Here is a 71,325-nt window from a genome sequence, read left to right on the forward strand (position 1 = left end):
ACCCAAACCACAACCAACCAAAACCAAAACAACAAAACGCAAACATAACGCTAACACAATTACAAATACAAACGAAAACAAAAACCTAACAACAAACCCAACCACAACCACAAACACCAATACAAACACAAAGAAAAAACAAACAAAAAAGCAAACGAAAACAAAAACCTAACAACAAACCCAACCACAAACACCAATACCAACAAAAAAAAAAAAAAAAAACAACGAAAAAGCAAACGAAAACAAACCAAATTCAAACGCAAAACCAACCAAAAACACAAATACAAACCCAAAAAAAAAAAAACACAAACAAAAACGAAAAAAGAAAGAACAAAAACGAACCAAATCAAAACGCAACCACTAACGCAAACCCACCTAAACACAAAGAAAACACTAACGCGAACATAAACGCCCGGGGCGGAATCACCTGTTTTAGCTTAATGAACGACTATAGTACCCCAACTTATTCATAGTCTTTTGCACTCACTTAAACGAACGCGCCTGTTTCAATTTGATGAACAATTTTAATACTCCAAGCTTATCCGTAAAATACCTACAACATTTGCACTTGATCAATCCCCGCTAATTATGTAATTATTTTTTTTCCCAACACCAAAACAAAGTAATTAAAAAGTAAATTATTTTCACGGAATGCAATGGGTTTATAAAGGGAAGTAATTGTGTTTTTCCTAATTTATCAAAGGGAAGTAAGTGCTATAGGACTAAATAAAGACATAATTAGAATTTTTGTAAAAGATGATATTTTTTTTAAAACTTGTGTTTAATGAACATGCCGACAATTATTACTGTAATTTGAAAAATGAAAATTATTTCCCAACACTTTCAATGGTAATTTTTTAGCTCATAAATTTAGACAAGTGCGCACGATAATTTTCTAACACTTAAATTCGTACAATTCCAACGATATACAAATGCATTACATACAGAACTGAGCTTTATATATTAGATACACCTTGGTACAGAGACAGCAGGCCATTTAATACTAAAAGGAAAAACAAAAAAAAGGCACACAGAGAGGCACAGAGGGGGAGGGGGGGAGGTCTGGTGTAAAAATAGAGTGATTTCAAACACCAAGTCGTGAACAAATATTGGTACAAAGACACACACAAGACTCTCAATGCAACATTTTATGTTTTCGTATTTTTATATATGAGATCTAACTAATCCAATCCTAATATTTCAATCTTCAACACTGTACAGTATAACAAATGATTGAGTTCGGAGAAATTTTTTTTTTTTACTTGAGCGTTTTGATAATCCATTAACTCATTCTGTTTTGATAACTTTAGCCTTCCCATACAGTGGAACAAATGAAACATGAAGCCTGAAATAAAAATAAGTTTATGATTACAATGTATACATCATATTAGATTTACTTATACGGACAACATTTCTCAAACAGTGTAAGTTTCCAGTGTTTTTTAGGCAGGTAAAACACACTTCATCTTTAGAAAAGGCTTCACTAGCTAATGTTATAAATGCTCTTTAATTGCCACTGAATTTAGACACCCTTCACAGTGTCAATGGCTTTGAATCACCATCAGGAACTTAGCTTAGCCTGCTTTTAATAAATCAGCTAAGATTGACACCAATTAATATCTGAAACCTCTCATAAGGGCTAATTTTTCTAAGAAAATTATAACTACACCCTAGTCAGCAGCTTGCATAAAAGCTATATCTTTGCTGGAGTTTTTTCCCTATTGACGACATAACCAAGAAGGAATAAACTCTATGATGATACCATATTACTTTACTAGGGATGTATGAAAAAATCGTCACCTGACATCCATCTCTGGTTTCTCCAAGCAAACAACTTCTCCGTCAATGTCTAGAAGCTTCTCCAGCTCCCTGCTCTGGGCCTGTGCACCTGTCAGGTGATCTTCAGACTCCTCGTCTCTCAGCAATTTGATTTTAAACGCTGTCACGTTAGAAATAAAGTCTAGGTTCTCTGGCGTGGTGGACTAGTGAAGGAAAAACATTTTTTAATTAAACGGAATACACATAATTAAAATTTTACTTCTAAAAAATACAGATAAAAAGCACATAAAATCAAATCTTTGCCCTGTTTATCTAGAAAATAGTACTTAAAACCAAAATTACTAAAAATATTAAAATGCAGCTAATAAAATGATAAAAAGTTGTTAATATTTTTAGGAGAGGCATGTGATTAATTGTAACTTAGCTTAAAAATAAAATTTGTGAGACCTGACTTACTGAAGTCTTTTTGCCTGAAGAAAACTTGAGTAAATTTTTCAACAAGGCAATCTGGCCACAGCCAGTGTCGATGCCAAGTTGGACATGTGTGCCAAATGGATTTAACACCAAACTGTCTCCATTAACTATTGTATCACAGGTGAAGCTGAATATACCACAGTAAGTGTGATTGCTTTTTGTATACGTCAACCACTCTGGAAAAATAAATGTAAAAATTTGAAACAAAGGTATTGAAATTTTATTTTTATTTTTCACACTTTCGAGTATAAAACAAAAATATTAATACAAAATTTTGTTTTACTTAAGTATCATAAGGCTTTGATTAAGACATCTTATAGTTTATGAGTGTATGTGGATAACAAAAGTGTTTACCTTCTTTCTGGTTCCCTGATAGTGTGTCTCCATCACTATTTACATCCTCAGTACTGGAAAACACATTGAATATTAACTACGGCACTTTAAAACTATCCATGATAAGTAAACAAAATCAATAATAAATGAATGTGTAAAGTTTAAGACTTATCTGATTAAAGCTTTTTTATATTTTTATAGGTCAATAAAAACTGATAGGGAATGAATATATTAATAATTATCTGCAAGATGTAAAAAATCATTACATATGTATGTGAGGACTCAAAACTCACCTATTGTTTATGTGACTTGTTTTCTCATCCGAGACACAGTATGTTAACTCACATTTGAAAAGTCTCTTCTTTTTAAACAAGGTTACAACAGCAGCATCTGAGAAAAAAAAGACACCAGATAATAATGAAATTGCTGGTTACAGGAATACAAGTCTGGTGGTGAGGTGGTGAGGTGGTGCACCATTAATGTAAGACATAGAAAGTGTTAGAATAAATAATTAATATAAAAAAATTGATGTCTTAATCAATAATACCTACGTAAAAAAAAAGAAACCAAAAATGAAAATTTACACTGGTGATATCAGTTTGTTTGAACATCATTAATCATTTAGCGAAAATAAACATTAAAATAATTATTGGTAGACTTACATGGATATCGAGCCCTTTTCATCCACCTTAATTCATCAGTTCTTTTGATCATGTCTGAGAACATTCCATAGCCAAACACTAGGGCACTGACACATATAAATTTATCATCACTGTGTACTGTAAAAATCTGGCCTCTATGATGTTCACCTGCACACAAAACAATTAAGCAGATCATTTTAAACTTGCTTTTAAAGAGTGGTCTATTAATCAATGTAACAGTGGGTGTGGGGTCCCATTGTAGGCTCAATTTTGGTTATACAAATGTAGATGAGAAGATTACTAAGTAAAGAAGGCACTAGAAAGCTAATTCTGCTTACCTCTAACTATATTTAATGCCGATGTTTCAAAATCAATAGTCCCATTGATCCATCTACTGACACCATTTCCTGTACCTAAGGCAAAAACAAGAAAAACATTTAAATTACAATGTAAAATGTAAATTCTTTTTTAACACAAAACAAAATAGGGAGAAAAAAACAATATAAAATGGATGAAAAATTGGATGGTGTGGTGGAAAAATGTTTTGAATGTTATGCTAAACATTTTGAAGTGTGGCTGTTTATAACAATAGTTGGTTTATCTATCTCCAGTTCATGTCCCTCTTTCCCCCCCCCCCCCCCAACTTCTTTAACTTAAGTCATCAATAGTATATACAGTTGAACTAAGTTCTGCCACAGGCTGAAATCTGAGTCAATGACCTATATGGCGCATAACAAGCTGACACATAACACTTAATTCTTAAAACTTAAGAACAAAAAAGAAATACTGGTAATCTGCACTAATGACTTTGTAAGTAAATTACTGAGTACCTAACTGTTAGTCAAATACAAATGTGAATCTAAATTTAAGGAAAAGTTCACACAGTCAAGGTAATGTCAAAAGGCGCCACCTACCAGCAGGAATGATACCAATAGGGATGGGAGGAGGAACAAACTTGGTGTCTGGACTATGGTAGTTGACACCAGCTTTTTTCTGTGTCTGTACTGTGAAACCTTGTAACAGTTCCTGGTACAACCCATCACCACCTACTATCACAATGCTTTAAAAATGCAGAAGGGAAAAAAAATATTTACAATTGAATTATTGTTAAGAGAAAAAAGAACAATATCATGAAATGTGGAAATAATTTAGTTTGGAGTAGCTACTACACCCATGTATTTTGAAGGATTCAGTCAGCAGAAAAATAAAGATTTATTTTTGCTGAAAATTTTTCTTAAAATGAAAAGGGTGCAAAAGTTATCTCTACATGTATGGCAATAATGTCAAACATAACATTCTAATTTAATGGAGGTACTTTATACTATAACAATCTTATATAACTGAGGTAAACATGATTGCTATATTCTAATTTATCTGAGGTACTTCCTTTAACATTCTAGTTTAACTGGGGTATGAACTACTACTACATTTTTATTTACCTGAAACACAAGTTTATAGGTCTGAGTTATACTTAAATCAGCACAATTGTTATCCAAAATCAAAAACATCAGTACCTCTTTATAATATTTAACAAAACCAATACCCTGTAAAAAATAAATTTTTGTGATAAATTCTCTACAAGTTTAAAATAGCATACCCATCGTATGATGAAAAATCATGGGTTTCTCCAATTTCTAGGGCATGTTTGGATCTTTCAGTTGCTGAAAATACAAAAATGTTAGCTGTATATAAAAAACAAACTGGTAAAGATTGAAACAAAATAATGAATTTTCAGCTATTTTAAAAAAAAAATAATTTGATTTTAAAATTCATAACTTAAAAATTAATTCTTAAACTAATAACTAATTTTTAGTACAGCTAGAAAAACAAACTATCAAAGTTCTTTAAAGTTAGAGATTTACAGTATAAATCCACATGCTCTAGATCATGAAAAAAACTATTTCTTCTTTAATATTTAATCATAAGCAATAGGTTTCAAAATAAATGTATTTAAGGTGAACTTTCTGAGAACATACCTACAACTGTAGTAGCTATCTGTGCCAGTTCAAAGATAGGGGCCACACTTTTGTGGTAGATCTGCCTGGCTCTACCAGCTCCTCCGATGGGATTTATGAGAACAAAAAGCTTGTGCGGACGCCCCCTCACTGAAAAATAATCAAAACAGTATTATAATTAATTAAAATTGTAAACATTTGTTTTTATCAATATGTAAATTAATAACAATTCTGTTTAAATTTTAGTTAAGTAAAATGTTTGTTAATGACAGTAAAAATAAATTAAATGAACCTTTGTTATACTGGTCTTGAATGACGCTGACCCATTTCTCAGCATGTCCACCAGCATCTTCTATCTTTAAAGATGTTAGTCTTAAAATGCAATTGGATCGGTTTTGTATGTAATGAATAATGAAAGATGAGTTAGGTTGGTGTGAAGACTTTGAATCTTTGGCAACTGAAATCACATCTCTCCAAGGCAGAAAGAGAACTGAAATGTAGATGGAAATGACCATGATTATAATTCAAAGTTAAATGGGGCATCTTGTTGAAAATATAAAAAATGAATAGAAACAGCTACAGTAATTGATAATACATTGTTTTAATTTTTAAAAGAAAATTATTGTAGATTTATTATTGAACTGAAATATCTGTTGGATTCAATACTTGTACTAAAGGAAAGTTTATTGTGGTGCAGCCTACCTTCGGGTTTGTCCTTCTTTAGATTCACTTTACAGGCAGCAATCTTAAGTCCATTTGATTTCAGCTGCATGTGTTTCTCCTTCCCCGATATTGTCACCTGCCCGTCCAAGATTGTCTCCCCCTCTGATGAATCATCATATCCACCTTTTGAAATTTTGCTAGCCTCTACTGAGATATCAGTATCATGGGGTTCTGGTTTTAAGCGGTTTCCTTTCTTGTCTAAGTGATTGTTTACATCAACTTCATCACCTGCACTGGACATTCTGAAACGTTAATATAAAATGTGCAAGGAAAATTGTGGAAACCTTTTAAATTGCACCTGTAACTTAACACAATCGACTAAGTTTTTATACTATTGTTGCGCCCATTACCTTAGATTTTTACTTGAATACAAGTAGCTACTTCCAGAAGTTAAGTGATTTAAATAAATAGCTTTTTAACTTTACAGAAAAAACATCCATTCCTTATGGGTGTCCTGTGCAGCTTTTAAAAACGATGTAGTGGGGTCAGCTATTAAGGAGAGAGATGTGATGTTAAAAAAATAGCAATTGAAAAATCTCATTTGACCAATACACAATACAAATCTTTACAAGAATAATAAACAAATAAATGATTTTTGTGATTTTATTTGCAAGCTTAGCATTGTTACTTTAAAACAATATTTTAAATATGGCTCGATCAAAACTAGTTATAGGGGGTTTAATTGTTTTTTTTTGACAAGGTGGGGGTTTCAGAGAGTGTGACTTCACTTGGCATTAGCCTATAAAAAATAAATTCTAAATAAAACTAAATTTCAGCAGTTATTTTTCAAATTAAAAAAAGCACTTAGTTTATTCACAATATAAAGGAATAATCATAAAGTATTTAGTATAAGGTAATTATTATAGGCCTATAGAATAGATTCTATTTCATAGATCTAGTTCTAAGCCTTATAATTATATATCAGATAGGTCTATATCTATAAATAACTATAATAATAGGCCTAATTATAATTTTTAAATTATGTAAAAAAAAAAAGCCTAACAACACTAACAGTAACAAGTAGATCTAGGCCTAAAATTTATTTTAAAATAATCTACTTAAAAATTCATTGAGCCTCTAAAATCTACAATAGACATTACAATATTACAATGACTCTAGCATTTACCTGCTATAGCTACTCTAAAACTCTAATACTACAGGGCAGAAGGCCTATAGCTAATAATATTAATTCAGACTTTAATTAACATCCCTGTACTAGAGCAAGAGCTAGACCTAGATTTTAGACTTAACAACCAGAAGAACCAAGAAGTGTGGTTTGGGTACCTGACTGACCTGTTGATTCAGATTGCATTCACCCAGTGGTGATGCAACCATTATTCATTGGAATTAAACCAACTGCTTGTAAAGCATTTATTATATATTTTTAGATTCAACATCATGATGCAGTCTAAATCTACTAAAATAATTAGATCTCTAGGCGATTTAGTTTCAGTTATGTGTTCGTATAAAATGAAAATATTAACCTGATTAAATTTCAAGTGACCTAATTTTTATTTTAAGAACTGGACACTTTTTTAAAATAATTTTATAGCCGTAACTTAATAATAAAAACAAAAGCATACCTTACGAGCTAAAGCCGACTAAAGACATTTAAAAGTGTCTGAAAATGGTGAAAATAAATTCTCGTTAGGCATCTGGTCTAGTCTAGATCTGGATTAGAAGGTGTAGATCGAGTCTAGTAATGTAGGCCTAAGCCTTTGGGGCATTTTACAATCATGTCAGGATTTAACTATCGTGACTGAGCTCTTCTTTTAGAATGTTTACAAAAGAATACGTGAGATCTTAGAATCTAGATCTAGATTTAGCCCAGGGCCTAGTAGATCTAGATTCTAGATCTAAATCAAGACTATATATATTTAGCAGGCTAGGCTAACCTTTCGGTTATACTTTAAAGAAATAACATCATATATATATACCAAGTATCTGTCCTAGATATAAATAAAAAAATCATTATAAGCCTATTGACTGAGATAATTTATAAAAATGTAGAGCAGCGCCTCAAAGGGAAATTAATTACCAAACCCAATGGGAAAAAAACGGAAAACTTTACTAGATCTAAGTCTAGATCTAGATCTATTAGATCTACATTACGAGCAGCGAAGCCTGAAAAAAATAACGCATATATTTAAATCAGAAAAATAAATAAAAGTTATTGTCTCGGTTACCCGTAACTCTTCTTGGCATGTTCTGCGTTCGGTATTTCTTTGGTGGTTGCCCTTAGTTAGAGATTGACAGACCAAGACAACATACAAGCACATTGGCATTCTGCCGGCAAAAAGAGTATTTTATTTTTGTAATAATGAAAAGAAACGGAGATGGACATATAGGATTAAACTCCTCCCTCTTCACCTCAATTCAAATACAAGGGTAGATCTGAACTCAATATATCTATCTTGTCCATATAAGCCCCTGTACCAAACTGTATGCTGTTGTGTTGTTCTTTATTATGTTGTGTTGCATTGCAACTTACTGAATTGTATGCTGTTGTAAGAAAGAGGGTGGGTTAATGCTTGAAGGTTTTGTAAAGGAGAGACATATGGGGAATATGGCATGGGGTAGAAATTCTTGGCAGGGGAGGTGCATAGGGAGAGGGACACTTGGTGGAGCCATGTATGGGGGAGGGGGAGATAGCTGGGTGGCAGAATATTAAAGTTTATATTTGCTTGCTTTCTTTCTTATTTTTTTAAGGATATGTTCAATGTTCCCTTTTTTTTAACCTGACTGGTAAGTGAAGTAGAGCTCACCTGTTTCTTTGACCTTGGCATATGTAGGGATAATTTGGTCAGCACTATACCCACACGTCTTTACTTTCCCTAATGTGAGTTAGGTACCCATCCAAATAGGATTATGGTCTAGAATTTTTCTCAATACATTTCGTTTGAACTTAAATTCAAACTTAGATCTATTGTATGCAGATAAAGGTAACTCCGTTGTAGCATATATAGAAAGAAATAGGAGTATTTACATCCTACTAAAAATTACTTTGTTTTGTTTAAAGTTTAAACTTGATGGAAATTGTACTTGTGGATAGTGACAAATGTGCCAGATATTCCAACTTTACACTGTGTTTAAACTTGCCACAAGTGCACTATACATGTCTAGAAAAACACCTCACAGCAAGTTAATGTATGTAAAAACATTTCTCATGCAGAAAATGTATACTAGCTTACTGCAAGTCTTTTTTTCCTCGTGTTAATGTGGTGTAAGACTTGTTGATTTTTGGCTTTTGAACAATAAAAAAATGTAAAAAAAAACTCAACATGTTTTTAAAAATTTAGACTTAAAATTTTTAATAAAAAGTAAATAGTTACAACATGGTTTGACAATTAAGATTTATAGACAATTATTATGTGTGAGGCACATTGAACATAGAAGTTGACTTATTTGTATAAAATTTTGTGTAGGTAGGTAATAACAACATCATTGATTTATTACAACATTTACATCAAAAATATGTTGAATAATGTAAAATGTATTATTCCAAGATATATTTATATAAAAAAAGAGCTTACTTTAAAAAAAAAAAACATCATTAAAACATTGAACATGAATTAACATTAATCATGATAGTTGGTTGAAATGGTTCACCTTGATCTTTATTGCACAAGAAAAAAATGTAACACATTCTTTAAAATACAACATAAATAATATTTTTTAAGTAATTTTAGTAGCACTAAGGCAGGTGTGATATTTATTAAAACTGCTTAATTTTTTTCCCAATAATATTCTCATAACCAATGTTAAAATATCATTTTTAAGATTGATACCTTTTTCAGAAAACTGTCCAAATAAAGTATTAAAATAGTAAAAATTTGACTAGCATTAAAAAAACTTTTTATACTTAGGCATATAGCATGTTTACTGTAAGGATCAGTTAGAAAATATTTATAAGTACAAGTCTATTTAAATTAATTGCATAAGGTAGAAAATTAATGATTTGAACATTCTTAAGAATCAAAAGATTCTTAACATTTATGATACAGATCATTTACTAGTATAATTTAAATGATTGTTGTTGTGACTCTACCAAAATATTGGTAAGGATCAAATAAAACAATTGCTTTAAACATAAGACAAGTTTATCCTTGAATGTAAGGATTAATCCTTTTTGACAGTTTGTTTGCAACCATAAAGTGGAACAAATGCAGTTCTGAGCCTGTGGACAAAAACAAATTGTAAATAAAAACAAATTTATGATAAAAGTGACTCTGTTGTTTTAAGGCTAAACAGAATAAATTCTAAGCTATAATTAAAAATCTCAACTATCAACATGGGGACATCACGAGAGAGCACAATTTTGCAGGAATCCCTTGAGTCTGCTCAGCTCTAATTTGGTACCTGGCTAAGAAAGTCAGAAAAAGGTACTGACCATACACTATCTTTTTTTATAGTGAATTTCCAGAAGCAGATAAACTCTCTTTCACCTCCAATAAAAAAATATATTGTCAAGGAAGTCAGCTTGCTTGTGCTTTTATTGCCAATTTGGATGATGTATAAATATAAAGTAACTAAATAAAAAAGCGACCTGATCTCCAGTTCTGGTTTTTCCAGTTGTACAACTTCTCCGTCAATATCCACTAAATGTTCTAGGTCTCTGTTCCTGTTGTTTGCTGGGGATTCACTGCTGGCGCTTTCATCTCTCACAAGATTTATTTTAAAGTCTGTCACCCTCTCTATGATCTCAAGATTTGGTGGAATTGGCTAAATAAAGAAACATGTTTTTTTTTTAACTTTGGAGAAAATGAAAGATTTACTGTAGATCTTATTATATTAGTATAAATAAGAAAAAATATTAATATTTAATAGAAGAATTGTGTGCTTTTGCTTGATTTTAATAAACTTTCTAAAGAAATAACTAAAAAAATAAGATTTAAATATATCTATGTCATAGAAAATTATGTAGGTAAAAAGATTTCCAAATAGTAAAAAAAAGTTCCCTTTCAAAAACCTGATGGTCTATGGGGCAAGTGAATAAGAGTTCACCTGTTTCTATGACCTCAACATATGAAGGGATAGTGTGGTCAGCACTATGCCCAGCTGCCTTTACTTTCCATAACGTGAGTTAGGTACCCATCAGAGCTGGCTGGACCCAGGGACGTTCCACTGACTTCAACCCGGATTTGAACTACAGACTTATGGGTTAGCAGTCTAGCTCTCTACCACTAGGCCATGCCATCCCATTTCAAAATAGTAATCAGGCCTATTTACACAAAATTAGATTGAATAAAAGTTTTTTTAAATAAAAGAATAAAAATAAACCACCCTCTTACATCAATCTTTTTCCCAGTTGCCATATTGATGAAGACCTTGAAGAGTGCCATATGACTGCAGCCTGTGCCAATGGCCAGATGAACAAAGTCCCCAAACGGGTTCAGCATGATCTTATTACTCCCAGCATCCAATATCTCACAGGGCATGGTGAAGACACTATTGTAGCGTTTGCTTTCATTTTTGTGAGGTATCCAGTCTGAAACTGTAGTATGATTTTTGCTAAAATGAATTAACAATTTGTGTAGAGAATAAAAAAACATAAATCAAAATAAATGAATATTTGTCGAATTTAAAACACTATCCATTCTGAAACTACAACAAGATTTTTGTTAAAATTAATTAACTATTTATATAAGCAATAAACCAAAACATAAATTTAAATAATTCTAAAACAATGAATTCAAAACATTGTAAAGCAATTTATCATCTAAAAAGAGCAACACTTTGAACATCATTAAAAAAAACTTGAATTCCCAGACAATTCTAGAAAAAACATTTGTTTATAACTTACCTGTGTGTTGATGACTACTGTCCTCATCAGAACTGTAATTGTAAGTAGAAAAAAACTAACAACTAATGTACATACATATGTCCAAAAAATATTTTAAATCAAATAATTACTTTAAGCTTACATTAGGAAAGCAAGGTTAACCTTGATTTTATTTCTTGAATACGGTAGCTAATTTCAGCTTGAAAAAATCTTTTCTTTTTGCACAACATTGCAGCTATAGAATCTGTAACAACACATACAAAATGTGGAGTTTACTAACCAAGTCCAGCTAGTTCTTGTCTATTTACAAATAATTATTAAGTATAATTAACAAGCTAGCTTAATCTTACACGGATATCTGGCTTTCTTCATCCACCTCAACTCGTCTGTCCGTTTGATCATGTCAGAGAACATACCATAGCCAAATATTATTGTGCAAACACACAAAAACTTGGCATTGCTGTACACAGAGAAGATCTCCACCCTGTGATGTTCACCTTGGAAAATATTGTTTACCTTAGTTCAATATTTAAACATGGTTAATGAATGTCTTACCGTAAAACTGCTTAAATAAACACAAAGCAATCACAAAAATAAATTGTATCAAAGGGAAATTTCCCTCTGCCGTACGAGTGATGGTGTTGGTTTTTACTAGGAAAATAAAGGAGAGAGATCTTGGCACAGTTATTGAAGCTCTACAGCATCCATGTGGTTTTCCAGACTGAGTATGGGGTCTTCATCATGTAGGTTAAGAACCCCCCCCCCCCCCCAACACACACACACTCAAAACACACATCAACTAATGTGCACAGAGATTAGATTGGGATTATAAGAACTACAGCTACTTCCTAATGAGAATTAATAGACAGTTAATATCTATAGAACTTTTGTCGTCTGTATGGAGACTTAGGCAGGATGTCGAGAAACCAACAAGCGTAGAAAGAGGCTCCTATCATGGCTAAAAAAATAACAACAAATTAAGAGTGTGGTGCAATTGTATGGTCTGAACCCCCTAGGATTTTAATGAGCAGCTTCAGGGCCAGATGGGGAATTGCTTTTAGATAACTCAGTCAACTTATCTCTTGCCTGGTCAAAAACTACTTGGGAATAATTATCTCAATAGAAAGAAAGGAAATTTTTTTTTTATAAAAAATAACTGTTTGCAATAATATAATGTAATGTTTTCTGATCTAACTAGATGGTATATTTTAAATAAATTATCTAACTTTACCTCTGATAATATTTAAGGCAGCTGTTTCAGCATCAATGACTCCATTCACAAGTCCTGTGGCCCCATTTCCAGTTCCTGTTTTTAAGTTACATGAATGAGCACAGAAAACAATAACAACCTACACACAGCCGTTTAACTTTACTCAGTGTTATGAATGGTAACTCAGTGTATTGCAAGGGTTTGAGAGTATGTGTGCTGTAGAATAATTTATATTAATAAAAGATTGTGACTGTGTGATGAGGTATGTAAAGATATGTGGTATGAGAGTAGGATTTTGCTACTTAAAAGTTAAATAAATATCAAAGAAAAAGAAGGGGGTCGGCGTGGTCGAGTCGGTAAAGCTCATGGTTGCTAAACTGTAAAGTCTCAAGTTCGAACCCTCGGGCAGATGAGGCACGTTAGCTGGGGACAGCCACTCTTCTAGGAGAGACAACTCCAAAATCAAACAACTGCTGCCTTGTAGTTTGTTCTTGGTTGGACAAAGGCTATGGAAGCACATCCAAAAAGAAAAGCAGGCTGAAATCGGAGTCAATGGCGCAAAACCAGTTGACACGTAATCCTTACTTGTGATGGAGGTGTGGTCGATAAATTCGAAAAAAAAAAAAGTCTCGAGTTCAAACCCTCTGGCAAATAAGGCTCGATCCCCTCCAACACTAAAAATTAAGAACGAAGAAGAAGAAGAAAAGAAAAAGAAAAGTACCTGCTACATAAAAGTCATTTATCGCAGAGAAAAAAGTTAATTAGCCTACCTGCAGGAATAATTCCAATAGGTTTATCAAGTCTCTGTAACTCTACATCAGGGTTATCATACAAGACACCAGCCTTCTTCTGTTTTTGTAAAGTTAGACCTTGAAGAAGCTCCTGGTACAAGCCATCACCTCCGACAACCACAAGGCTAAGATTAAAAAGTCAATATAGTTTCATATTTAGTACAGTGGAGCCCAATTTTTAATTGATAGTATTTGAAATCATATTTTAATATATAGAACCATTAAATATTGCATGTTGAATGGATTTGCAGTTAGATTATTAATATATTGGAGAAAATTATTAATGTGCTAAATTAAATAAGGAAGTAAGTAAAGTTCCCATTTTGAACCTAACAGTCGATGGGGCAGGTGAAGTAGAGTTCACCTGTTTCTGTGACCTCTGCATATGAAGGGATAGTGTGGTCAGCACTATGCTCAGTCACCTTTACTTTACCTAACGTGAGGTACCCATATGAGCTGGGTGGACTCAGAGACGTTCTACTGACTTGAACCAGATTCAAGCTCCAGACTTTCGGGTTAGCACTCTAATGCTCTACTGCTAGGCCATACTCTCCCCTGGTAAATAGAATATTACCCATCAAACTGTGAAAAGTCCTGCGATTCACCAATCTCTAGGGCATGCTTAGATTTTTCTGTCACTGTAACATAAAAATGGTACACATGATATTAAAAGAATTACAATGTGTGTAGGCAACACATATATTAACATGGTGGTTGTACATGTAGTGTTATTTTTGAGAGAGTACATTAACATACTTTGTTTAATTAAAATATATTCTAATTTTTTAAAAGATGGGAATACAAATCTTTAATTAATAGGCCTAGTACAAGAAAAAAAAAGAAAGAAAAAAATTCATGATATTGTGTACAGGTACTAGTACTTGAAGCATTCCAACATTCTTACCAACAACAGTAGTTTCTATCCCAGCAAGATCAAATAAGGGGGCAACATTTTTCTGGAAAATCTGGCGACCTTTCCCAGCTCCTCCAATAGGATTCACAAGGACAAATAATTTTTTGGGCCGGCATGACACTATAAATGTAATTATTATAAACAAGAATTGATATTATTAATTAATTTTCACAACATAAAAAAGTGATTTTGGAATAAGATTTTTTTGGGAGGAAAGTATTCAATTAGATCTAATATAATATCTTTATAAACTGCATTGAAATTTCATTTAAATAAAAGATAGGTTTATGGTTTGTGGTTTTTTAATTAAGTTTTAAATTTTGATGCTAAATGTAAATATAGAAAGTTTTTGTGTGTAAATACCTTCATTTATTTTGTAGTTAAGTTTATAGTTAAAGAAGAATAGCAAAGTCTTTAAAATGTGATTTTATATATGATATGCCTATACAGTTTTAATTTACTAAACCTATTTATCTTAAAATGTAATTGTTTACGTTGTGCTTATATTTGTTTATTTTATGTTTAGACCACAGCCATCAGACAGGGACATTAAAGCCCACAAATGGGGGGGGGGGGTTTGATTGGACACAGACTGAGAAAGGAAGATTATAATATCATGAAGAAAACATTAGACTGGAATCCCCAGGTGAAGAGGAAAGTAGGCCGGCCAAGGAAATCGTGGAGGAGAAGAGGCAAGGGCTGCCAGGGTTACATAGGTGCAAATAAAGAGAACTGCCCAAAACCATGTCCGAGGAGAGGTGTTGTTACAGCCCTTTGCTTGCCAGGGGACCGAAGTTTTGATTAAACACAATATTTGTATTGTTTTACTTTAAATATCAATGTTTTTACCACAATAAAAAATTTAAAGGAAATAGAAAGTGATATGTTTGTCTGTGAATTTTGTAGGACAATTTAAGCAAACAAGAAAATCAGCTACAAATACAAAGTACTGTACTGAAAAGCATTTTGCAAATATAAAATTAGATAAACCTTTTGAACAAAATTCTTGTATGGCAGCTATCCATTTTTCAGCTTGGTCATTTTTCAATTGCACATTACAACAAATGTGTCTCAAAATGTTTTTTTTCCCTTGTTGAACGTAGTAAAGCTGAAAAGTTGTATTTTGTTCCTCTTTTGGTTGTTTAGCATTCGGTTTAGCACAGATCACATCTTGCCAAGACAAATCAATATCTGTAAAAAAACCATCATCAATCACCTATAGCTAATGCTAAGTTTCTACTTTTCTTTGAAAATATTTTGTGAAAAATGATTATAATAGTAGTAATACTAGTAATACCTTCATCTGTGCAGGACGGTGTGGCCTAGCAATAGACTGCTAACCCTTAGTCTCGTGTTCAAATCCAGGTTCAAGTCTGTGGAACACCACTGAGTCTACCCAGCTCTAATGGGTACCTAACTAATTTTAGGGAAAGTAAAGGTGGCTGGGCATAGTGATGACTACATTATCCCTTCATAAGCCGAGGTCAAGAAACATGTGAACTCTACTTCATCTTCCCAATGGATCATTCGGTCTAAAGAGGAATCTTTACTTCGCTCACTACTTACCTTTATCTCTGTTACTTTTGGGTGTTTCTGTTAATTTTAATCCATTAGAATTCAATAAAATGTGATACTGCTTTCCTGACACTTTTGCGGATCCTTCTAGAATACATTCCTTAGTACCCAGCGTATCACCAACTGCATTATCTTCATCAACTATCTCCATTGTTGTAGTGTTAATCTGTTAAAATCTGTTATAGCTAGAATGAAGATGAGAGATTAACCAAAATATGTATGTATATCTTCGACCATCACTATGGTTAACATCAACTAGACCCTAGATCTAGATCTAGCACTTTATGATAGTAGTATTTAAGTATTAGTATTGGTATTAACCTTACTAAAAGCTCAACTAAATAAATACTAGCTGTCTAATACAGACTGAAAAGAAAACTTGAGGAAAGCCTGAGTGAGATGAACTAGATGTTAAAGTATTTCTGATAAAATTTACAGCTAAAAATAAATATATCTAAAGCTGACAGTGCTAGCCAGAGCTTCCATTTGACTGAGCAAACAACCAACAGTCCTACCAGCAGGTTATAAAGTGCTGTCTGTTTTCTTATCAAGTGGGCCAAAGTTCCTGGTCTTTTATTTTATAATGTTTTTAATGTTATTACTGTTTGTTAATCATACACACCCCTCAATTATTAATTTGTTTTTGGCGATCATTCAAAAAAAAAATATCCCACTTTTAAAAATGATTTTTACCTTCTCTTTTACCAATCATCACAAAAAGCCATCCTTCTAAAATGAGGTCACACTTCAGCTTACTACCCACATAAAAAAAATCCATTTTTATCTTTTTTAAACTGCTATTTCTCTCTAAAATATGTAGCGTGCTCAGCCAACAGTGAGTATAATCTTTGTAGACTTAAAATAACTTCTAAAATTCAGTATATATATATATATATATATATATATATATATATATATATATATATATATATATATATATATATATATATATATATATATATAACCTTTATATAGGCCTACATTCAATGCTACAGCTGTATATTTATGGACAAACCTATGTTGTAGTGAATCTGGTTAATTGTGCTTATTATAATGATACAGTGAGCCAAGAAGAAAAATGTGTAGTCTTAACTATAGAAATACTTGTTAGGTAATAATACAGATTGTTAGAACAATTATGTTAAGTCAGTGGCGTCGCTAGGGTGGGTGTCACCCGGTGCGGCACTTCATGGTGTCACCACTTCCCCCAAGAAACAAAGTATATATATATATATATATATATATATATATATATATATATATATATATATATATATATATATATATATATATATATATATATATGCGTGTGTGTGTATGTGTACAAGCTTTAATCACTTGCATTGTTTTCTCTATTGTGAACACGTTTACGTCATCTTTACACACCCACCCTCTTGTAATAATTGTCGATTTGTACTTAAAAGACTATTTAACTTTTCTTAATCATTAATAGAACTGGCAAAAATAATTTTTCTTCTTGACATTTTGCAATTTTTTTTTTTTGCCATGGTGTCACCCCGCTAAGTGGTGACACCCAATGCGGTCCGCACCCCCCGCCCCACCCTTGCTACGCCTCAGTGTTTGATCTCTAATTAGAACAATAACTAAAGTAGTCCCAACTAAATTTACATTATTATTGTTCTATACAGAAACTTATAATCTTAATTTGTAATTATGTTTATTTAATTAATATTATTATAAATACTTTAATTGTAATAATTGAACTAGTTTTTGAAGGACCTTGAAATGAAAAGTAATATAAATTATAATATATAGACTATTGACTATAAAGTATAATTAGATCTAATCTAAGCATTAGCATCAGTTACTTTATTCATTTACTTTTTACATTTTAGTTAACTCTATTAAATAATTAATTAATAATTAGATCTAGCATATAATTTATATTATACTAATTGATATTTATACTTGTATAGTAGCGCATTTAGACTTAGATCTAGTAACTATCTAATTAATTAGGCCTTTAACTATTCGTCTATCTATATAACTATTCGTCTATCTATAGTCTATAGAATTTAAGAATATAAATACTAGTAATACTAGATAGTGTAGATAATATACTTAACAGTTTACTGTTTAGTGTTTGTATAATGTATGGCCTTCGAGTACTGATATTATAATCATTAAGCTCAATATAGTAATATATACAAGGTTTAAGTTAAAGATCGATAACTGCTGTTAAACAAATATTCGCACACAAGGCCAATCAGGCATAAGTATCACATAAAGTTTGGCTTACTTGAATTTGTTCTAAATTTTATTGAATTTGTTATTATGACAAGCAAATAATTAGAGTTATGGTTCCTGACAGACTGTACGGTAATCATCTTAAAAGTCGTCGTCGTCCATGAATAATAAGTTAGAATTTAAAAAAAATAATTAAGTATTAATATTTTGGAAGGGGTGGAACTTTGTAGGGACATTCTAGAGGTGGGTCTGGTTATTTTAGACTAGACGTGTGGTGGAGTGGGGCGGGAATTGGCTAAAATAATAAAAGTATGGCGTTTTCAGTTACAACTTTTTTTTTTACATAGAATATAAGATAATTAATTATTAAAAAAGAATTATGTATGTTTAATCATAGTATAAGCTACATCTTTAATAGTCGCTGACAACGGTTTTCAAACTGGGAAGCGCGCGGACTAGTGTAGTGGATGCGTGAAATGATGAAAAAAAAAATACAATATAAAATATCGATCTACAAATCGAAGCAGTGTTAGCTCATAGTAGAAACGTTAGTAAAAAGGGAATCAACCTAAGAAATACCGAACACAGAACAAGCCAAGAAGAGTTACGGGGAAAGTGTAGCTGAATACAGTAAATTTTCAGATTTAACCATTTGTATTTTACTTTTTTGTGACGATTCTTGTCATTCAAGTTTTAATTCTATTTGAGTCTGCATATTTTAGCGAACGTTAATTTGTAATTCTTTTTTTAAAAGCCAAATAAGTTACTTAATTAAATGTCGGAAATGGTACACGATTTTCGTTCACAAAAATTCACCATCGAACTTTGAAGCTGTTTATTAGCGTGCACAACCATCACATAAGATTAATTAATAAACATAATCTAAAGTAAAAGAATATTTTTTTTACCCACCTTATTAAAAAGCATTTTTAACTTGTAAAACTTGTATCTATAATAATACGAAAATGATCTCCCCTAAACTTTATCGAATACTCTTATATAACACTAGGTGTATGTCAACTAATAGAATCTCGTACAAAAAGGTCTGCGCATTAAGTGAACGGCAAATAATATGTGTATAATAGTGCAGAATATTAGTACGTTATAAATTCATATTCGTTGGTTTTTTTTTTTTTGTTTTTTTTTTTTTTTGAGAAATCGGAAATAGCGTAAATTACCAGTTCCGGTCAATGGAAATTACTCAAAATTTGACAGAAGGCAGAGAATTAGATCTTTACCTTTGATGTAAAATTTCGTTTATCTATCTAAAATAGTATTCAAGTTATAGGCTTTGAAAAACCAAAAGTAGTATAAGTTCCACTTCGGGTTACCGGAAATCGCTGAAAAGTTGATACAGAATTACACATTTGAAGTATTACTTTGAAATTTTATCACCGTAGCTGTAACAGTACTCAAGTTATAGTGTTCAAGACATACATATACACATACATACATAGGCCTACATTCACAGTACAATCACAGACATACGGACAAAATAATTTTGTTTTGTGAAACTTAAAAAAAAACTACCAAGGGAGACAAACTATATTTTTTTTACCAAAATGCTCTAAAAATACAGATATATAGAACATTTAAAAGGTAAAAATAAAAGACATTGTTTAGAATATTATTAAACTTGAAAGCTAAACTCTCTATAAATTATTATTAATATTTATTAGAAATTAAAAATAAAATGTGACTCTAGTTTATAATAAAAACCTAAAGCGTTTTTAAAAATTTGATTTATAAATAAATCAAGCATAATTTTTTAATGTTATTGGGTGTAACCTGTTAATTTTGATTTTGTTGAAAACTGTATGTTACCTACAAAATTAATTAACGAAGTGCCTGCAGTCCTACAGGATGTCTTTGATGCCATTCAATACTACAACTAATTAATTTACAATCGAGGCCAGGGGGATGAGGCTGCAATACAAAACCATGAAATTTACTCACACTGCTATATTAATTAACGAAGATCCCAGAAGATTTCCTTGCTGCCATTCAATATCACGACTACATAATCTACGATCGAGGCTACGGGAATGAGGCTGCAATACAAAACCATGAAATTTACTCACACTGCTATATAATGTCACCATTGAATAAAAAAATTAATCTCATAACTTGACAAAATAAAACACTAAGAAAAACATGGAGACATACATGAAGGCAAACAAATAAACAAATGCTACTACTGTCTCATATAAATCACCAAACACCATCTACTAACATTACCTAAATACGAAACAGGTTATTACAGAATGAAATGCCCGGGAACAAGAGACTACTCATATGACTTCGTGCTGGCTTAGAAGCAGAGGCGTAGCGATGGGGGGGGGGGGGGGACGACACAAATTGAAAGTTCGAGGGGGGGGGTGCAAATGAAAGTTTCGAGGGGGGGGTGCAAATTGAAAGTTTGTCCCCGGGCGCCGGGAAGGGTCGCTACGCCTCTGCTTAGAAGACAGTCTCAACTCTTAACCCCATCATAACCCCCGACCTTTGGGTGTGTGGGTGTGGGGGGGGGGGGATAGAAGAAAGTAATAGAAGAAAAATTAAATGCTGATTTCAAGCTTTTGAATTATAAAGTCAGATAAGAAATTAATCGGCTACAGACCATTACATACTAATTTAACTGCTTTCTACCACGATTGTGTAAAATAAATACCTTTAACACTTAAAGAAACCAATTGTATAAAAGTGTATTGTACGACTGTGTAACAGTAAAAATAAAAGACCTCAGTGTTAAGTTTTAACAAGCCCAGCAAGACCTCAATGTTCTATTTCACAAGCCCAACAAGACCTCAATGTTCTATTTCACAAGCCCAACAAGACCTCAATGTTCTATTTCACAAGCCCAACAAGACCTCAATGTTCTATTTCACAAGCCCAGCAAGACCTCAATGTTCTATTTCACAAACCCAGCAAGACCTCTGTGTTTAGAAAGTAAGATCAAGGACATAGTGTGGACAACACTATCCCTACATATTCCATGGTAATAAAAAAGATACTCTCCTGCATCTGCCCTATGAATCTTTAGGTTCTACAAGGGAACTTCAATTTAAAATTCTGATAATTTTAGAAAAAGGTAAAAAATATAATCAGCTTTAATCAGCGTTGAACTTTTTTGGTTAAGGGAGACAACAAACATTCAACATACTCTCAGTTCTAGACATGGTCCCTTGAAGTTACACAGCAACAAACATAAATCACATAGAAACACTTAAAAAACACATTAGACTCTTTATGTGCTCATTTTTATTTAAAAAGCAATGCTTAATTTGTCTAATTCGGTGGGTTAAATTTGTATAAATCTGGGAAAAAAACAACTTTTTATTCCCCTAGTAAACACCGTATACCTATAAGCAATTACAAAGTAAAATAATGTCTTTAAAAATCTCTTAATTTGATATAATTTTAAATATAATTTATTCAGTTAAAAGAATGTAACAGATATTTTCTCATAAAAAATATGTATCTAAAAACAATTATAAAGAAAATAATGTAAAAAAAATCTATTATTTGTGATTTGAAAGAAAAGAAACAAATACTTTTACATAAAAATATGTACATTAATCTCAAATAAAATAAAAATGCATTAATGTTAAAGCACAAATTTATTTAAAATAAACATCTGTTTAATATGAAATAAAGAAATACTGTAATCTTAATAAAGTGATCATTCAATGTGACTAAATAGTTAACAGCTTGTGAACACAACATAAACATTGCATGTAAATATTTTGACTATATTTTTCTATCACAGGATTTAAACTGTATCCCACCAATCACAAAATGGAACAAATCTCTCTAGCTAATACGAGTAATACGTAAGTAAATAGTATTTGGAGCATTTCTTTTATAAAAAGAAAATATCAAAATTTTAAAAACTATTATATCAAATGTACAATATTAATGGCAATAAATACTTTTGTTAGTTTTTAAAAAAAAAAAAGGTATCCATAATATTTAAAAAAAAAAAAGTTATCCATAATATTTAAAGTTAAAATATAAATACTGATGTTTTGGTTAAGTGTAGTGAAATGCCAGTGGATGTGGGTGGGTGGAAAGGAGGGGGGTAGTTTTTTATGGAAGTACAGTACTAAACTACACAATAATAACCAAAATTCAGGGCTGGTCCTGGCATGTTCTGTTGAGCTAAATCTTTGATATATTTAAACCAGTGATTCCCTGACCTGACAAGCACATTTCAAGGATAGGCCCTAACTATCTGTTTGTTTAGCTTTTTACTTCTTTCCTTGAAGACATTTGTTTACATCTCTCATCACCCGTAGACATATTTCTTCTTGGTAGGGCAGGGCAACACACTGAACCCCAACAGAAAGACCAACTGAGTCCTTAGAGCTCTGAAATGAATGGACATTTTATTTTTTACATGCAAAGTGAAGGGACATCATTATTGAGTGATTGATTGCTAGCCCTAAGGTTTTGAGTTATGATCAGGATTTGTGACTATAGGACTTCCTAGAGTCCACCCAGCTCTGATGGGTACTTGACTTACATTATGGACAGTACATGGCGGTTGGGCATAGTCATGACCACACCATCCCTTCATAAGCTGATGTCAAGAGACGTGAACTCTACTTCATCTGCCATATGGATCATTAGTTCTGAAAGGGGAACTTTTTTTTTTAATGAAAGGGGACATCGTGGTCAAGTTTGGACCCTGGGCAGATGAGGCTCGTTAGCTGGGGACAGCAACTCATCTTGGAGAGACAACTCCAAAATGAAAAAACTGCTGCCTTGCAGATTGTTCTTTGGTGGATAAAGGTTATGGAAGCAAGGCTAGAAAGAAAAGAAGGCTGAAGACAGGGTCAACAGGCCATGTTAATGTGTGTTACTTGATTGCCTTGGAGGATATCCCCTTAAATATAAAACATTAAGAACAATGAAGAACTAAATGAAAATCTGTTTATATAATACAGTCTCATAATCAGTTTAACATGCACTTATCAGAAAGTAATGTATTTGACTTACTTTTTGTAGAATTTTTTCCATGTAACATTTAGGAGTAAAAAACTTGGGGTCAAAGGTTTTGTTTACATCATCTTGTGTCACTTTGGTGACAGGTATTACTCCAGCAGGGTAGTTCAAAGCATTGTACATTTGACAGTATATGCCACATGCTAGATGAAACAGCAGAGACAGATGTTGCAATTTAAAAAAAAATTATTACAATCATAAATAACAGTTAGATCATATTAAAAATTTAAGAATTTACATGCTTGTTAAATATTTAAAAAAAAATAAAAAAAAAAAATATTAATAAGAAATGTTTTACAGTTAGTATTATTTAACTTTTCTATTTAGTTTTTGTTTTAACATCTTTGATAAATTAAAAATGTGACCATTGTAAGATAAAGTAAATAATGACAATTTTTAGATTAAGTAAAAAAAATGTGATAACTATATGATAAGGTAAATATAAGATATGTATATTTAAAGTGAATTGTGACAATTCTATTGTAAGTACAAAAATGTGTCAATTGTATGATGAAGTAATAAAAACAGGACAATTGTATGATAAAGTACAAATGTGAGTTGTATGTTTAAAGTAAAAATGTGACAATGGTATGATAAAGTAAAAATGACAATTTTAAGATAAAGTAAAAAAAAATGTGATAACTATTTGATTAAGTAAATATATGACAGTTGTATATTTAAAGTGAATTGTGACAGTTGTGTTATAACGTACACAAATGTGTCAGATGTATGATGAAGTAATAAAAACAGGACAACTGTATGATAAAGTAAAAATGTGAGTTGTGTGGTTAAAGAAAAAATGTGACAATTGTATGATAAAGAAAAAAATGACAATTTTAAGAATAAGTAAAAAAAAAGTGTGACAATTATTATATGATTAACTCTTAAAGCGCGCGACACATGGCCTTACGCGTTGTAAGTTATGTAACAGCAAAGCCACTATAGGGGCTTGGCCCGCTTTCAGGGTTAAGTAAAAATGTGACATTTATATATTTTAAATAAAATATGACAATTGTATGAAAAAAAGGTAAAAGTTGTATGATCATGTCAAAATGTGACTCACGTGTAACTTGGTGAGCCTTGTCTCTGGACACAGCCGGACTAGGGTAGACTGGACATATAACAGCATCCAGCTTCTCATCAACCCACACCTTCATGAAATCCTCCTGCCAGATCTGTACATTAAAAATACACACTTTAATTCAACTGCTAATGTTTACCTCAAGATCTACCTTTAATGTAGGCAATTAATGTATTTTCTTTCAAAGATATTTATTTGTTATTTATTTCTCAAATGTCCTTCAAACTCAAGTATTTTGGGTTAACAGCAGAGAGTGCTACCTCCAGGCCACACCATCTCATTTGAGACCATTTAACTCCATATACAATCTTAATACTACTAAAAGTCAAGTTTGTTTACATGTTTGAATATTTATTTGTTTTTTTGTTTGTTTCTTTGTTTGTTTGCCTGATTGACTATCTCGCATGATTGCACTCATCGTGGAAAGCTGTAAAATAGTATGTAGGTAGAGAAAATTTTTTGTTTTAAGACAGACTGTTAATCACACATTTATTTAAAGACGTTAATTAATTTATTGATTTATTCATACGCAGAGTAACCCATTTTTTTAAAAAAGTTTAGAACGACCACTACACTCGGCGGGACCGTGACGTCACAGTTTTTTGTTTACTCTTTAGTACAATAAAATGGCGGCGTCTATCGAAGAAAATTGTGTTCCCATTCAAAAGTTTAACGCGTTCTAAATCTAATTTTCTGTCGGTCATAACTTTAACAATACGTCCGTTTGCTGTATTTATTACGTTCCAACACTTATATCAATTTTAAACTGTCTTTTTTCGGGGGGACATATGTTGGGGCGCCAAAATGGTTTGTAAAAATAAATTGAAAGGTTGAGGGGGGTTCAAATCGAAAGTTTGAGTGGGGGGGGTGGGTGGGGTGTACATCAAAAGTTTGAGGGGGGGGGGTTGAAAATCGAAATCTTGGGGGGGGGGGGGGGGTTAAAATCGAAAAGTTTGTCCCCGGGCGCCGGGAAGGCTCGCTATGCCTCTGAGTGACAGACGTGATGTTTTTTGATGGATGACCCACGAAACCCACAGTTATCCAACGGATGACGGGTATTCTAGTTAATTATACAAATAGTATCATCACTCTATCCAACAAGTCAGGTTATTTCCTCTTATCTCAAAAAAAAAAAAGGTATCATTACAAAACCACAAGCTTAGTTGTTAGTGTTGCGAAAATGATGCTTCAAACATTACATTTTTAAGAAGTTTGCAATTATTATAATCAGCAAAATGAGCAACATTAATTAACGAATTAATCAAGAATTAATTTTTATCAAAATACAAGAATGGCATACCGTAAGTTTTGTAATATGCTGGAAGTAGTCTGCCAATGATCTGTGAATATTCATACACGTACATTTTTGTGAGGCTATACATTTATTTACATGCTTTAAAAGTTATACCGTGGGTTTAAAATATAAACAAAAAGCGGACTTACTTGAATCCAGTTGTTCCTCCTATTGTAGATGCACTGAACTGGTCCTATATTATTACAAAAAAAAATGAAATTCTACAACTGCAATCATTATGTTCGTTTAGAAAAAATAATTGAGTTTTATTGGAGGTAAAGTTTTTTCCAAAATAAGACTAAATATAGTTACACGTTGAAACATGGGTACCAAACTTAAAATATTTGGTTTAGTCATCGTGTGCTCTATCAACAACCTTAAAAATATATGTTGTTGCGGAAATAATTATTTTAAATAGAACTGGCAGTTTTGTAAATGTTGATAAATACAAATGGTAAATGCAGTGAGGTTAATTCAATTAGTAATAACACAGATAGTGAAGTTACCTCACTAATTAAAGACAGGTACAAATACAATGGACCTTGGGTCGAAACGTCCATAGTATTTGTACCTGTTTTGTGAGGTAACTAACACTGTCTGCTTTATTACTAATTTAATGTTGATTAGACTACTTTGAGGAATGTAGAAATCAGTGAGTGTTGATAAACTTACCTTCAGGCCAACAATGAACTGCAGTGTTTTAACAAACCAAACTGGCAGTCCACCTAGTGTTAGAAAAAGCTTCAAAGAGGGAGTAACTTTTTGATTTTTTCTGTTGATTTAAGAAAAAACATCAACCAAAACATTTTAAATTATCTAATATTTTAAAATTTAATTCATCACTAGAAAATTAGTATAGTACTACAATTGCCGAAAACCTTTGAGAATCTTCTTTCTCCATACAGGATAAACATCAATAATAAAAATTACTTGCAATCACTATCTGTCAAAGCTTCAATTAACTATATACCAAATGTTTAGGCATGAATAAGATGTATTGTTACATGTTTACTAGCTTGAAAATAAGGGTACTAATAGTTTTGCTGCTTGGCGTTATTCCTCTTTAGTACTCTTTCTAAAATAAAATAAAGTTAACTCACATTTAAACATAAAGTGATAGTAAAGTACTCTTTGTCTTTGGAAATGGAAACTACATGAGCAGGTGAAGTTGAGTTCACCTGTTTCAATTATCTCAGCATAAGAAGAGATAGTGTGGTCAACACTATGCTCTGACACCTTTACTTTCCCTAACCTGAGTCAGGTACCCATCACAGCAGGGTGGACTCAGAGATGTTCTACGTGCTTGAACCTGGAATTTAAACTCAAGACTTTTTGGTTAGCTGTCATATGCTCTACTATCTGACCATGACTTCCCCTTCACTTAAACATGAGTTGCTGTTAAATAATCTTACTAAGCACTATGTAACCAACACAACTGTTCCTACAAGTTAGATGAACTTACTAATAAACACACCTGTTCCTACATCTTAGATGAACTAAAACACAACTTACAACAAATTCCTGAGAACTTCACCCCTCTCTGCCATTAAAACATGAAGGAACAATTCCCCCGACTGGAAACCACCTCCTAGTTTGGCAGGAAAATCAAATGGCACCAACTATGTATACAAAAAAAAAATGTTTTCTTCAGCATTCTACTTTATAACAAAAATTATTCAAAGGCTCCATTCAATAATTGTTTAAGCTGAAGAAGGGATAGTGTGTTCAGCACTATGTCCAGCCGTCTTTAACTTCCCTAATATGAGTTAGGTACCCATCAGAGCTGGATGTTCTACTGATCTGAACCCGGATTCGAACTAGAGACTTTCGGGTCTATTTAAGTCTATTTAATCTATTTAAGCGAGTAAAAAATTTTTTTTACATTTACAAATATTTGAATGGTATAAATAAAATGTAAATTTACCTGATGGCCCATGCTCTCTAGTGCAGCCTTGGCCTCCATCACAGCCCTTACCACAGGGGGCTGACACTGTAGCACGCCATCAAATGTGTAGTAGCCAATACGCAGTGGTGTTTTCTTTTCATACACCTTATAGGAAACACTAAGTATAGATAAACTGCAAATATTAATGAGACAGACAGAATTTTTTTACTGTTAGTGTTTTGTTTAGTATTGAAAATAGTTTGAAGAAAACTATGCATTATGTGAAGTATTTATGTACAATAAAAATGTAAGTTGGTTAACCTTTTACCTGGGGGTCAAAGGGCAAGTTGGGCAGTGACCTGTCTAATTCAATCATCTCTGGTGAAAGTAAAGCCTGGCTTAGTAATAAAAGGGAGTCAAAGTCCCTGGCCATGGGCCCTAAAACACCTAGGACTAAAAAATAGATAAATAAGAACATCACAGGGTGGCTGATGATGAAAAATTAAACAATAGTAGAATTGTAAAACAGTTTAGCAGTCTTGAATTGATTAAGTAAAGCATGTCTTGATCATAATTGTGCTGTCTACTTTATCCTTCATAAACCTTCTCCTTATTGAACTCTAGTATATCACTTTTACCTTACATAGCTTAAAAGCTTATAAATGATAACTATTATTCAAATGTATCCACTGAACTTCCAGTTTAAATTATAATTAACTCACTTCCTAAATTTCCTTTTGTAAATGTTAACACTCCTTTTCCTCTGAGAAGAAAATATTTTTTTATTATTTTTTTTTTATTATTATTTTTATAAATGTAAACAATTATGATAATTTTTTTATAATTTACTTATTTCAAATCTATCATTTACTGTTATCAGTGAAAATAGTAATTTATTTTGTCACATACACCAAATTATTATAGCAAGCTACAATAAAATATATATTGTTTCTTAACATATGCTACTTACTGGATGCGCCCTCTAGTGAGCTTAAGGGAGTAAACTCCACAGAAATCAGCTGGAATTCTGACACTCCCACCAAGATCAGTACCAACTCCAATGACAGATCCCCCTCCCCCAAGCATTGCTGCTTCGCCACCAGATGATCCACCGGGACTTCGAGTTTTGTCTTGGGGGTTAGTGGTTTCTCCATAAATATAATTTGTGCAACTGTAGCTGCAAGTGGGAAAAAAGTAATATGTTGATTTAATTCGGACTTCTTCCATTTTTCTAGATGTATTACACTAATTTTATATTGTTTTTATAAAATAGGATAAAAGAGTATATATTAATTGAAGCAAGTAATTTTGAAAACAAAATTCCAAATCATATGTATTGCTTAATGTTACATAATTTTATAAAGTAGGAAAAAAATAAATTAAAGATGAAAAATATAAATCTTATATTAAAAACAAATCAATTTTTTAAATATCTCAGAAGCTTTGTTTTAATAGCATCAAACTATTAAAGATTGATGACCAATCAACTGAAGATTAAGAAAGAAGCTGACCTTAACATTGTCTGTGGAAGGTTAGTTCTTGCAAAGGGTATTGCACCATGCTTCCTCAACAGCTAAACACAATAAAGTAGACATTATTCAATGATAACAATAAAAATGTAACTAAAAAACATATGAATCAAAATCAAACTAAAAGAATTACATCTGGAATGAGAGAAAATTGTGTATAAAAAATCAAACTAAAAGAATAACATCTAGGATGAGAGAAAATTGTGTATAAAAATCAAACTAAAAGGAAACAGGATGAGAAAAAACTGTGTACCTTAACAATAACTGCATCTTCTTTGGCAACACTGCCAATCAAACACTCAACTCCCCCTGTGGATTCATAACCCTGGGTAAAAAAGGAAGTTGACTCACATTTCAAAGGAATGAATTATTTATTTCTTCTTAATTAAGTATTATGTGTCAGCTTGTTATGCGCTATTGCTTCAGATTTCAGCCTGCTTTTCTTTTTGGATTTGCTTCCGTAGTTTTTGTCGAACCAAGAACAAACTACAAGGCAGCAGTTGCTTGATTTTTGAATTGTCTCTACTAGAAGAGTTGCTGTCCCCAGCTATCGAGCCTCATCTGCCCTGGTGTTCAAACTAGAGACTTTTTGGTTTAGCAACCATGAGCTTTACCAACTTGACCACACCAATCCCCATTATTTTATATAATTTCGTTGTTTTTTTTTTCAAGTATAACAGTGGCTTTCAACTACTTATTCAAAGTTAAACCCGCTTTAAAAATCAGATTTTTAAAAAATCAGGCACTAATGAAAGATTTTCTGTCAATTTTATGCAACCTAGAAAAATCCTATCTCTATTTCCATTAATATTATTACAAATTTTGGAAAGAGTTAATTGCTTTAGTTCAAAAACTTGAAAATAAAATATATTACACTGTTTTATTGAAAACATATAGCTTCCATAAAACACTTCAGCAAATTGATCAGTGGAAGCTAAAGGTTTTTGCATTATGAAACAAATACTTTCATGAAGTTACTCACAGCTATGTTAATATTCTCCTTGATGCTGACTGGCACTCCATACAACAAACCCTTTTTATCAGGTAAAGCATCCAGAGCTTTTGCATTTTCCTAAAAATATAAGTGATAAGTTTATAAAAATCTCACCAGATTTCTTTAGTTTAAACCTTAACACAGTGAAACTAAATATCATTATTCAATATGTGTAATTAGTTTTTTTTTTTAGAGTAATGTCAATAGATTTCAAAACTGAAGAAAAAGATACCTCAGCTTCTGTTATAAATTCTGCAACACAGTTAATGCTGTCAGTTAGCTCCAATGCCTGAAAATATTTTTTTAATAACAAAAGATAAAAATTAACAAACACAGAATTTTAAAAAAATTTTGATAAATCTCAACAATAAAATTTATTTTCAAAAATGTATTTAATAGTCCTTCTTGATATTTTACAAATAATTATTAACAGAAAAAACCAAACATAATCAACAATAAAGTTGTTTAATTTATGAGGTAGGATTTAAGAAAAATATTCTCTTCTATCTTTAAAGAGGAATAACTCACTTGATCAATTTAAGCCAGGCAAGATAATGAAGTCTCCAGTAGTTTTTAAACAGGTCATTCGTGACTTTCAAATCAGCAAGCATGAATTTATAGAGTGAAAGGCTTTACTATTTTATTTAATTATGATCGTGTTTATCTTTTAAACTGTTTAAACCTAAAACTACCTTGCACTGGTAGGCACGGAGGACATCAACAGCGAACATGTCTCCATTCTTTAAGGCTTCAACCAACTCAGGCGCAGTTTTACTCAATATCTCTTCATAGAATTGGACATCCTAATAATATTTAGCAAACATTAACAAGTTTATTATAACTTTGGATTATTTAAACAACCAATGTATTTTTTTTTGCGTCAGGGTTACAAATACAATCAGGCAGCAGTTAACAAGTAAAGTAGAGGTAAAACACATTAAAAGTTAAAGAGACAGTTACCTTATTCAGTAGTTGGGCCTCAACTACTGCTCTTTTCTTTGATAACTCAGCTTGTTTAGACTTAAGTTTGTTCTTATTTGAGTAGTACCTCCAGCATTGGCACAAAACTTTGCTTAACATCAAACTTCCAAGCAATGACAGCAGAACTGCCCTTGATCTTGGGTGGCCATAAATGAACACAGCTGCATCTTTGATTGTGGATGGAGGGAGCATGTTTTCCTAACTAAAAATATTAAATCAAATATTCAATTTGTTAACATCACAAAAAACATAAATACCCTAACAATAACAAAGCACTGTAATTAATGATGTTTATTTCTTGAAGCCTGTAAGCTGTAAACAATCTAAAATGTATGCTTTACAATGAAAAGTAACTCTCAAGTTTAATGTTAACAATGAATATCAATTTGTTACAGGTAGTAGTACCCCTGAAACCCTGTTCAGGACGCCCAATCAACGGACCCCATGTGCTCAGGTAGCCACTGGGAAACTGGGGGTGCCCATCTGTGCTCTACTGCTGGAGTGCCTAGTGACTGCCCTGGTTTGGTTTAGTCACAGATTTTAACTGCCCACCATATCCATAGTGTATGGCGCTATTTTAAACGACTGTTCTCGTCATTGTCCTCATGGCGGATCCCGGGGCGCACCAGAACAGCCAGGGCACCAGATGCACATGGTGCAGTTTGGCCATTGAATCAAGTAGTAGATCTATAGTAGTACTCTTGACCTCCTGTGCAGGGTGAGCAATTAGCAGATATAAAAATGTAGTATTACTCGCTAACTTGGAGGCGTGGTCGGTTGCTAACAACAATATGGCGTCCGGACCGGACGCATGACTTCCGGCGATTTTTTGGCCAAATTCCAGAGACCTTCTACTAATTAAATTTAAAAATGTTTACCACGCGCAAAATGGCGGGATTTCCGTGTCATAACAACAAACAATAGGTGGCAGGGTTAGATATGCCAGAAAAGCATTTTAAAATTTGGTTTGGAGAACGGAGGCTAAATTCATAAGTTGGTTTCATTAAAAAGAATAGAATTTGAAAAATATCAACTATGTAGGTACAAAAATGATCATATAAGTAAAGCATTATTAAGTCTATCAGTCTATGTAAAAAGAAAGCAAATATTGTCGGCACTTTTTTTATAAGATCGGCTCTCATATCACAACCAATTTATTTTTATTTTTTAAAAACCACGTGACCTCTATTTGAGATCACTAGTGATGAACTCTGGGTGCATGGCCACTTCAAAAGTCTAACCTGATTTGTGGTTTTCTTTAGCATCAAAGGGTTAGAAGAGTTGTCATGGAGAGATGTGTTGGCCATGGCAGTGAGTGTCAATAAATATTAAATTAAGTAATTTAGTTTAAAATGAACTAAAAACTTCAAAATTAGTGCCTAATGGATTAAATATGGATGTCTATTATTCAGTGGTCATGTTTATATTGAAAATTGCGTAAATTTTAGATTTAGTAAGAAAAACTAAAAAATAGCCACTAGGGAACTCTGCCGAGACGCAGCAACCCATCCGGAAAAAAAAGTTTTATTGCACTAAATTGCAGATATCTCCTCAAGTCTCAAGACTAGTATAAATTTAAAATTAGTAATACTGTGTACACAGTGTACTTAACTGTAGGCCTACTGTAATAACAATTAAATTTAATTAATTAATTAACAATACTCCGAGTATTATTGGTACTATTCATTGAAGTTTGAAGTATTATTCAATTATTCATTATTCTCATAATCTCTGGTCTGAGTATTCTCGCTGCCGATCTATTCTCAGCTTTCCAACCAAAGTTTCATGGCGATCAAATGAAAAAGGTGTAATTACTGTGTAATCTAGATCTAGGTCTAGATCTAGATCTAGATCTAGTAATGCATAAAACAGAGTACTGAACAAACTGAGACAGACAAAATTCATTTATACTTTAAGATCTAGAATCTAGATCTAGATCTAGATCTAGATCTAAGTAGGAGAAGAATCGGCACTTAATTCACTTGTTTAACTTACTATTACTTCAATACTTTGTTTACAAAACAATTTTCATTAGAGCTCACCAGTACCAAAGTTCAAGTAGTGTAGTTTGAATTGCCAGTTGTAATTCTTGAATTCTGATTATAACATGTATGTTAATATTATAAATAAATATTTAATACTGTTGAGAAAATAAAATTCAGCTAATTTACAAGTATGTTTTTAGAAAAGCTGAAATAGATTTACGTTTAACGTCCAAAGATGAATCACTTAATATAAAATGTCGTTCAAATGCAAAAAAACAAATTTTCACATTCCGGAAGCGGGTATCTCAAAACAAATTCCAATCCCAAATCGTTTCCATAGTTTCTTTGAAGTTTTTGAATACTACTAAATAATTTGAGCTAAATTGGCGTTTAATTGTATGTTACTTTCTGTATTCTTATTCCTTAACCTTATGAATACTTATGGTTATGTTTGTTTAGGTTCAGTTATATTTTTCCGAGTTGTTTGTAAGCCATTGCTGCAAGCTGGCTTGCTGCTGCTACTGCTCTCTCTCTCTCTAACTAGTAGTTTTTCTTACTATTTGTGAAATCTACTTAATTCTCAATTTAAACATGACAACTGAATAAAAAACGTCCATACTTTATCCTCTAGGCACTAAATTTGGGGGTTGTAGCGAGTTTAGACTAAATTATTGAATTTTAAATTTATTTGTCACTCACAGCTATGATATGACGGATCATCCATGACAACCTGGTTAAAAGTTGAAAGGTTTAACTTTTTAAGTGACCGTGAAATAGATCTAATTTTTTTTCACAAGAGAGTTCCTAAAAGTAGAATTGGCCCGTCTATCGTCGGGTAATATTTTTAGAGGAAAAAAATTTAAGAGAATGTCATCAGAAAAGAATTAAAAAAAAGACAAGACAGAAGTGATTTTTGAATTCTTTTATTTCTTTAATTTTATGACATTTTTTATTGTACAAAAGAGCAAAAAAAAAAACCATGCCAGGTAAACGTATCCATTCAAATAGCGGTCACGTGGTCAAAAAAAATAAAAAAAATTTGGTTGTCATTTCTCGGTCGATCTTATAAAAAAACGGTTGAAGATATTTGATTTATTTTTTCATAGAATGATAAAACTAATAATGCTTTACTGTGGAAATCAATTTTGTGATATGGAAATCTATATTTAAAAAGTTATATTATTTTGAATGACACCGACTTTAAATTTAGCCAACATCCCCCAAAGCAATTTTTGAAAATGCTTTTCTGGCATATTTAGCCTTGCCACCTATAGCATGTTTTTATAACGTGAAAACCCGCCATTTTACTCATGATAAACATTTTTAAAAGTAATTCTAAGAAGGTCTCTGGAACTAAGTCGAAAAACTCGCCGGAAGTCATGGTCCGATCCTTACGCCATGTTCTGGTTAGCAACCAAGGACGCTTTTAAGTTAGTGAGCCTCCCTACTAACTAGTCTCTAACTAATCTACTACTTTTTTTACTAGACTAGCCAAAACTAAACTCGCTCAGCGTCAGTCAGCCTTACTCCAGTCTTATCACTATCAGTCTAAGTCTTTAAAAAGGGCAGGCCTACTCCTTACTTATTAGGGTTAAGGAGGGCGTTAAGAGCCGTGTGGTATTAAGCCCCAATCAACACCCCACCCCCACAAAACCGGGTGTGGGGAAATTGCGAGACGCGAAAAGCGAAATGGCGAGGTGGGAAAATGCGAGAAGGGCGCGAAAACGGTCGATCAGGTGACTTTTTTGTCTCGCATTTTACCACAAGCCGATACTTACGCTGGGTGGTGTTGAAATGCGAAGATTTCTGCGAAAATTTTACCGCACCCGATTTTCAGTGGTATTTGGTCCAGACTTCAAAGACGTTTCGTTGACATTGTTAAAACTTCCGATTTTTCCGTCGCTAGACATACTGATGATTTGTCAACTCCCCCCATCTTTTGTGTCGACTTAGAATACCACCTTGTTCGAAACCGACGGAAATACCGCCGACGATAGATCAACTTCTGTCTTTTGTGTGGAACGCCGAGGACGCCTGATTTACCGTCTTTGAAGATCGCCGTGCCCTGATCCGCTGCCGCCGCAAACATATTTTCTATTGTTGCATAGAAATTTTGTATTATAGCCGCCGCCTACGATTTTTTTCTAGCTTTTTTTACTTTCTCGTATATACGAAGTATAGAGAAAGTCTTGTAATCGTGCAAAAAAAAAAAATCGAGATTTTTACAAATCTCGACGTTTCACACCTCACTGATACGGAAAAACATAATTTTGCAATCTTGTCCGTATGTCTGTGTGTCTGTCTGTGTGTCTGTGTGTCTGTCTGTCCGTGTGTAAACACGATAACTTGAGTACCGTTACAGCTACGTTGATGAAATTTCATATATAAGTATTTTATCGAAATCGTAGATCCGTATCAACTTTTGAGCGATTTCCGATAACCGGAAGTGGTACTTTTCCTACTTTGAATTTTTCAAAAGCCTATAACTTGAGTACTATTTCAGATAGATAAATGAAATTTCACATGTAAGTAAACGATCTAATTCTCTACCTTCTGTTAAATTTTGAGTAATTTCCGTTGACTGGAAGTAGTAATTTACGCTACTTCCGATTTCTCAAAAAACTAATGTAAATTTTAAAAGTTCTAATAATATAGAGTCCTTTCATATGACGTCACGTCCGTTCGTGATACCTACGCCCGCCGCCACAGTGGTGTACATCAGACGTAAACACAATCAGCTGTTCGCCAGCGCTGGACGTGTTCACCAGCGCTGGACGCGTTCACTGTATGTAAAGAACCGCACCCGCGGAAAAGGAAAAATACGTTAAAAAACTTGAACTCTTAGGAATTGAAGATCCTTATACTGTTATTGACAGTTTCGTATAAATAAATATGTGGACAAAATTTCTAAATAAAAATACTGTTAGTAATACTGTTTGCGTTTAGAGTTAAAGTAGCCGAATATGATCAAATGCAGTTCTCGATACTTTGTTTCATGTAAGGACAGTAAAATAATAAACTTCATTTTAGTTATAAAAGATAACTATTAATAAAACAAATATGCTCGACCTTCACAAATACTAATAGTAAAAGACAAAGTCAAAAGTAATAGGCTAATAAGAATAATAAGATCTAATAGTAGGCCTAATACCTGGCTCCGCTGGGTGGACATAGAATCTAGAATCTACTTCTTTACTTAAATTTAATTACTTTAGATCTACATTCGATTCAAAATACACCCATAATAAATCAAAAGTAGTCATAATTGGCCTAATAAAGCATTTAATTGTCTCTAAGATCTAAAATCTCGCTCTATTATCTAATCATTTTTTTAGCAAACGAAATTTTCTGAAATTGAAATAGATTATATAACTAGACTTAGATCTAGAATCTGCTACTTAAATTAAATTGTAAAACTTTATACAAGCATGTAGTTGATATTATTGTAGTAGAAGGCTTTAATAAATTACTAAGGCCTACCTACTTTGTTGTCTTTTTACAGCAATATGGATTGTATCTGATACTGGACTGAGTTTAATTAAATTCAAATTCATATCTAGTAATTGGTCTACTAAGTTTTTGTAGCCTAGTAGTACAATCTAGATCATACCAGCCAACAACAAATAACCACATTATTATTATTTGGTTAATGATTAGGCTATTTTTTTTTTAATCCACTGTTTATAAAAGAAACAAATCAAGCCAGAAACATTATAAGTGAGATGGTTTAGAATAATAACAATGGACCCAGTCTACAATTGATACAATTGCAGGTCTACATAGGGTCTACAGTCTAGTAGTTTACAGTAGGCACCTAGTGTGTAGCTAGTATACTAGTGTGTAGCTGTCCAGAGTTAAGATTCTTAATGCCTTAATGCTTTCCCCTGATAAGCCGTGTGCTATAAATGACATAACATGACACCGAGGTGAGAAGTGTTGAGGGGAGAGCAGTGGGACTTTCCCCTTTGTTCTCCCTGCTGGGCCCTGAGGGTCAAAATTATATAAGAAATACTATCTCTGTGGGGCTGGGTATCACGGAGGTGAGACATTTTCAGGGGAGGGCAGGGCAGACTCCTCTTTGGTTTTATTGTGGGCTAGATACAGGTGGGGGCAGCCATTATGAGGGTTGAACGTCAGTATTAATGTGGATTTTAAGGGTCTTAAATTGTATAACATGCTACCCAGATTGGTTATTACCCATGGATTATATTAGCCGTTGTAGTGTGGGTTTTGTAGGAGTTAAGTGGTCTCACGTTTGCTACAGTAGATAACCTCTAATATATTACTGCATTTGATCAGCTTCGTCTACTTAAACTCTAAACGCAAACGGTATTACTAACAGTATTTTTATTTAGAAATTTCGGCCACATATTTATATTATCCACGAAACTGTCAATAACTGTATAAGGATCTTCAATTCCTAAGAGTTCAAGTTTTTTAACATATTTTTCCTTTTCCGCGGGCGCGATTCTTTACATACGGTGAACACGTCCAGCGCTGGCGAACAGCTGATTGTGTTTACGTCTGATGTACACCACTGTGGCGGCGGGCGTAGGTATCACGTGATTTAGGTCACGTGTTTGCAAGGACTCTATTGCGCACCATTATGCGCTTTTTTATTTGGCGTTCACTTGGTGTGCAATTAATTTGTCTACGAGATTTTATTCTATTTTTAAAACTTAAAGTATTTAAAATGGATTAAAAATCATGTCTATAGCCCGAGTTCCCATCCCCTGTTATTTTATATAAGAATATTCGAGAAAGTTTAGGGGAGATTACTCCCGGTTTTTTACCATATAAATCTAAGCACAAGGAAATGCCTACATCATTTGGATACAACTATTCTGGAGGTAAGAACTACTTACTGTGTGTTTTCTCTTCCAATGTTCCTTTACACTAATTTATATTAGATTTTATATCACGGTTGTGACTTTTCCATAAATAATTCAGAAAAAAATAACATCAAAATAAGTATGCGATTACTGCCATAAGTGAAGGTGAGGACTAGATTAACCCTCCCTTATGTGTTGCTTATTCCTAAGCTGTTATGAACTCTCAATGCCCCCAGTTTTTTTTTTCTCTTACTTACTGTTTGGGGAAAAAATAAAGTGACGTCACCGATATTATCAGTTGCTCGTGCTATATCGTAAGCTATGGGCCTACTTCAAATATTTTTAAAACCAAGTTGAACTTATCTGATTTTTTTGGTTTTGGTGGTGGTGTTATTTGGGGTCTTCCATAAATGACGTCACACTCGTGGGGGGGGGGGGGGGTCTGTAATTTTATGACGATGTGAGATAAGGGGGAGGAGGGGGGGGGGGGTTAGATGTGAAGTCACACTATTAACATGTATAAACATGAGCGGGCTAGATTTTTAAATTAATGCCGACTGAGACGGGATTTTCCTCTCGCTAACAAGATCGGGCGATGACAGTAGCACAGCAACGATGTTAGGATTTTTAAATAGATAGATCTAGATATAGATCTATCTATCTTCTTAGTATCTAGATAAAAAATAACAACATACAACACTCGTGTTAAAGTGTATGGCTAAATGCTTGTTTGTTTTAAAACAAAAAAAAATGAATTTAAATAAATAAAGATGGAAAAAAAAGAAAAAAACTTTTTTCGCAAAAAGTGTCTCGCTATTTACCCTTAATTCCGCAGGTATGTCTCGCAATACCTTCTCGCATTTTCCCGCCTCGCCATTTCGCTTTTCGCGTCTCGCAATTTCCCCACACCCCACAAAACCCCCATGGGCCAATAACACTGCTAATCTACTTTTGAGGTAACAACCACTGCTGTTCTTTGATAACAGAGAAGCAGAGGATTCATTTTATGTAATTTATCACCCACTTGGCCCAACAGGGAGAGGATGAGACAGGATTTAATCCCACTGCTCTTTCCCTAAAATTTCTCATCTCCATAAAACCATTTTGTGAACTTTTTTTCCAAATAGACATAACTTGGGAACTTCACTTTGTAATAAACCAAATGAGTTTTTCAGGCCCATTCTTTGTTCCTGTATTAGTGCATTGGTTGTTATACATTTTAACACTATTTTTATAGCTATGGCTAGAATAGTTTTATTTTGGTGAATTTATTTTGCACAGTGATTATTGGTGCCAAAACAAAATGGCCGACATTTGTCCCATTTTACCATGCTGTAAAGTTTTTATCATTATCAGAGTAAAACTTGACTGATCATTACCATAATGGTTTTATTTGTTAGATAATAACTAAATCTTCATGAATACATTAATTTTGTTCACTAGCTTTCCTGTTTAGAAAAGTTATAACAGATACTGTTATGTGGCTCTTGAAACCCTATGTGCAAGTTTCTCATTTTTTAGACCACTGAATATGACACTGGTATAGGAATAGTTAACACAAAATGTATTAATTGTTAAACAGACTTGTGTCTAAATGATAGAAATACAATTCTAACCTGCTAAAAAGTAAAAATTCAGCCATTTGATGTTAGCAAGGTAATTTTTAAAATGGTACACGTTCTTATTACCCCTAAGGGGCAATACAGCCGACTCAGCCCCCACCTGTTTCTAACCAACCATAAAACTTCTAATCTCTTTGTAGGTAACAGGAATAAATGCTCTTAGGGCTCAGCCAATCTGGGGTGGTATGTTATGTAATTTATGACCCTCATGGTCCAGCAGGGAAGTAAACAGACACACTAATACCACTGCTCCCCCCTTACAATTTTTTACCCCCATGATACCCAGCCCCCACCAGTTTCTGGCCCACTATAAAACTTCATCTCTTTGTAGGTAACATGGATTACAGTTACAGATCTCAGACAATCTGGGGTGGCATGTTATGTAATATATGACCTTCATGGTCTAGCAGGGTGGAGACCAAAGAGGAATCAGTACCACTGCTCTCCCCTCACATTTTCTCACCTCTATGAAAGCCAGACCCCACCTGTATCTAACCCACCATAAAACTTCATCTCTTTGTAGGTAACATGGACTAAGTTCTTAGATCTCAGCCAACCAGAGATAGCATCTTATGTAATTTATGGCCCTCAGGGTCCAGCAAGGAGAACAAAGGGGAAACCAGTACCACTGCTCTCCCCTCAACATTTCTCACCTCCATGTCATGTTATGTAATGTATAACACACATGGCTTATCAGGGGAAAGCATTAAGGCAGATTAGTTAGTACCACCCCTTTTTACATACAAGAATGTTAACTCTGGACAGCTACACACTAGTATACTAGCTACACACTAGGCATACTAATGTGCCTACTGTAAACTACTAGACTGTAGGCCCTATGTACACCTGCAATTGTATCAATTGTAGACTGGGCCCATTGGGGCCTAGTGATAGCTAGTATCAGGTAAAGTGTGTGTACACAGCATTAACTATTTTGGGGATAGAAATTAATTATTTTTATTGCGGAGTTAGTCTAAACTAGGAGATAATACTTATTGCCCCATTGCCTGGCTCCTTTCACCCCAAATGCTGATTTTGGGGGTATGACAATAAATGTTCAATTAAACCCATTTAAAGTATATTTAATACACTTTGTTATTATTTTTATATTGTGTAAGATATGTTAGAATAATTTTGCCATATTTTCAATACTAAAAAATTCTTAGATTAGTAGAAATCTTTAAAAATGTACAGGTGCTAAAAAGTGTGGCTCTTAACGCCCTCCTTTACCCTATACTTAACTCACTCTTACTAGATTATCTAATACACAATCATCTTGATCCTGGAAAAGAAAAAAATTATGAATATTGGAGAAAGTTTAGGGGCAGGGGAGATCACTCCCGGTTTATTTAAATTTTACTTAAGGTTTAGGGTTTAGGGTAAAGTTTAGAGTAGGTATTACGGTAGGTTTAGACGGGTTATGGTTTAGGTTTAGGCATTAAGGATGGGGATTAGGATAGGGTTAGAGTTAAAGTTTTGGGTTAGTGATAAGAATAAGAGATCATCATAAGGTTAGATCTAAAAAAATTAGTTCTACGCTGATTTGTGAGAGTATGAATAGCCTTCATAGGGCTATTTGTAGTGAAGTACGAATAGCCACAGCCTTAATTTTTTTAGCCTACACTGTAAAGGCCTAGTTATCTTTATGGACATATTTATATTTTGTTTTAAATACTCAATTGGGACAATCGAATTCTATCTTTATTGCTTTAGTTATAAATTTCAAGTGATATTGTCACATTGTGTATGTAATAAAAAATAAAACAACTTTTTTACTTTTTCAAACATTTATTTTTTTCAGGCCTATCATACTTTCTGCTTGAGACTGTATGAATACATGAAAATGTTTATAATTTAAAACAAGACACGCTCATTGCTGTAAAGTGCAAAAAGATTTTTTAACAATTAGAAACTAATTTGTTAAATATGGAGGATATATTCTCTAAACAAGTTCCACTACTCTTTAAGGCTTCTGACAAAGAAGAAAGGTGAGGTTTTTTTTTTACCAATACACTGCAGTAGTAAACATTAAAAGGGATCTAAGAAATCTTCCAAATAACATTACTTAAAATCAATGTTCCAATTAAACATTTTCTGTTAACAGCATAGCTTTACCCTGTAGTTTAATCAGCTTATTTCTAACTCATTTATTATTATTTTTTTTAATCTTTAGAAAAGTGTTTGTGCAACTACAGATGAGGTTGCAAAGCAATAAACATGATTCCAAGAGGGTGAGTTAAATACAGGGTTCCCGCGGCCTCCTGAAATTCCAGGATGTCCTGGAATTCTCCTGGAATTTGAAAAAAACCCAAAAGTCCTGGAATTCTCCTGGAAATTCAAAATTTCTCCTGAAATTTTGAAAAATCTCCTGGAATTTTCGCGCGTAACAAATTTTTCGTGAATTTGCGTGCATTTTCGGTATTTTGTTTACGCCGCCGCTTAGAGTTTCCGTTTCCGTTTTTTTAAATTCTGCGCACATCGGATGTTGGTTTAAAACTAGATTTAGCCTTGGTCTATATAAGGGTCCGTCTGGCGGGATCTTCGATTATTCAAGTGTCAGCTCTTGAGTTTGATTCTTCGGATGTTCATTCCTAGATCTATTTCATTTTTACTGCGTCACTGTGAGAAATTTCTCGATTTCAGTTGTGAACTATTGTGTTTTCATTTCAATTTAACATTTCATTATGCCGAAATATACCACTTCGTTCAAACTTCAAACCTGCATGGTTAGAGAACGATTTGTATAAATCATGGCTACAACAAACCTCAGCAACCAAGGCATATTGTCGGTTATGTGCCAAATCGATAGACGTTTGTAATATGGGAGAGGCAGCAATCAAATCGCATATGAAATCAAGCAAGCATGTACAGCTTGATAATAAGTCTTCTGGTTGCATGACTGTTGCCTCTCTGTTCAAGAAAGCTGTTGTGCCTACTGTAACCCCTTCACCATCGGCAGCCGCAGCATCCCAGCTTGAAGTTACAGCTGTAGCTGAAAAGTCATCATTACCCTGTCCTGGTCCATCAACTTCGAAGTTGCCACAGGCTCAAACCACAATGAAAACTCATGTCACCAGTGAGCAAACATTGTCTGCTGAGATTTTATGGGCCTTAAAAGCAGTATGTTCGCATTATTCATTTAACAGCTGTGCAGACATTTCTAGCCATTTTTATCGAATGTTTCCGGATAGTGAAATTGCTAAGAAGCTTTCCTGTGGGCCGGATAAAATGGCATACATGGTGTCTTTTTGGACTTGGGCCATATTTTCATGAGTTGCTGAAGGCCAAACTTAAAAGTTTAGATGATGGTTTCATCCTTTTGTTTGACGAGGCCCTCAATCGGGAGCTCAGCAAGAAACAGATGGACATACACGTTAGACATTGGGTTGATGACAAGGTAAATAACTATTTTTAATTATTTTTTTTATATCAATAGTTATACATAACATTGCAATGCAATTTAAAAATATAGATCTAATTTTAAAAATTGCATAACAAAATAGTGTATTTAACATTTTAGGTCATTACAAGGTATTATGGGTCTGCCTTCCTGGGACATGCAACAGCTCAAGATATGTTTCAAAAAATAACAAGTCTTTTTTACTTTGACCTGAGCAAAGTTGTTCAAATCTCCATGGATGGACCCAATGTCAACTGGGCTTTACTGAAACTGCTCTCGGCTGAGTTAAAACATGTTTCTGCAAGAGGTTTTATCGACATTGGTAGTTGTGGTCTGCACACCATACACAATGCCTTTCGTTCTGGGCTTGTGGCATCTAAATGGGAGTTAAGTCACTTCTTCTCCTCTCTCTCATGGTTGTTTAAAGATACTCCGGCACGCAGTGAAGACTACACGAGACTCACTGGTAGCAGCGATTTCCCCCTGGATCATTGCCCACATCGCTGGGTGGAGAATGTTATGGTAGCAGAGAGGGCATTAAAAGTTTGGCCACACGTCAAGCAATTTATAAAATCCCTTTTGGCAGAAAAAAAAGCACCAAACACCAAGTCTTTTGAATTTTTGCAGAATTGTTTGAATGACCATTTTTTAACTGCAAGGATTGAGTGTTTTATTTCAATTGCCAAGACTTTGCAGCCATTCCTTAAAAAATTTCAAAGCGATGCCCCCATGCTGCCATTCATGGCACATGAGCTTTTTAACCTTTTGCGATCCCTGCTTCAGAGGTTTGTTGCACCAGAAGTTTTCAAGAAAGAATGCTCATCAGTTGCAACACTGCTGTGTTTAGACATGTCAACAACAAAAAATCTTTTACCACCGTCTGATGTTGACATTGGTTTCAAATCCAAAGCTGCAGTCAAAGAAATTAAAACTAAAGTGAGCCAAATGGATATTTTCCAATTCCAGATGGAAAGCAGGGATTTTTTAAAAGCAGTTGTGACAAAGATTATAGACAAAACACCCATTAAGAACAAGATTGTTCAGAATTTGGATTGGCTGCAACCCAAATGTATTGTTAATGATTGTCAAGCTTGTGTCAAGCAGTTAGAAAATGTAATGTCCTGCTTGGTTTCAATTGGTAGGATCAACCCAGACCACTGCGACAATATTAAGATGCAGTTCCTGCAGTGGCAGTGCAGCATTAGTGCTTCCTATTCTAGCATATTTTCCTCCTTTTGCTGCAGCACCGATCGCCTTGACACCTTTTTTTCCCAATATATGGGGCACAACGAAGATTATTCTCTGCTCTGGTCATTAGCACGCACACTACTGATGCTGTCACATGGCCAGGCCACAGTGGAGCGAGGCTTCAGCGTGAATAAGGAAGTCATGCTGGTGAACATGCATGAAAAAACTGTGGTGGCCAAGAGACTGATTTGTGACCATGTTGCCAGTGTAGGGGGATTGTCAATTGTCAGCATCAGTAGTGGGCTGCTCATTGCAGCTGCAGGTGCCAGGACGAAATATCGTTTGTTTTTGGAAGAAAAGGCAGAGCTGGAGAAACAGAAGTCTAATAAACAAAAGAGGGATGACAGCCAACAGGAGCTGGATGGGTTGAAATTGAAAAAAGCCAGGTTGGAGAAAGACATTAGCAGCCTGACTGAATCTGCTGATAAATTGGCTGAAAAGGCTGAACATACAAACAGCCACAAGTTTCTTATTGAGTCTAACGCCATGCGTCGGGCTGCCAAAAGCAAGAATGAGCAACTGGCAGCTATTACTTTAGAAATACAATCTAAAGTGATATAAATTGGCAGCTTGTAATGTGCAAACATTCAGTCTGTATATATGTAAATAACTCTATAAATAAATGTATATAAATCAGTGCATAAAAGCTCTCAAGTATTTCCTGTCTTAATTTGGTGAGTACGCTGAATATTTTTAGTTTGTAATAAATTATTATTATTTTATAAAAAAAAATTTACATAGTTTTATGCATTATTATATGTCCTGGAATTTTTTGATTCCTCCTGGAAAACTCCTGGAATTCTCCTGGAATTTGAAATTGACTTTGGTGTAGGAACCCTGTAAATATATAATTTACATTGAGTATATATTTAAACATTGAGACTAAATTTTTTTTACACATATTCATGTATTTAAAACACTGATATTGAAAATAACAACACCACTGAAAAATTCAAACACTCCCATTCACCCATACATAGATTAAGCACAGATGTCTGATTTATATTGTACAGGAACTGCTTGTAAAACTCACAGATGATCAAGACTTGTACTTCTTGTATACTCTGCGTCTAGCTGAGGAAGATTTTCAGAGGTAATGATTTAATAATAATTGGATACTTAGTTCTTTAGGTGTTTATTTTTTAAATGTTTAGATTTCGAGCCTGAAAAAAAACCCTGCAAAATGATATTTTTATGTGTTTCAGTTTAAAGATGCAGCAAGGATTGCTAGTTGACTTTGTCTCCTTCCCACAAAAATTGGTTGACTTACTTGAGATGTGCATCAAGGAAAATCACAAGGAAAACCCTAAGTACAGCAATACATTTAAATAGATTTCTTAGTCTCAGAATTTAACTATCTCATTTAAAGCTTTTCAGTATAAATGAAGATACATTTTTGAATTAATCAAACATAATTATTAAATCTATGAGGGAATAAATAATAAATTCAACAGATGACGACTTCTCTGGCAGGTAATTTTGATGAATTTAATGTGAATCCGTTTTTATTATTTATCAGTTTATATTATGTAAAAATATTGATTATCTTGTTTTTCAGATTCGTTATTCATTTTATAAGTGGTGGAAGCTCATTGCTAGGCGGGGATGCACCATGTGTGATGAACATTGTGGAGACCAACCCGTTCAGACATCTGAATCATCTGTCCCTCAAATTTCTACCAGGCTCTGATGCAGACATAAAGTCACATCTTGCTAGCTGCATAAAGCAATTAAAGGTAAATTTTTAAAAAATTCAACTTAAAGTAAGCTAAATTAAACATTTTTGGATTATTTTTTGAAGTCATAAAAATATCTGTGTTTCCTATGTTGCTGGTCAGCATAAAAATTAAAAGTATATTATTTCATTCTTTTTATATACAGCGTAAATTAAAGTAAAAGACAAGTCAGATCCTAGAAAGCAGGTTTAAATACAATTTAGCTATTAAGTTGCTAGGATGTGTATTTTACTTTTTAGAAAGTTTGGGAAAATTAGATAGTTTGGTTTTGTAACTTGAAAACAGGTTATTAATTAAAAAATCATTATCAAATCTTTTATTTATTGTATATACTAGGAATCATACAGTTTGATTCAACATAAATTTGAACACACCTCTAGAGACTTAAGTGAAAAACTAGAGACAACACAAGAGGTGGGTACTAAGTCCTATGAGTTTCTAAATATCTGCCTAGGTTCCTTTTCTTATTTGTCTATTATAAAATTTAGTTTGTTTTCTATATGTAAAACATATTCCGTGAATCAAATGTTAAAATGGTGATGTTTTACACATTTTGCCTGATACACAATCTATTTTCCTAGCTTTTGGGATCTAAATCTAAAGAGTTGGAATTACTGAAGCTTGAGTGGTCCTCCCGTATAACTGACGTTACGTCAAAACATAAGGAAGAAATGGCTTTGGAAAAAGAGAAAACCCTTCAGGTAGTCACATTGTTTTTGTACTCAGCAATTTAATTAATTAATTATTAATGTCATCAAAATATTTTAAATACCTTGAATTTTATTCCACTTTACATTTTGTTTTTAAATCTATAAGTCAGCTAACCCAATTAAATGAAAAATGACTATTTAATTACTTTGCACTTGTTCAATTCAAAGGTATTTGTTTTTCATATTGATTTTGATAACTTGTCGACAGTTCCAAACAAACCTGCAAATTCAGTTTGACAAGGAGCGGAGGGAGCTAGAACAAGGCAACTCAAAGCATGTTAGGCAGATGGAATCTCGACTCGAGGAGCTAGAGGCTTTAAATAAAGTAAGTAGACTATCATTTCCACAGATAACATCTTTTCTTAACAGATTTATGAGTTATTTTCATATTTGTGGTGGGAAAAAATGTATTAATTATAAAACCACTTGTTTCCATTCACAATAATTGGTCAATTTTTAAAAATTAACATTCAGATCTATTTATGTTAATTTTTAATTTTATGACAACTTAAGGATCTGACAGACAAGAAATATAAATCAGAATCTGCCATTAGAGAGTACAAGTCCAGGCTCTCATCGCTGGAGGAAGAGTATGGTCGCATGAAGACAGAGCTGCTTTCCCTGAGGAAAGACAATACCTCGCTAGACAGTGCCCGCCTAGAGAAGGACAAGTACAACAACCAGCTGCAGACAAGGGTGGCTGTGTTGGAACAAGAACTGAAAGATAAGGCAGAACTCTTGGAGAGGTTAAATGATTTGCTCACTTCTGAGAAAGACAAAAAGGTAATGTGCAGATTTCTGGAGAAAAAATAATCATTATTCTTAATTAGGGTGGAAATTTATAAGGAAATTGTAATCAGTAAATTTTTAATAAATAATAATAATAAAGTTCCCTTTTGGACAAGGTGCCCCCCCCCCTCATGGCAGGTGAAGTAGAGTTTACCTGAGCATATGAAGGGATAGTGTTGTTAGCACTATGCCCAGCCGCCTTTTTTTTCCCTGTACTATAAGTGAGGTACCTATCAGAGTTGGGTGGACTCATAGACGAGCTGCGACTCTAATCAGGGACACAAACTCAAGACTTTCGGTTTTGCAGATTAACAGACCCAGTAAATGTTTAGACTTATAAAAAAAAATGTATATTTTAACTTCATCATAATGTTGTTCAAATAAGTAACAATGATAAGTGACAATGATTCACTATGTAAGTTATTGTTTTCCCATGTAACCCATACAGAAACATCTAGAGAATGAGCTAGAGAGTAGACTGAAGGAAAACACAAAACTGGAGTCTAAAGTCAAAGCTATGGGGGATGAGTTGAAGAAAGGCAATGAAATCATCAAAAAATTACAAGGGGAGATCAAGGCTTATCATGCTAAGGTAAGATCAATCTTTGGATACAGTTAAGGAAAACAGCATGTGTAGGGTATGATAACCCTTTAAGGCTTGGGTGGTCAGTAACCCAGATGTAGTAGAGTTCATCTGTTTCTGTGACCTCAGCATATTAAAGGATGGTGTAGTTTTTTAATGTTCAGCAGCCTTTTACTTTCCTTAACGTGGTCAGATTTTAAATTTTTTCTAAAAATTCTTTAATTTTTCCCATAAACCATTCTGTTCTAATGAGTTTTTATGTTTTTACGTACATCATCTTTGTTTATGATGATTTAGGTTAAGCTGCGTACGCAAATAGCTACAGAGCAGGAAAAATTGTTGGGAGAGAAAGATAGTGAGCTTGAAAAACTTCGTCAAGAGCTGGCTACAACCAAAGATAAACTGAGAATTACAGAGGACAAGGTTATTTTTTATGTTAATTACAATTTTCTTATCACTCTTTTTTGGTACAATTGTTTTTTAAAGAATCACTAACAATTAAAAAATTTAAACAACTATAATTCTTCAGTTTTGGAAAGAATAAAAAATAAAAGAACTATGAAATATTTTAAAATGTAAATGTTTCTAGTAATAGTTTTTCAAAACATAATTTAGTTCTAGTTGTTAAGCTGTTGGTAAAATTCAAGTAACTTTGATCATGCAATAAAAATCTTGTGTTCTTGTAATTATTTTATTGCTAATTTGCTGATATAAAATTTTATAAAATTCATATTTTAGAATCAGAAGTTGAGCTCAGACATGGATGAGGCAAAACAAAAACTGATAGAGAGCAAGCAATCATTAGAAACTAGTGACACAAGTAAGTGCCAACAGCATTCTCTTGCTAAATAAAAAAAATCCTCCACCAAAACTGTTTTTAATAGTAACAGAATTTTTATTATTAATTGGAAAATTTAATTTATGTTGTGTTTTTTTATTTATTTACAGCAGTAAACATTCTTAGAGTATTTTAAAAAAAATCTTTTGTGCATTTCTTTTTATGAAAAATTTTCAACAAATTGTTTTATTTTAATATAATCTAAACACTATTCACTGCTCTTTGTATCTGAGATTAATTATATTTCACTTTGATGGGCTGAGGACCAGTCAGTTCTTAATCTGTATCACACATCCTCTCTTTCAGTGATCAAGTGGCTGAACAAGCAGCTGAATGAACAAAGGATAAATCAAAATATTTTGGGGCATTTTGAACTCGCTGCTTCCACACATTCAAGGCCACCAATGGCCATTGTGAGTAGATATATAGATTTGCATGTCTCCAAGTTTTCTTTGGTTTTCTTCTTCTGTTTTTATTTATCTTTTGTTGTAAGCTTTAACATCCTTTTCTAGTGGATGAATATGCTGGGAATACATTGTTAGGGATTCTGCTTAAGCCAGCACTTGATATATTTGAATTTCCTTGTAGAAATAAAAATTAGAGTAATGTTAAAATTATATCGACTCCAGAATTTGATTAATTTTTTGGTAAAAATAAAGTTGTTTCAACAAGTCATAGACAAGTTAACTTACCAAAAATAATTATTGGAAGAAAATGTTTCTGCTTCATCTTGTAGCACAACTACAGCACCTCAAGCCATGGCTCAGCTATGACTCAAGACAGTTTACGACAGGTGCAGCGGCCTGTTACTTCAGCACCCCCCACCAGCAGACAACCACAGGTAGTTATATGATTATCTGATCCCACGCATGTATATACATTGTTGCAACAGTTTCAAAACAATTTCCCAAACACTAAAATTTGTTGTTTAGCCTTTTTGTGTTTAAGTTTAGTTCAACTTGTTTAAAATCAGTAATAATATTTTAAACAACTAAATTCATAGCTTTTATTTTGTTTTACTTGAGAAGGCTATAGTCAACACTTCTGAATTCATATTTTCTCAATATTTTTATTTTACTAGGTTGAATACCAGGCTGGCCAGGTGAATGTAAAAAGCCAAATCCCCATCAGTTCAGTGGCCAGAAAAAATCAGACCAATGGCTCACCAACACAGAAAGAAAATTTGATTAGTCCTGAAGTGGATAACAAAGAGAAGTAAGTTTTTACTTTAACATTACAGATATACCTGACATAAATATATATCAGGAATACCTCATAGAAATACATTAAAGTTAAACTTACTTAAATACATATCAAGAATACCATACAGAAATATATAACAGATATACTTTACATAAATACATATCAGATGTACTCTACAGAAGCACATCTAATAAGCAGTGTTACTGTTTAGATTATTCCAAATTTGTATTATTAAGCTCTTTTACTGGTGAAATGGCAGTTATTTAGATTATATTGATCTTAAAATTATCTCTACTTAATATTTTAATCAGTTATTTGTGAAGAAAATTTTTTTAATTGATTCCAATAGTATTATTACTAATTACTAATTATTGTACCTAGACCTAATTAATATGTATTATTTTGAAGAAAATGCCACTATAAAATGTTCAATAGGTAAACTAGTAGGTAATATTTAAAAATAAAAATTTAAATATTTGCTGAGCAGCTATTCCTATATGAATAAGTGACATTTAATTTTGTTTACTGTGAGGTAATATTTACCATAAAAAATGGTTTTGTACTAAATACCATGCTAAAGATTTTAAATAATTACCATACCAGCATAGTTGTTCTGAATGATTTAAAAAGTTGGATTACCTCCCTTGGGTCATTTTTGTTTTTAATTAAAAAAAATTTTTAAAGTTATTTATTTTATTTTTAAAAATGTAATATGCTGTAATCCTCTGCCAGTTGTCTAATTTAAAAATTGGTTTTATTTTTCATAATAGAAAAACTTAAGATACAGTACTATAACTAAACCATCCCTACATATCTAGTCATTTTCTCTTGAAAACTGACTACAAATTTGATTTTAGGAACCCCCCACTGGATCCAAAGTTTTTGATGAAAAGAGATGAGGCCATCCCTGTTCGTGGCATCCTCAACCAAAATGGCACCTCTAGGAGTCCTGTTGGCATGCCCTCTATTCCATTTTCATCATCCACTGTCATCCAGTCACAAAACTCTGCTCCATCTGCAGCAGCGCCGGGTCAGCCTACCCCATCTTCAGGGGCGCCGTACATGAATGGTGGCAGACATGCAGATGGCGGCGCCCTGAGACTCAGTCAACAGCTCATTGTTCCAAAATCACAACCCCCTTTAGCATCTGCTTACTTCCCTGCTCAGTCGTAACCTTTCTTTCGTATTGATTTGTCAACGGAGTAACCTCCCCTTTATTTCTTATTGATTTATCAACCACTGGGTCACACCCACATCTACTGTGAAGATTATGGAAAAACCCGATTTGTCCCAAGCTGGGTCACCCTGTTCTGAAAAAACCAGGTGAGGTATTTTAACGCAGCATCAGAGTACGGCTGTGTCATGGCTAGGAAATGTCAACTGCAGATCATCGCTGGCCCTGATTTAAAAAAAAAATATGTCCTGGTCCACGTTGCAGGTAAATTGACAAACCTGGACGAATGTTTTTTTTTTTTTTACCTTCAGCCTTGTGTGTAGAGGGATATTCTCTCTGTGCCTGAACTTGCAACACGGCCTTGTCCGTTGTTTGCGTCCTGACAACATGCGTATTGACAAAACCTGCCACGTTTGGAAATGTCTGGACCAAAAGCTGTGTACGCTGGAAATAACATATACGGACGCCCATTCTTCGAGGCGTCCCCACAGAACTTGGGACCGGGGGAAAATTTAGCATTGAGCTCGTGCCATAGTTATTTCAAGGTTGTATCAGACAGCAGGTCTGGCGAGATTAGCATCCAGTGGCCTTGAGGCTGGTTGTTTTGCTGCCCAGCCTGTGAAGGACACCACTTTTTGGGACACATTTGCTTTATTTTTATGTCTTGTTTTGTTGTTAGTCTGTTAGTGTTCTGGTCGTATTTGTAATGTTGATTTTTTTTTTTAACTTTGTTTATAGATTTTTTAACACTACTTAGATGTAAGAAGTTATATAAATCTATATTAATGTGTTCCAGTTAATTTTTTAGCCTAAATGTAAGTAGTTCAGTATTTTACAACAAAAACTTTAAGTTGTCTCCCTTCAACTATCAATATTCTAAATTTATCTTATATTCTTTTTTCTGTAAGTGAATTATTTATTTAACATGGTTATTTAACAAGGTGAAATACTATGCATGGTAGTGCATTTAAATAGATTATAAGTAATACAAGTTCTAACTAATAGAAAAGATTGTTCCGTAAATATGGGAGATGCCTGTAACCAAATAGTGCTGACATTTTATTAGCTCCAAGAACTAGATCAAGGGAAGTAACTGGCTTTTTAAAACATGCAGGGGAGGTGATCTTAATAGTTTTACGCCCTGAGGTTAGCAAACATGGCCTATTGTTGTCTTACGCAAAACAGCTACATTCCTGGCGGGCATCTCAAGGTGCCTCACCACAACACAGGGAGGTGGGTGAGGTCACCTGGACCAACTCCTTATATGGAGGTTATGACCATGTTGGCCTACTGTAGGCCTACCAGTTGAGAAACTTATTTCACAATATGATAAAACGAACCACTCATAGTACCGGGACATGACAGGAATTATTTTTGAAAATTAGTTGGTTTAATGAACCGATCACTGGACAATGCAGGTTTTCTCTGTGATGTCTAGGTCGCTGTTAGCGTGATTGTAGTTCTTGAAGCAAGTAGCTTTCGTGTATCTGCTACTGAGCTTCAATAGACATGACTAAAATGGTTGAGTCACAGGGTTAATTGAGCTCTTTGATTCAAGGACTGAAGTCGTTTGGTGTTAATATTGCCATTGTAGATAAGTAGTTTGTCGCCAAACATAGAAGACTAGACTTTTAGCTGGACTTAGGATGGTATATTTTATTGCTGAATGCAAAAATATGCTCTATAAGTATAACCTCCCATAGAAAAGTATACTTTATAATTGAACATAGTAAAGTGCACTTTATAAATTACCATAGAAAAGTATAATTTAATAATTGACCATAGTAAAGTATACTTTATAAATGAACTTTGAAATTAATAATTGACTATATATAAAAGTATACTTTTAATTGCTGATATTAGAAATGCATGCTTTTTAAGATTATATCAAAACTATGTAATTTAATAGAATTATGTATGCTATGACTTTTAGAAAATAAACCACACTGATCATACAAAACTGACCAGTCATGCAACACAACCTAACCATACAAAGCCTACAGCAACCATGAATGAATACTAGACTTGTGTATTGTTGAGACCCCATTTCCCCTTGCTATAGTGACCATCACACCTGCGCTGTGCCTATTGTACATCGAGCCATTACTTTCGCTACACATCTTCCTATTGTGACCTCAGCCCACACAATCAGTTACTGAATGAAAAGTCCATTGTTGTACATGGGCATACAAACCAGACACTAACCAAAAGCTGTTACTGTATAGACGTTGTCTTGTTCATTTCAGATGAATCTATGCACACATTTTTGTTATCAAAAATAAATTGTAAATTTATTTGAAAATGTGAGTGGTGTTTGTGATTTTAAAAATGCAGTATTGTATTAATACTGTCCGGTAGATTTAGCTGAAACCTTTTTCTTAAAATATAAGGGTGTAGTTATTATTGATTCTAGTGGAAACTGCATGGCGAAATACGCGAATCCACTATATATATATATATATATATATATATATATATATATATATATATATATATATATAAACTTTATTATAAATAAATACTTTCATTGTCTAGTTGCAATTGTATCTTCCCACCCCCCCCCCACCCCCACCCCATCCAAAGTTTGAAAATTGCCGCCTCCTGTTTAGTATGTGCACTAGGGATGACCCGTTGACCCGTACAAAACAACCCGACCCACCTGGAGGTGAAACTACTTGTCTGACCTGTGGGGTTCACCGCCCGTTAAAAATGTATTCCCCGTGCCCCCTTCTTCAGGGGCCCAATGTTTTTTTATCTTTCTCTCCCCACCCCTCGTCTTTTATATTGTCTACTGTCGCGTGGGGTGGGGTGTGGGGGCCACGCGCCGGCTGGCTCGCTCCACCCAGCCACCTGCCACACCGTCTGCTCCCGACGCTACAGATGGCAAATTCTTGGGGTACCAAGGGAGGGGGGGAGGGGATAACATTTCTATACAAATTTCCTGAAAGGTTTTTATACCATAAAGGTGAAGCCAAAGATCACACAGCGAGATGTAGTAGAGAGGTCATTCAAGGGAAGACAACTCGAATTTTTTTTCCTAGCCGAGGCGCGTGCAGTCTCGCTATCGATTTGACCTAGTTTCTCATGTGTCCCATTTCTAGGTGTGCGGAAGAGAGGGATAAAAAAAAATTTCCTACCAAGGTGAAAGTGGCGCCCGCTTTGTTAACGGGGATAACAAAGACCCACGGAGGATCAGCTGTTGCTGATGGGGTCCCTGGGTTTCTCTTTGATAGTCTCGGGGTATGTTTCGTGGCAATGTGATACGGGGGTGGTACGGCTAACCCCGGAGGGGACGCTTGAGTGGACGGCTCGCGCTGGTCACGTGCCGGCTTTGTGTTGACCACGGCAACACCTGTGCCGCTTGAGTGAGTTGTTTTTTTTTTTTTTGGGGAGGTAGCCTACTTGTCGCTTAGCCAGCACCATCATATGCCAGACCATCATATTCGTATAGTATAACTGCCTTCTACAATATCGATTCTGCATTCTTCAAACTAACATAAAGTATATTGTTTTAAAGTATCGATACAGACGATTTCTATTACGATTATGTGTGTGAGGTTAATGGGTAATATAATTCGGCTTTTAACATCCAGTGTTTGAGAAAATGGTGTTAGCCCTGTGATGTACCATTTTATTTTGGTCCGTGTGTGGCTGGTCATGTATTGTCTTAGTTTAACTAGTCGTGAAGCTGATCGTTGAATGGGCTTTACTTTCAGCCATAGCATTATTTGTTTAACCCATCTCTCAACTAGAATATAGCTGGAAATAGAGTTAAAAAACTACCTACTACTGATTGCATCTTGGGGGGGGGGGGCAGAACGTGTATAGATGTAGAATGAAGGGAGATATGACAAAAGGGGTCGAAGGTACAAAAATCACTGGACCAGACTTGTTGGTCAAGTTGTCATAATTTGAAATTCCGCAAGTTAAAAAGCAAATAATTTGCATAATTTTCTCGCTTTTCTTATGTTTACATTTTTATCAGTGCTATCTGGCAGTCTCTGGACTGTAGAAACCTTAGCAATGTTTAAGTATCCAGCAACAGTTGTAAGTATCCAGATCTAGCTATAACTCCAACTGCTAGTATCCAGCTTCACTAATAAGTATCCAGCGATATTTTCCAGCCTTAATACTGAGTAACCAGCTCCTAGCTAGATTCTGCGATAATCCTTTACACCCCTTATAATCCTAGCTACACCCCTAACAATCTTTGCTACATCTAACAATCCTCGCTACACCCATAACATGCCTTCCTACACCACATAACAATCTTTTGTCCGGATCCCACCCCTAACAATCCTCGATACACCCTAACAATCCTTGCTGCACCACTAACAATCTTTGTTAGGCAACCAACAATCTTTGCTACGCCCCAAACAATCCTTGCTCCACCCCTAACAATAATTGCATCGGCACTAATCCTGAGATAACAGATTACTGGTAATATGAGATACTATTTTATAAAACGTATCGAACCTACTGTTATACCGACGTGTAGCTAACGTAAAATCTATATCCTCTGCAGCCATCTATTTTTATCTTTGTCAAATATATTATAAAACAAGTTCGGGTTCACCCGAGTTGGAGAGGGGGGGGGAGGGCAAATGTTCCAAAAATAATCGCGTATTGATCCCATGACATGACGCCCTAAGAAAGTAGACCCTGATAAAGGTATGCATGACATTCAGCACTGCACCACCCAGCTCGTGCTAGAAGGTATTTAGGGCGTTTGGTGTCTGACCTAGTTATGGGCCCTAGATTTCTGGAATAAGGTTAAGAGGATAGATTTTTGGGCAGAAGGGAAAAGCTACCGAAAAGGCGGGAATAAAAAAAAACCGTTTGACAGTGTTGGTGCATTTCCGTTATGTAGAGTAGCCGGCTAAAGTTTGTTTTTAGTCCTGTTTAGAAGTGTTAGTGATAGCTTTGGATTTGGGCTAGATATATGTGTGAGATGTTACCAAATAGTATTCGGTTTGCTAGGATAGTTATGAATGATTATGCAGTAATCGATTTGGTCTAGGTATCGTTGTGGGTGATTACAGAGAATATTCGGGTTGGTATCGGTATCATGGCTGAATACACATAGTATTCGGGATGGTTTAGGTATCGTTTTGAGTAATTGCACATAATATTCGATTTGGTCTAGGAATAGTTGTGTTCGGTTGGGTCTAGGTATCGTTATGGGTGATTATACACAGTATTCGGTTCAGGATAGGATCGTTGTGAATGATCACAGATAGTGTTGCGTTTTCTCTAGGTATCGATGTTAGTAATTTTATAAAAGATCGAATATCCTTAAAACGATAAAGTACTTTAGTCTTGTATTATTCATAAATCGCATGTAGGAATGTAGATGGTATATTTACAATGAATATGAAACACGGATAATCTATACACACGTGCAGAACATGCACATGTGTGTGTTGTACGTGAGCACAATTACATTTGATAACGTTAGGCCCCAGTGAATGTCCTTTTCGACATAACTCAAGACGGCGAATGTACTTTAACGACGTACTTTCCTCCAAGGGCGGGCTACTCCAAACTATACATGTACTGTTAACAAAATCGCTAGCTGGTCACAACATCAACATTGATTGTCAGTTTTCCGTTAAAGAAGACCTAGCGAACATTTTATTTGGTGATTTTTTTTTTTTTTTTTTTTTTTTTTGCAAGGACGATCACTCTGTTAAGACCCGAAGGCCTTGGTAATCGATAATGTCCTAGAAAGATAAACCCCAGAGTTCTCCCTTAATTAAATTATCTAATAGTTTATCAGACCAAATCAACTATTAAGGTCGTGTTCAGATGTTGATATAATATATAATATAAAATCTCAACAATTAAAACATGCTTAGTCATTCCACTAGTGATCTAGCAACCCCACCCCACCCCCACCTCTCCCCCTACACACATCGCTGTCTCTGACATCACAGAGTGTCTAGTCTATCTAGCCTTGACACAGAGGCGTAGCGACCCTTCCCGGCGCCCGGGGACAAACTCGATTTGCACCCACTCAAACTTTCAATAGCACCCCCCCCCTCAAACTTTCAATTACTTTTTCCAATCCATTTTGGCGCCCCCTAAGGTCGGCGCCAGGGGACATATGTCCCACCCCCCCCCCCTCGCTACGCCTCTGCCTTGACACTCCTCTTATAACACACCCGTATCTGCTACTCTCCAAAACTTTTTACCCCATCACCAGTTACCCGATCACTGGGTTCGATCCATTCAACATTTGCTATTGGTTGTATCGATACTAGTTTCTAAAATTAGATTCTCAATAAATTCTAATGATAATCTCAGCTTGCTATTTCCGTTCACGTGTTTGGCTTTTCCATATTCTAGTTTTTTTAAAACAGTGGTGTAACCTTGCGACCATTGTGTACTCAACATTGGGTGCGTTATCTGCGCTTGTAAGGTCAGATTGACCCGTGGTGGTAGTTAAGTTCAGTGCAGAAAGGTGGACCTAGTGCATGGAGTAGTATGTCATGACAGAGTTCGAGTCTTTAGCTGGGAATAGTGTTGTAGTATAGTTGACAAGTATGCTATGGTACATGAGAGTATAGCTGGCAGTTTAGTTATAGTATAGCTGGTAATCCAGTCATAGTATATAGTGTAGTTGGGAATGTAAACATAGTATACAAATTCAGTAATAGTACAGCTGGCAATTCAAAGTATATTAGGTAATTCAGTCATGGTATAGCCCTAGCTGATAATTCAGTCATGGTATAGCCCTAGCTGATAATTCAGTCATAGTATAGCCGTAGCTATTAATGCAGTCGTCGTATAGTTGGTCATATAGTGATACCTGGCAAGTCAATTATAGTGTATCTGGTCATTCAGAGTATAGCTGGCAAATTAGTTATAGTATAGCTGCTAACACAGTCATAATATAGCTAGTAATTCAGTCATACATGCGAACGTAGCTAGTTTAGCTCCTTTCTAACGATAGTACAAATGGCATCGATTGTCTTCGTGTAACTAGCCGTGAAGCTAACCGTTGAATAGACTTTAATTTCAGCCACAGTATTATTAGCTTAACCCATCTCTCAGCTAGAATATAGCTGGAGCTAGAGTTATAAAACTACCTACTACTGATTGCATCTTTGAGGGAGAGGGAAGAACAACTTCATAAGACGTATTGGTTACGTGGTCAAACGTGTACAGGTGTAGAATGTAGGAAGATATGACAAAGCTGTCAAAGGGACAAAAATCACTTGACCAGACTTGTTGGTCAAGTTATCATAACACACATATAGACGAGTCAGCCACGTTATGCCACCTGTTAAAACCACGTCACTAATCAATATGACGTCAGTACACCCACGGATCAATCGTACCTTGTCAACCTCGGCTCCGTGACGTCAACGCCGCAACGCGCCATCTGCCGCGCTGCAACAGCGGAGTATTTGACCCCTGGGTCACGACCCACGCGTGACCCCTCTGATGTGTCTTGCGCTGCGCTAATGAGGGTAATAAATCTTCAACCGTATCAGCTTCAGGTATATGAAATTTATGTTTTAAAGCGGCTTTTTAAATTATTATATTTTTTCCACCGCAATATGTTGCGTGTTTTGTTATTCTAATTTAATTTTTCCGTTTGAAACGCCACGAGATAGAAGCTAATGGGTTTTAAAAAATCGATAGACGGGATCAATATATTGTCTCGGTGTGACGCTATCGAACCGGGCTACAGAGCTACAGATTTATGTATAGAGCCGTCTGCATGATTTGAAATTACGCCTTCGTAGGCCTACATAATTTGTGTCTTTATCGTATCTAAAATTAGACTAGTTAACGTAGTTAATATTTTAGATTATTTTATTTTATTCACTTGTAGGAATTTTTTTAGTAAGCATTTCTTTTCTAGGAAAAAAAATGTTGATTGCGTGAAAAAATGTTTCCGCTAAAATAGGTTACCATTTTCTTTTAGCGATCATAGTTTATGTAAATTCTAAATGGCCGCAGCCTTAGCTTCATACGTGGGGCTTAGGGCTGCAGATAGCTTTATACGCGGAGCATAGGATCGCAGCTATAGCTTTGTACCCGGAGCTTAGGGTCGCAACTATAGCTCCATACGTGGAGCTAAGGGCTACAGCTAGAGATTTATACGTAGAGCTTAGGGTCGCAACTATATCTCTATACGTGGAGCTTAGGGCTTTAGCTATAGCTCCATATGTGGATCGTACGGCCGCAGCTATAGCTCTATACGTGGAGCTTAGGGCTGCAGGTATAGCTCCATACGTGGAGCTTACGGCAGCAGCTATAGCTCTATACGTGGAGCTTAGGGCTGCAGCTACAGCTCCACACATGGAGCTTACGGCCGCAGCTATAGCTCTATACGAGGAGCTTAGGGCAGCAGCTACTAACCATTGATAAACAACCGGCCATCCCGCTGCAGTCACCATTGCTAGCAGTTTTCCCTCTAGGCTGCGCGGTTGCTCGGCCGCGCAGCAGTTTTGAGCTACCGCGCAGTGATTTTGTAAAATAAATATATCATTGTATAAGACTTTTAGAACACCGCGCACAGAAAATACTTTTTGCACACTAGCTTTTGCCCCTTAGAGGGAACATTGATTGCTAGTAGCTTGAACTGACTCCTTTTCTAAACATCTGTCGCTTTCAATTTGATTACATTGAAAGTATAGCTTAAGCACAGTCCAGTTTTACCCTAATATCTGCCCTGTATTCCCCACCTGAAACCATTATTGATACATTCTTTACTCTGTTAGCCAATGCTTAATCAAAATGAGAGAACCCAATCAATCAATAAATCAGAAATGTCGGTTAATGGTTCATTTTTTCTTTGAAGTTTAAAGAAAAAAAAAAACTGTCGTGAGTGTGAGAGAAGACAAGCAGACGACTGGCTAGGCTATAGCAAGGGCAATAACCTCTTCAAGAAACATGAGTTGTCGACCCTCGCCGAAAGAAAAAATGCGGAATCGATTCCGATCCTGGTGACTCGACAGCCCTTATTGGGGAAAAAACATATTTCATTTACATAATACAATACATAGCATATCAACTTCGATAGGCGGATAGGCATGCTATTAAATTATGGCTAACCCAATTCCATGTCTTATTCCACTCGATGTTTTAATCTTTAACCACAGTCAGCGGCTAATATCTCGAATCGAGCTGATAGCACGGGCAGTGGCGTAGCGAGGGGGAGGGGGGGGGGGGAAGGGGGGGGGGTGGGGGTGCGGACCGCACCGGGTGACACCATTTAGGGGGGTGACACCAAGGCAGAAAATAGCAACATATATAGAGAAAAATGATAATTCCTCTTAATGAAGTGATTAATTCGAGTGTTAAATAGTGTTTTAAGAGGTGCACATCGAAAGTTTGAGGGGGGGGGGGGGGGGAAGGCCGTGCAAATCGAAAATTGAAAGTTTGTCCCCGGAAAGGGTAGCTACGCCTCTGGGGTGTTGACACCATTTAGTGCCGCACCGGGTTAGACCCGACCTCGCTACGCCACTGAGCACGGGTATCCCAAAATAACCAATTTTTACCAGTGTTTCTTTCAGACTTTCAGAGTGGGGGGGATACACTTAAATTTTCGGGGGATGGAATACATTTTCTGAGAGGGGGGGGGGGCGGACACTGGTAAAAGTATATATTCGGTGGGATTATCCTCTGGGGGGGGGGGGGGCGAAGAGATGCCTGAAAGAAACTGTCTTTAACCACTTTCTATTAACAATTAAACTATTCCTTTTCCTGAGTTTTGACCCCCCCTGCCACCCCACCCCTCCACCAACAGACGAGACAAGCGTCGAGAGAGACACCCAGAAAGAATCCGTGTGCCGGGATCAATATGGGGAATGTCACCTCAACGACGGCCCGTCCAACTTTTTACAAGTCTAGCTAAACCCACACACCATAAGCCGTGCTGTGGTCTCGGGCAGGGGAGATTACTCTCCCCCCTCGCCCCTTTTAATTCAGCTCGGGCCTTTCGTAGTTGTCTTCCTTGTCATTCAAAAATTTCCAAGAATGCAGACAAGAGTAAAGAAGGGACAAAGTTAACCGTTTTTGAAGTCTACAAAGTTGGTACTACGTGTCAAAACTAACGTCATTTTATTAATGCTTTAAAGCCCCTTCCATTATTCCCCCCCCCCCCCTTTTTTTTTGGTTGTTAGTTTTTTGCATATTTCCCCCTTTCCTCAGAAATATTTGATAAACCAATAAACCAGCTGGAATAGACCCTTTGCAAATGGTACAGTGGGCGAGAAATTTAAAAAGTGGGCGGTGCGACCGGAAGAGCCGAAAAAGGAACTTTAATTCGAATTCCCTTCTTTGTGGAATTTCTTTCAATGAGAGTTATGTCCCCTTTTTATTTCTTCCTTTACGATTTATTGTTGTGTTAAGTTAAAAAAAAATACCTCTTTGTTTAAAAACTAAAAACATCAAACGCTAAGGTTTGTTTGTTCCTTGTGTCAGTGTTAATTATCACGGTATCTTTCTTTTATAATTTACTGCGGGGGAATCAGTGTATAGGAGAAAAGGGAAGTAAAAGAAAGAGAACGCTGAAGGGAGGTAATACGCTTCCCACTCGGTTTTCTTCATACACAATAATTGTGACCAGAGTGTGTAGGTGTGTGTGTGTGGGGTGGGGAGGGAGAGGGGTGTCGAAATAAATAAGTCATATTAAAGAGAAAATAATTTTAACACGTCGTTAGCTACTCTTAATTTGTGATTTAACCTCTATGACATTTCACAATCTGGTACACTTTTTATTAATTAAATTGCATTTTAAATGTTAAAAAAAAAATTAATTAAAAATACATCAACGAATAGAATATTGAAGGTGAAATGGTGGGGTATAGAAATTACTCCTGATACACACACCCCTGTGCTTTACTTAACAATAATCTTGAACCATTACTACAAAAAATAATGTAATAATTGCGTGCGATCGATTTAAACATCGACATTATTAAAAGGCGAGAGGTAATACGTGGTTAGCGAGCAGTGGAAATCCGCACCGATGTCGACATTATACTGCTACATTATGCCTCTTAGTGCTGAACTTTTAAATAGGTAATTGTTTCGTGATTTTTTCTGTTACCTTGGTAATTTAAAATGTTGTTTACTGAGAATCGCTCACTGACCTACTTTAGCGTATTCACATTGTGGATAGTAAGCAAGTAGGTCTAATGTTGAATTTTTACATGAATTATGAGTGAGAGAGAGTAAGGATGCACTACAAAAAGTGCATTGTACTCAACTCATGTTGTGCTAGTATCGCTGCCGAAGTCCAAAGTCGAATCGTAACCCCGATTCTGACCGTATCAGCGATACCGATGGACACGATACTTCTACACTGTCTAACTGCATTAGCTACTTTGTTATTCCGAAAAGCATACAACTGTATTAGCTACCTGTATGCTTTTCGAAATATCGTATCTTTTTTTCCTGGAATCTCGAATACTGTTAAGATTTTGTGGTAAAGTTTGCGACATTTGCGAAATTTAATATCATTTCAAGTTAACTTTTTAACTACAGCTGTTTTTGTGACAGATTTTTTTTTCCCTTTCTAACAATGAAGACAAGTTAGACAACCTTGAAGAGCCTTACGGTCACACCACACCAACCCCCCTCACACACCCACACACATTCACTCCCCCACCTTCCTGTCCATACCGGTCCTCTCCCCATGACTTCATTCCTACCAGACCTGACTCCCCGTTAGTTGCCCACCAAGTCTTTTGTATTTGCTTGCCAAATGGTCTCGCTCGATCCACGTAATCGTCTGGCTCGGTTACACGTCTGCTCATATCGACTACCCAAACCACTAAAAGAGAAGGGAGGGGGGGGGGATAGTTCATTGCGTACGAACGCTTTGACACATAAACTCTTTTTAAACGGGAATTTCCCAGACAGAAAGCTTGTCTGAACGTAATATACCAGCTTTTTTTAAGGTCCCCCGCGAAATCATGAACCAGCGTTTTAAGTCCTAGACTTCCTTTTAAATGGACTCGTCGAAATTCGATGATTTTATTTATTGGATTTAGAGGCTACGATCGGTCAAGTCCATGATTCGCCTGAAAGGGGGTGATTTTTTTTTTTAACAGAAATAAACGAACTTTTTAGCGTTTTTGGTGTAGAGAGTATATTAGTATTGATTGTTGGCAAGCGCGAACGATGCGAGTGTATTCAAAGGGATATGAGTACGGTGAATAGTTCACGGGTTATCTTGCAAGTGTTGGGTTCTGGAATCTAGGGTATATATATATGTAGCGACAAACAAAGACAACTAACACTATATAAATATAATAATAACAATAAGATGTTTAATATAAATGTATACAGTAATAAGAATAATAAAAGAGCAAATGGAGTCTACAACATAAAATAACAAGATACTCAACGTCTCCCCGTCCACAGCCACAGCACAACTTCACATCCAGATCTCAACCCCACGTTCCACGTTCCACGTCCACAGCCACACTCCAACCAACTGCTTCACACACTAGCACACGCTCTGACACCCGTCACCTGACACACCTCACGTGAACACCTCTCGCTCCATGTAAACACACTCAACCAAGGGATACAACTATACACCAAAGGGAGGGTACCTGTCGTTCCAGCACACAACACACACACACACAAGCAGGGGACATGTAAGGGACGTAACATCCCTCCCCTCCACCTTCAGATCTCTTTTTCTTCAAAGAGATCAAATATTTCTTGTTCCATTAGCCACTGTTGGTGCCCGAGCTCGACTACTTATTCTTTAGTCCTTAGGAAGCCTCGTTTTGACCGTGTGGGGCGTATCCAGCCTGGAAAGTTTGATCCAGAGTGTGGCTTGTATCCAGCCTGGACAGTTTGATCCAGAGTGTGGCGTGTATCCAGCCTGGACAGTTTGGTCCAGATTGTGGCTCGCATCCAGCTTGAACAATTCGGTCCTGAGAGTGGACTATGGTTTTTCTCCGGCCGGGCACCAAGCTCGTGGTCTGACTATCTCAACCTATAATGATACATGTGAGAAGCCACAATAAAAAAATTAATCAGCATAATCATTCTATACTGCATCAGTAATACCTTTCTCAAACATTTCTCAATATAATCACATTATAACGCCCCAATAGTAAATTCCTTAACATAATCATACTATCTCCAACAATAATAAATTTCTCAATATCATATACACTAGTTGTCGTAAAACACTCTTGATAGATTGTTTGCTACAAAGTTCTCAGTTCCCTTGATATGTTTCACAGTACAGGCTAATTCCTGTAGCGCAAGGGCCCATCGGCAGATCTTTCCTTAAAGGCGATCAAACTGAGTTCCCTTCTCGATAGCCGTTTTAACTACATCAATCATCTCCAGCCCGTAATCATCATACACAGCTTCTGCAAAAAAAAACCAAAGAAAAATTAACATTGATTGAATAAATTATCTTAACAAAAAAAACTTACCAAGGACACTACCTTTGTAAGGATACGCCTCCAAAGTTCGTGCTTTACCTCGCTCTCATATGCGAGTCTTTAAGCCGGGAAAAATTTCCTAACATATCACGCTGAGCTGTGGGACACACCCGTGATATGTGACCAACACCACCGCAGCAATAACACTTGAGATCATCTGACCGTCGATGTACATTTTCAGTACGCCAGTTGCTCGCTCTACTGGTCCCGTTGGGACAGTTTCGTTGTAAGTGGCCTGGCTTTCTACAGCTATAACGGGCGCCTGGATCTAAATCCATACTGCACTCTTTGGCAATGTGACCTTGTTCATTGCATTTGTAGCACCGATAAGGTCTTTTGTTGTTTCCATACTCCACGACAGCTCTTTTCTCTGACCTATTTCTCCAAGTAAAGCCGCTATTACTATTGCTATGACAATCCCTGGCATAGTGCCCATAACGTCCACATGTGAAACATTTACTGCTCCGGCTGACCTTCCTAACACCACCATGCATAGGCTGTACACCAGCTAGTCATGCCAGCCGTTCACCTGATTCGTCCCTGTGGCGTCTAGAGGTGGGGCAGACTCCCGCTATATGGTCAACTCCCCCGCATGAGTAGCACACAATTTCTTCCGTGGAAGGACAAGTGTGGCGTCCTGGAGATCGCGGTGTCTTGTTTTGCCAGGGTATCCTCTCTGCTGTCGAACTAGCAGCGACGTACGGAGGGGTTTGATTTACTGGCCTCGTCACTCTAGCGTTTCGAGTGCTCTTATAGTTGTCAATAACTTTAAGATTATCTTCCACACTTACCTTGGCAGCACCATTCAGCCTCTCCAACAGATCACAAGTAACAACCGATTTTATGCGATCAACAATCAGGAGGTTCACCAAGTCCTCAAACGTTTCCTTTGTCTCCGACTGCCGGACCCACGCTCTCAACGCGGCTTCTGTGTTGACTGCGAAGCTTCTCATATCGTCGTGTGTTGGTACCAGCTGGTGGAATCTGACCCTATACTTTTCCTCGTTGAAACCTGCGTGCGTGAATAACTTTACCTTTACTGACTCGAAGTCATGATGCAAGTTCAGTCCCGTCTCAACGAGGAAAGTCTTCAGTTGTCCACTCATCTTGTCCGTCAGAAGGAGCGACCAGTCCTTGGGGTCAATGCCTTGTCTCTTTGCTTGGCTCTCAAAATGCCTCACATACGCACCCAGGTCTTCGTCCACCGTCATCGCCGCCACGTCCCTCAAGCGGGGTACAGGATTACATACCTTTGCTACAACCTCGACCTTCGCATCTTCCACCCTCCTCAACTCTTCCTTTACCCACTCCGCCAAACTGTCATCGGTCAGCCCAATTAGCTTTCCCTCCTCCTTTAAGTCACTTATTAGCTGTCTTCTGGCACTCCTGGTAGTAGCCATGCTAAACGGACGAGCCCCCAAATGTTGGGTTCTGGAATCTAGGGTATATATATATGTAGCGACAAACAAAGACAACTAACACTATATAAATATAATAATAACAATAAGATGTTTAATATAAATGTATACAGTAATAAGAATAATAAAAGAGCAAATGGAGTCTACAACATAAAATAACAAGATACTCAACGTCTCCCCGTCCACAGCCACAGCACAACTTCACATCCAGATCTCAACCCCACGTTCCACGTTCCACGTCCACAGCCACACTCCAACCAACTGCTTCACACACTAGCACACGCTCTGACACCCGTCACCTGACACACCTCACGTGAACACCTCTCGCTCCATGTAAACACACTCAACCAAGGGATACAACTATACACCAAAGGGAGGGTACCTGTCGTTCCAGCACACAACACACACACACACAAGCAGGGGACATGTAAGGGACGTAACAGCAAGCATGGACATCTGTTGAGGGGGGTGGGGCGTGGTATTTGTGAAGGGCGCGAGCGGTCAGTTAGACGAAGGACGTTGTCTTTGTCTCCCCGTGGCGCGAGCCAGTTGACCCCTGACCCGCTGGTATACACCGTCACGACTGTCCATTTGAAGACAGGCCAACGGCCGTCTTTATATGGTCATACGGGCCTCGTTTCTCGGCTTTGGAATTTAGCAGGTCCGGGCTTCAGCTAGTTTAAAAGTCACGTGACACGAAAGCTACAAAATAAGTGGAATAGTTTTTAAGATTTAAATTTAGAAGATGCAATGAAGAAGATGCATTGATAGGCGCTACACAGCGTTTACACTTGCGACATGTAGATCATTACTGTTCTTGTTTAGGGAAGAAAGAAAAAAACTCGCAACATATGTACATGGTTTTATATAACTTTAGGTTGTTGCGATTTTTTTTCTAGACATCTGATGTATAGGCCTACATGTCACAAGATGAGGGGGGGGGCAGTAATTCTTCCAGACTTTTTTCTACGGGGTGGTACTTGATATTTGGGGGGGGGGGGGGGGCGGACTACATTTTCCGGCCAGTGTTTCTTTCAGACTTTTTTCTCCGGGGGGGGGGGGGCACTTGATATTTTCGGGGGGGGGGGCGGTAAACATTTTTCGGGGGTGCGGACACTAGTAAAAGTGTATGTTTACTATATAAATTCCATTTCTTGGGGGGAGAAGCTTAACCCCCCCCCCGGAGAGAAGCCTGGAAAGGGGGGGGGGGGGGAATTGAGGTGGAGATTTAACCTGCTTTAGAGGAGACCTATTGCATAATAGATGCACCTAAAGCATCGCAGTGGAGAAGTAAGGAATAGGACGTCCTATTGATCGGCCATACCGACATATTGTTACAGATGGTATAGTTGCTGGTGTAACTATTTTTAAGTTATCCTTAGGTTAGGGGAGGGGGTAGAGGTTAGTGTTGGGTAAAGCGTCAGTATCCGGACTGCTGTCAGGCAAATGTGTGGGTACGGCTAATCGACAAATCATGATGTAAATTGTTTTCGCTAGGATATGCATCTCACTACTTACAGCTAGATGAAAGGTTTGGGTTAGGGTTAGTTAACGACATGACGCAACATGTTTCAAGTTGACGCCGGATGACGCGAGTCTCATCCTACTGAACTAGCATAGCTGAGCAATAAAATCCAGCAGTTTATGGCTGCAGCTAATCGGCTGGCTAGACAGCTGAGAGCCACCACATGGACATTACCGACCCACTCTAGCCCCGCCTCTCGCTCGTGTCGTGTTTCACAACAGCCCTCGTGTGTTGGACTAGCAGGTTAGAACATGTTCGTGCTTAGTGAGGGGGAGGTGTGCTGCGGTACACACATACAGCACACACACAACACATCCATGCACACAGAAAGCGTATGTGTGCACACATGTACAACACGAACATGTACGAAAATAACACATCGATGCTCAAATACAGCACACGGATGCATACACACATGCACATTTACAAAACATTGCTACACACTTATATGCACATTTTTGCAATACATTGATGTATACACACATGCACATTTACAACATATTGATAGCAGATATGCTGCAAAAGAATGCAGACCTACAGAACCTCCATACACACATACATACATACAGCACAAATATGCTCTAAAACAACACACATATGTAGGCCTGCATCTATAGCTAACAGATGCACGCTTAGAGAAAATCCACGTAGCATACATGATGACATATGTACAGCTAAGAAATGCACACAAACCCCAACTAAAGCACAATTTAGGTGCAGATTTACAGCAGATTTATGCACACATACATCACATAATGTACACCACCATCGCATACATGCATACAATATACATACATGACAGAACAAATGCGCATATCTTAATCTACACATGCATGCAGCACACTGATGTACACACGCAGCAGATGCATGCATAACATACAACACATCTACCCCATCGGTGCAACACAAACACACAACACACACACACACACACACACACAATCGAACGATCGATGTATCCCACCACCCACACCATACAAACCACAGCTTCCATATATGGGCATGCCTCAGGCTCCCCTCCCTCCCCCAGTAACTAGCAGTGAGGCTAGCCGCTAATGGGCACACATCTAAACCAGTGGCAGATCGCGTTTTGCCTTCCGTGTTGCAGTTACTAGATCTACTTAGGCCGATTACAAAATGATTTTTTTCCTTCTTGTTTGCAGATCGTATTTACGATACTGATGCCCTTTAACCGCCCCCCCCCCCCCCTATCTGCTCTATCGTAAAAGAATAATTATTCTTTCGTTTCGTATCAACAAGGCGTGGCGTGGGTTGTCTCCTCTACAATAAAGGTCATTGTTTTTTTTAAAGAGCTTACAACTGACGTAAGTTATTTTTAGACCAACAGACAATCTATTTATAGCAGATGTAGTTCAATACGAGCCACGTGATACGAGGGGATGTGGCGGAGGTTCGCGGAATATTTTAGGGAATGGGGGAGGCGCTGAATTATCGGCGGGGCAGCATGAGCGGGGGGGGGGGGTCTGATTAGATAGAAGGTGGGTTGTGGGTCACTAGCTGTTGATGCCGGTTGACCAGTGGAGGCGGGGGTTTATCGTGGGGTGTTGCTCAACTGTTGGGGGTGGGGGGGGGGGAGTAGTCGGAATATTTTTACCCAAGATATTCTGTTCCGAGGGGGTGGGGGGATGCTACTTGACCTTTCCGGGGCGGCAGCGGACAATGTTTGATGTTTATATTTTGTTTAATAATTAATTGATTTTTCTATTTCATCATCTATCCCCTCCCGGAGTGATGCAAGGAGAAAACACTGGGAGGGTAGCCTCTTTAATAGGTGATGGCGTCCACCCTTCAACTGAACGGACAAAGCCCCATTAATTAGGGGGGGGGGTGCGGGTGTAACTCCTTTCTTTAATTTTTTTGTGTCTGTATCCAATGGATGGACGATTGGTATGATTTTTTTTCCTAACCTCATTCCCAGTGGGGGGGGGGGGGGGGTAAATTCCCTTAAGAAAAAAAAGTGATAGGAGTAGTAAGTAAACTACTATTATGTTTAAAAAAAAACCCACCGCTCAAACAAAACTTCCTCATTGTTCACCTTCACTGATATCAGAAACACTCTCAGGTGCAAGTTCCTCCTTGAAAACTAACAAGTTTTGTAAAACGTGTAGTGTGAACATGTAATCTAGTTTTACCTAAAGTAATGAAAAGGAGGGGGGGGGGAAATTGTCAATATGTGACGTCATAATCATATGTTGGAGGTTTATGATTTGTAACTGATGAGTGTTGTTCACAGAAATATTATGCCGCCAATTAATTAATGATTATCGTAATTTATAAGTTAAAGCTTAAGCTATGGTGCTTTAGATTGTAGGGAAAAAAAGTCATTGAAAAAAAACCCAGAAAAAACCCAGGAAAAAAGTCACAAATGTATATTTGCATGGAATTTGTTAATACTTTTTATATAGCTATATAGCAAAAAAAAAACCAACCTTGTGTCTAACCATAAACTTAACCATACCAATGACCTGTGCTTGTTAAGTTTACTAGCGAGGCACCAATGATGGAGCAGTGGAGCTGAGGTTGTTGACCCCCAGCAAAACCATCCTAATGTCTGGCATCAACAGGTGAGCTGTGGCTTCACCTGGCCCCTCCCTTCCGGTGCATGGAATGATTTGATTGCTCGTTGCGTTCTCGGTTGATGCGTCTGTGTGTTGAATGTACGGTATCCACTTGTCCGGGTGTTTTAGTGTTTAAGGTGTTGTGCTGGTATGGGGAGGGTTTTATTGGTGTTAATGACAAGTGTGTGTGTGTGTTGGTGTTAATGTGTGTTGGGCTATATTGGTTTTAATAACGTGTGTGTGTGTTTGTGTGTGTGTTGGGCTTTATTGGTGTTAATGACGTGTGTGTGTGTGTTGGGCTATATTAGTGTTAATAAGATGTGCATATTAGTGTTAATGGTTTGGGTGTTGTGTTGGTGTAAGTGGTATGGGGTGGGTTATATTGGTGTTATTGGTGTGTGTAGTGGTGTTAATGACACGGGTGTTGTGCTAGTGTAAGTGCTGTGGCGTGTTGTTCTGGTGCACGTAGTTTTAGGGGTGGTGTAAAAGGATTAGGGTGTTGGTGTACGTACTTTAGTGTGTTGTGCTGGTATTAGTGGTTTGGGGTGTTGTATAAAGGATGAGGGTGTTGGTATAAGTTATTTGGGGTGTTATGCTGGTGTAGTGGTTGGAAGTGTTCTATAAAGCCAAAGGGATTGGGTGTGCTAGTGTTAGTGGCATGGGGCTAACTTCAGTGTGGCAAATCGGGGCAGGGCGGTGGAATGCACGGCAGGTAAATTGTTGGTTAAGGACGGTAGCTTAGAGGAGATTTTAAAGGACAATGGGCGGTAGCTTAGCCTTTAATGGAGCAATAGCCTGAAGCTTAAACTCAATAACTCATACACAAAATCTGCAACAGTTTGAAAAGTAGGGGCAGTAACTTAATCTGAATGCTAAGGGCAATAACACACCCCCGTGCTGCACCAGTCTTAAGGTCAAGGCCAGTAAACTGCATTGGAAGTTCAAGGTCATTTGAGTACGACGAGCTGCTGATAAACGAATGCAGGGTGCAGGTATAAATAATAAATGTATGTGATTTATTCGATGCCTAAACTAAGCATCAACCTTCACCTCGGCTGGAACTGCCAATCAATATCAACCCCCCTCCCCCCTTCCCGC

At 35.8% G+C, this 71,325-nt stretch overlaps 5 protein-coding genes across 6 annotated transcripts; 1 reads left to right on the forward strand and 4 right to left on the reverse strand.

Annotated features, from left to right (window-relative positions):
* Positions 1-975: 975 nt before the first annotated feature.
* On the reverse strand, positions 976-7,655 carry LOC131940597 (ceramide kinase 1). Of its 2 annotated transcripts, XM_059299301.1 has the most exons (14): positions 7,489-7,655; positions 6,256-6,394; positions 5,885-6,147; positions 5,475-5,672; positions 5,204-5,332; positions 4,825-4,888; positions 4,142-4,287; positions 3,566-3,640; positions 3,249-3,395; positions 2,880-2,976; positions 2,608-2,660; positions 2,236-2,429; positions 1,801-1,982; positions 976-1,345 (listed from the first exon to the last, which is right to left on the reverse strand). In XM_059299301.1, exons 3-14 carry the CDS (start codon positions 6,144-6,146, stop codon positions 1,288-1,290), a joined length of 1,605 nt encoding a protein of 534 aa, XP_059155284.1. In that variant the 5' UTR covers position 6,147; positions 6,256-6,394; positions 7,489-7,655; the 3' UTR covers positions 976-1,287. The 2 variants fall into 2 exon arrangements, with proteins under 2 accessions (XP_059155284.1, XP_059155285.1); XM_059299302.1 differs by lacking the exon at positions 6,256-6,394.
* A 2,289-nt stretch (positions 7,656-9,944) lies between these two features.
* Positions 9,945-16,661, reverse strand: LOC131940601 (uncharacterized). The gene is made up of 13 exons (XM_059299307.1): positions 16,544-16,661; positions 16,168-16,361; positions 15,592-15,792; positions 14,593-14,721; positions 14,263-14,326; positions 13,668-13,813; positions 12,919-12,993; positions 12,038-12,184; positions 11,850-11,931; positions 11,709-11,740; positions 11,197-11,399; positions 10,452-10,627; positions 9,945-10,082 (listed from the first exon to the last, which is right to left on the reverse strand). Exons 2-13 carry the CDS (start codon positions 16,325-16,327, stop codon positions 10,025-10,027), a joined length of 1,473 nt encoding a protein of 490 aa, XP_059155290.1. The 5' UTR covers positions 16,328-16,361; positions 16,544-16,661; the 3' UTR covers positions 9,945-10,024.
* Positions 16,662-22,474: 5,813 nt separating this feature from the next.
* Positions 22,475-27,378, reverse strand: LOC131940595 (fatty-acid amide hydrolase 1-like). Its single transcript, XM_059299299.1, has 7 exons — positions 27,276-27,378; positions 26,436-26,535; positions 25,913-25,956; positions 25,770-25,809; positions 24,452-24,563; positions 23,383-23,531; positions 22,475-22,751 (listed from the first exon to the last, which is right to left on the reverse strand). The coding sequence occupies exons 1-7, from the start codon at positions 27,308-27,310 to the stop codon at positions 22,632-22,634; spliced, it is 600 nt and encodes a 199-aa protein (XP_059155282.1). The 5' UTR covers positions 27,311-27,378; the 3' UTR covers positions 22,475-22,631.
* On the reverse strand, positions 27,310-33,209 carry LOC131940602 (vitamin D3 hydroxylase-associated protein-like). The gene is made up of 12 exons (XM_059299308.1): positions 33,154-33,209; positions 31,132-31,354; positions 30,864-30,974; positions 30,404-30,460; positions 30,160-30,249; positions 29,431-29,502; positions 29,160-29,221; positions 28,619-28,825; positions 28,371-28,411; positions 27,977-28,101; positions 27,688-27,813; positions 27,310-27,351 (listed from the first exon to the last, which is right to left on the reverse strand). Exons 2-12 carry the CDS (start codon positions 31,342-31,344, stop codon positions 27,310-27,312), a joined length of 1,146 nt encoding a protein of 381 aa, XP_059155291.1. The 5' UTR covers positions 31,345-31,354; positions 33,154-33,209.
* Positions 33,210-33,427: 218 nt separating this feature from the next.
* Positions 33,428-52,063, forward strand: LOC131940606 (spindle assembly abnormal protein 6 homolog). Its single transcript, XM_059299314.1, has 17 exons — positions 33,428-33,533; positions 41,393-41,579; positions 41,765-41,822; positions 45,253-45,332; positions 45,445-45,549; positions 45,798-45,975; positions 46,312-46,389; positions 46,557-46,676; positions 46,894-47,010; positions 47,199-47,468; positions 47,923-48,066; positions 48,355-48,480; positions 48,796-48,877; positions 49,202-49,308; positions 49,632-49,736; positions 49,977-50,110; positions 50,956-52,063. The coding sequence occupies exons 2-17, from the start codon at positions 41,518-41,520 to the stop codon at positions 51,269-51,271; spliced, it is 2,082 nt and encodes a 693-aa protein (XP_059155297.1). The 5' UTR covers positions 33,428-33,533; positions 41,393-41,517; the 3' UTR covers positions 51,272-52,063.
* The last annotated feature ends 19,262 nt before the right edge of the window (positions 52,064-71,325 follow it).

This window comes from Physella acuta, unplaced genomic scaffold, assembly GCF_028476545.2.
Source record: "Physella acuta isolate Inbredline_101_S28 unplaced genomic scaffold, ASM2847654v3 ptg000323l, whole genome shotgun sequence".
Classification (NCBI taxonomy): domain Eukaryota; kingdom Metazoa; phylum Mollusca; class Gastropoda; family Physidae; genus Physella; species Physella acuta.

What these genes read in the sequence shown, in the direction of transcription:
- LOC131940602 (XM_059299308.1), bottom strand. Translation starts at nt 31,344, where the DNA reads ATGCTCCCTCCATCCACAATCAAAGATGCAGCTGTGTTCATTTATGGC. An exon ending in AAGATGCAGTTATTGTTAAG is followed by an intron (nt 29,222 to 29,430) that starts GTACACAGTTTT and finishes TATTGTGTTTAG; the next exon opens with CTGTTGAGGAAGCATGGTGC. An exon ending in TACAAAAGGAAATTTAGGAA is followed by an intron (nt 28,102 to 28,370) that starts GTGAGTTAATTA and finishes TCTATTTTTTAG; the next exon opens with TCCTAGGTGTTTTAGGGCCC.
- LOC131940606 (XM_059299314.1), top strand. Translation starts at nt 41,518, where the DNA reads ATGGAGGATATATTCTCTAAACAAGTTCCACTACTCTTTAAGGCTTCT. An exon ending in GCTGCATAAAGCAATTAAAG is followed by an intron (nt 45,976 to 46,311) that starts GTAAATTTTTAA and finishes TGTATATACTAG; the next exon opens with GAATCATACAGTTTGATTCA. An exon ending in AAAAAGAGAAAACCCTTCAG is followed by an intron (nt 46,677 to 46,893) that starts GTAGTCACATTG and finishes ACTTGTCGACAG; the next exon opens with TTCCAAACAAACCTGCAAAT.
- LOC131940601 (XM_059299307.1), bottom strand. Translation starts at nt 16,327, where the DNA reads ATGGAGATAGTTGATGAAGATAATGCAGTTGGTGATACGCTGGGTACT. An exon ending in TGCCTTAAATATTATCAGAG is followed by an intron (nt 12,185 to 12,918) that starts GTAAAGTTAGAT and finishes ATATTTTCCAAG; the next exon opens with GTGAACATCACAGGGTGGAG. An exon ending in AAACCAGAACTGGAGATCAG is followed by an intron (nt 10,083 to 10,451) that starts GTCGCTTTTTTA and finishes TTTTGTCCACAG; the next exon opens with GCTCAGAACTGCATTTGTTC.
- LOC131940595 (XM_059299299.1), bottom strand. Translation starts at nt 27,310, where the DNA reads ATGGCAGAGAGGGGTGAAGTTCTCAGGAATTTGTT. An exon ending in AGTTCATTGTTGGCCTGAAG is followed by an intron (nt 25,957 to 26,435) that starts GTAAGTTTATCA and finishes GTAATAATATAG; the next exon opens with GACCAGTTCAGTGCATCTAC. An exon ending in GGAGGAACAACTGGATTCAA is followed by an intron (nt 25,810 to 25,912) that starts GTAAGTCCGCTT and finishes GAATATTCACAG; the next exon opens with ATCATTGGCAGACTACTTCC.
- LOC131940597 (XM_059299302.1), bottom strand. Translation starts at nt 6,146, where the DNA reads ATGTCCAGTGCAGGTGATGAAGTTGATGTAAACAATCACTTAGACAAG. An exon ending in GATTTTTCATCATACGATGG is followed by an intron (nt 4,288 to 4,824) that starts GTATGCTATTTT and finishes GCATTTTTAAAG; the next exon opens with CATTGTGATAGTAGGTGGTG. An exon ending in AAACCAGAGATGGATGTCAG is followed by an intron (nt 1,346 to 1,800) that starts GTGACGATTTTT and finishes TTTTTATTTCAG; the next exon opens with GCTTCATGTTTCATTTGTTC.